We start from the raw sequence: 72,089 nt of genomic DNA, 5'->3' as shown, positions 1-72,089 counted from the left end.
ACCCCATTCAGTCTTGTCTACGGCTCTAAAGCGGTAATTCCAGCTGAAATTGGCCTCCCATCACCGCGCATGCTCGCCTTAGAAAAACAAAACAATGAGCAAGAACGAAGAATGGATTTGGACCTTCTCGAAGAAAGGCGCGAGAATGCCGCCGCCGCAGAAGCAAGGTACAAATCCAAACTCGAAAAACACTACAACGCGCGCGTCCGCGTGTGCACATTTGTTCCTGGTGACTTTGTCTTACGCGACAATGAAGCCTCCAACGCGGAAAAACCAGGCAAATTAGCGCCAAAATGTGTCACGACCCCCGACCCCATCCTGGCCAGAATCGGAAGCCGTGACCAGTCAAGTGGTACCAGTGATTATTTTGAAAAACATTGCAGCGGAAATTTCATCAGGACCGTGAGTTAGGAAAAATATCAGAGTTTAGAAAACACCGGATTTTATTTATTAAATAGATGGGATAAACCCATGTTTTATAATGGTAGCTTTCATAAAGATAAATTTAATTACATAATATTTCTTAATTTGATTTAATTAATAAAATAAGCCACTTCTTGATGCCTTTCAGTGCCGTATCCATCTTTTACTCCAATCTACTGTAATTACCTGAAACGTGTTTTAAAAAGGTTTTGTTAGCGGAAAATACTGAGTGAATCATTCATTTTTACTAAAAACGACACCTTCGTTATAATTTACAGTATTAAGGGTGATTACAATGTTTCTGATATCAACCAACTACCCACAGTATTTGTCACTCGACTACCCATTGGCTATCTCGTTGTCCAAATGGTGTCTGTGACTGTGGTCAGATCACCCCTTGGCTAACTCGTTGTCCAATGGTGACGGGAAATAAGTAATGTATACAAAACCCCACATACCGGCTGTAACTTGGTGATTACATAGACTTAATCCCTGTAATTATAACTTTGAAAATAATTTGGAGTTTTGTAGAACAGTTGATAAAAAGATAATGACTCACATTATAAGCATGCAGTATTGAATTAACAAGCTTCCTGAATCAATTTCTTCTGAGAATTAGCATCTACTTTGATTGTAAGTGTATGGGTAAAGTTTATCCTACTGGTAGGATTGATAACCTAATTTAAGCAGTGATGCACCCGAAACTAGGTAAATAACTTAATACAGCATTTACGATAACTCACGAGATTAAACCCTCACAACGAATGACAAAGTGCGATACTTAAACATCCAGCGGATTCGCAACGAATGACAAAGTATAGCACGAGTTCGGGCGATATTCAAACATCCTGTCGGAATCACGACGAATGACAAAGTATAAACCCAATTTGAGCAGCACTTAAACATTCATTGGATAGTTCCAATCGATCGGACATTAAATCGTAATAGCGATCGAGTTATTACCCTGTATCGTAGTAGCACTTCGAGAATTGTGTGTGTTGTGAAGTATTCGGACTATAACTCGACATATATTTGGAATTTGAGCATCGTTTCAACTCCAGAATTCAAGTCCCAAAGCCTACTATTTATAGCTGGAAAATCGACCCCCTCGCGTGTCGCGACAGGAACATGTGCACCCGTCGCGTGGCGCGACGGGTCTATTTTCTAGCCTAGGGTGGACACGTTTAGGGGTAGCTTGGCTGAGTTGATTGTACGACTAAATTCACATTTTACAGCGAATTATGAAGATAATTATCAGCTAGGGTTTACCCCCATTAGTTTTAGAGGCCCTGATCCTGATTCCAATTGTTATGAAAATTTTTAGGAGTTGTGCAGGATTACTTGGGTGTCTCAACTAGGGTTTCCTATTGAGTAAATAAAATAATAGGTATGACTTTTGATGAGAGTTGTTTACAAAATAGAATAATAAATAATAGTTTTGGGTAAATCACAAAAAGGAAATAAAACGGTAAGTTATGGGTTCCAGATCAATCAAGAAGGGTAGCGGTGATTGGGAGTTACAACACTTAAAACGGGCCAGAGCCTTATTATTATTTAGGTGAAAAATAAAATAAAATGAAAGCTAGAAGATAGCGAGAGAGAGAGAGTTTCTAGCAAAATTTGTAAGCATCACTTCTCAATATATATATAAGGGCGAAAACTTTGCATGGAAGGCGAAGTGAACATAAGGACACGTAGAGGTATATATTGTTAACTTTAGGTGGGACACTAGTGGTGTTATCCATTCATTTTGAATTTGTGGTTAGTTACTATTAGTTTATGATTTTATATTATATTTTGTTTCTTGTCTTGACATGTCTACATATAATTCAAACAGATCTCAATTGTTATCTTTATTTTATTATTTTATTTTAAAATGTAAACGTATATTTATGAAAAATATAAGTTATTAATCATTATTTTATTATATATATATTATAATTAATTTAACTGCTTTACTTATTTGGCGTGTATAACTTCTAAAATATATCGTTCTAGAAAATAATAAATATGTCATTAGAATGAGAATATTTATATCTACATTTTGAACCAAGTTTCATTAAAAACAGAGTAAGTTCAAGTACAATGAATTTTTATAATTTAATTATTATACGGTCACTAGGCTCGTCTAGGTACTTCATATTTCTAACAGTCGACTTACCCGTAATATACCTGTCTAATAATATAACTTTTATATACTTTTATTATTTTTATTAGACAGGTCACTCATACATAGGCCAATTAATTGGTATAATATTTCAACCAACTATATAAAATAGTGTTTAAAGCTATTTGGGTTGAATATTTATATTAAAAATAAACTAGTTACTAGTTACTAGTGGTTAATAAATTTAACCAAACTTATTATTCTTATATAAAAATAGGAATGTTACATCCTCCCCACCTTGTTTTAAATCTCGTCCTCGAGATTTGGGTTACGATATTTCTTTTAGACTTATGTCATATTTTAGTCAATAAAAACAATATTTAAGATAAATGACACAGAATTTAAAGTATCAAAATTTGTGAATACGAGTTATACCATAAGTAGGATTCAATGGTTCAACTGAATTAGTTCAAGAAATCGATGATAAACGAATGAGATGAAATGATATAATTTCCAAAGTGACTAGGTTCAAGCCCAAAAAGATATATGATCAATAGAAAATGAATGTGAAGGATTTTTTTTTTCTAGAATCAATAAAATTCTTTGTCAAATGAAAGCTTACTTTGATTGGCAACTGATGAAGACTTAGAATCAACAGGTTCAAAAATGAAATGAAATAAAAGTATAAAAATGATTTGTCAAATATTGAAGTATGAAAAATCAACGTGCTGAGATAAGTGAATTGCAAAGATACACCAAAAGACAATAGAGTTAGTGTATCATTGTTTAGAGTTTTCAAGTTGTTTTAATTATGAAACAATGTGATAGTATATTATTAGTGACTATATTTTTCATACTATGTCCTAGAGATGGAAATATAAGAACAAGTTGTTTTGGAATGACCAACCATTATATTATATTACTAAAGCAAATGTAATATATATTATTTGTTTCACATTTTTACTATATGTAAATGGTTACCACTTTCAATAAATATTATTTTAGTATTTTTACTATACTATGTAAAATAACTTATACTTACTATGTAATATAGATTACAAAATATCACGGTGAAGTTATTACATTTACAAAATATTTTAGTATTATGATTTTGTAAAAGAACCACTATTATTTATAACGTTAAATGAAAGTTGTAAATAAAGGTGTAAAAATATTTATTGTACAAAAGTATTTGTAAAATATTTTGTAAATATATAATACTTAATGGGTCGATTCTATGTGATTACTTATTTTCATTTTGAAACCATATAACTTTGTGAATGTATTTACAATTGTTGTAAATAAGTGAAAACGGGACTATTCTTTATATATTACAATGTTCTCCTAACCCAACGTAGTTGATAACTACTATATTATTCTTATATGGTTATTTTCTTGCCAGAGTGTTATGGTACATAGTTACTACAAAACATGTGATACACCATTATTTATATAATTTTATTCGTCCTTCTAATTCTGGTACGAAAATATGTCTTTTCTTTAAAGTTTATATATTTACATATAATTAAAATTTACTTAATAAGTATGATGACTTTATTTATATATATTAACTAGTCATTATCATGGGTGGATATTGGTTAGTGTTGCCTTGTTTAAGCATAGGTGGCCAGTCCATGCGTAACTAAGGCTAGGCTATTCAATACATGCCCCTGATAATAACTCTAGTATCTAAAAATAATACTAACACTTCTGCTAATAATAAAATTATTAATAATAGATAACTTAAATATAAACTTAAAGAGTAAATTACAACCGGTGTCCTTTACGTTTACATCAAATTACAACCGGTGTCCTTTAACTAAAGAAATTACAGATTGTGTCCTTTATGTTACCGGTTTTTAACACGTTATGTCCTTTAGACCTAACCTCGTTAAGTTTTTTTAGTTAAGTCTTACTATGTGCCTCTCACATATGGCCTTTTCATCTCAATTTTATATTAAAAAGTCGAAATAAATAAATCTCTTTTATCCCCTTTATTTTTCAGTCGATCGCTCCTTTTTTTTAGTTAATCCAAACAAAAATATAATGCATGGTGTGGAATTTAAATTATAAAATCAAAGTAAAATATTTAAAATTTTCAATTAATCCAAACAAAAATATAATTCATGTTAAATTGAGATGAAAAAACCATGTTGCTCTCATGTGAGAGGCATATGGTAAGACTTAATAAAAAAACTTAACTAGGTTAGTGCTAAAGGACTTAACATGCTAAAAACTGACAACGTAAAGGACAGAGCCTGTAATTTCTTTAGTTAAAGGACATTAATTGTAATTTGATACAAACGTAAAGGACACCGGTTGTAATTTACTCAAACTTAAATAAGAGTATATCTCAATATAATTTTTTATATATATAAAATATAAATTCTTTACTTCAATGGTTTAACAAAATTCATTAACTCGATATCAAAGAGTCACTGTTTTACAATAATGTGATTCATAGTGCAAAAAGCGAAATGATATTTTGAGTTTTGATAAATCGGAATGAAGCCCTCCAGTGGTCTTCATAAAGCAAGCGAATCATATGCGCAACAAACAGAGCATGTGTAACGTGTGGATTTACCAAGAAATGAAATAGATCAATATTCGCTATTATGAAAGAAATCCTCATGATATGATGACTATTAGAGGAAGTAGAAATGCGAAAGTCAATTTATTATATGCAGAAGTCAGAATTTCAACGAAAAGAAATATAAAAACTTTATCTGGAATGTTTATTAAGTGACATTACCAGGAAATGTTGAATAAAATAAAATAGGGAATTGGCAAAGGTATATGACTCCTTTTGTAGTGGTAATAATTATGACTCTGATTATACTATGCACCGATAATTGCGAAATCTTGTTACAACGTACCTTAGCGAGATTTATGTCGGTTGTAGGATCATATGGCAAAGTGCTTTTTTTTATTAGTAGTTTTTCTATTGACGAAATTAGCATTGGTGTCATCGTGCCTAATTTATATTTTTCAAAGGTCTTGACTTGGAAGTCGTATGTGATATACTTTGACCTTTGTGGACGTATAATTTAAGTTTCATGTGTTTTCTTGTGTATTAGCATAACTTTATATGCTTCTTACTTGCGTTAATAGTTTATGGTAACGTATTGGAAATTCTTATACTTTCGATGATATCCCAACTTTAAAGGGTTCTCATTGTACGAGTTACGAGGTAAATGATCAAACAAAATAATGTTTGATATTGGAAAAGAGATTCCTGATAAAGAAATCTAGACACAGATGCTTGTGCTTTATTTCAAATTGTCAATCCTTATGGTTTTTTGGATTTCCTTATAGATATACCTATCTATATAATCACATATTTCACATGCTGAAATAAACATACCATTTATCAGGTCAATGTATTTAACAGATTCATATTTCCAAAAATAAATCAGATATCAAATCATGATATTATTTAGGGAAATCTTGTCACTTGTTTGACATACTATGTACCCCGTCTTATCCGGTTCGCGCCGGAGAGGTAGTCTTAGTATATCCGGACAAGCTGGAGAGTCTGCTACTCTATACCCAGTTTTGCCGGAGAAAATTTTCTATTTCCCATAAATAGTATCTTTTCAAGATTTTAAAAGTGCCTATTTTATTAGGGCTTTTATCCAGAATCAAGGAAATTTGTATTTCCATACATATCTTTATTCTGAACTAAATAATATCAATAAACAAGAATAAATAGCAATTAAGTGTTATTGCCTGCTAATCGTCGTTCTTATGGCATACCAATATTCATTACATTATACTTATATAAGTAATTTTATCTTGAAGCTTATATTAAGGCAAAATTCTTAAGTTCAAGTCTAAATATCATCCTGAGTGCTACCAGATAATATTAAGTTCCTAACTCTCCGTTTAGGTATTATTACAACATCTAATTGTTTAAATAAGTGGCTTAGCTTATACTAAGGCATCTTTTCTTATGTTCAAGTCTAAATGTTATCAGATGTGCTACCAGTTAATAGCAATCTCCTAACTCTTTTATTTAAGCTCAAGTATTATTATCACAACACTTACAGGCTTAAAGCAGTGGCTCTGATACCACCTTTACTGTCACGACCCCCGACCCCATCCTGGCCGGAATCGGAAGCCGTGAGCAGTCAAGTGGTACCAGTGATTATTTTGAAAAACATTGCAGCGGAAATTTCATCAGGACCGTGAGTTAGGAAAAATATCAGAGTTTAGAAAACACCGGATTTTATTTATTAAATAGATGGGATAAACCCATGTTTTATAATGGTAGCTTTAATAAAGATAAATTTGATTACATAATATTTCTTAATTTGATTTAATTAATAAAATAAGCCACTTCTTGATGCCTTTCAGTGCCGTATCCATCTTTTACTCCAATCTACTATAATTACCTGAAACGTGTTTTAAAAAGGTTTTGTCAGCGGAAAATACTGAGTGAATCATTCATTTTTACTAAAAACGACACCTTCGTTATAATTTACAGTATTAAGGGTGATTACAATGTTTCTGATATCAACCAACTACCCACAGTATTTGTCACTCGACTACCCATTGGCTATCTCGTTGTCCAAATGGTGTCTGTGACTGTGGTCAGATCACCCCTTGGCTAACTTGTTGTCCAATGGTGACGGGAAATAAGTAATGTATACAAAACCCCACATACCGGCTGTAACTTGGTGATTACATAGACTTAATCCCTGTAATTATAACTTTGAAAATAATTTGGAGTTTTGTAAAACAGTTGATAAAAAGAGAATGACTCACATTATAAGCATGCAGTATTGAATTAACAAGCTTCCTGAATCAATTTCTTCTGAGAATTAGCATCTACTTTGATTGTAAGTGTATGGGTAAAGTTTATCCTACTGGTAGGATTGATAACCTAATTTAAGCAGTGATGCACCCGAAACTAGGTAAATAACTTAATACAACATTTACGATAACTCACGAGATTAAACCCTCACAACGAATGACAAAGTGCGATACTTAAACATCCAGCGGATTCGCAACGAATGACAAAGTATAGCCCGAGTTCGGGCGATATTCAAACATCCTGTCGGAATCACGACGAATGACAAAGTATAAACCCAATTTGAGCAGCACTTAAACATTCATTGGACAGTTCCAATCGATCGGACATTAAATCGTAATAGCGATCGAGTTATTACCCTGTATCGTAGTAGCACTTCGAGAATTGTGTGTGTTGTGAAGTATTCGGACTATAACTCGGCATATATTTGGAATTTGAGCGTCGTTTCAACTCCAGAATTCAAGTCCCAAAGCCTACTATTTATAGCTGGAAAATCGACCCCCTCGCGTGTCGCGACAGGAACATGTGCACCCGTCGCGTGGCGCGACGGGTCTATTTTCTAGCCTAGGGTGGACACGTTTAGGGGTAGCTTGGCTGAGTTGATTGTACGACTAAATTCACATTTTACAGCGAATTATGAAGATAATTATCAGCTAGGGTTTACCCCCCTGAGTTTTAGGGGCCCTGATCCTGATTCCAATTGTTATGAAAATTTTTAGGAGTTGTGCAGGATTACTTGGGTGTCACAACTAGGGTTTCCTATTGAGTAAATAAAATAATAGGTATGACTTTTGATGAGAGTTGTTTACAAAATAGAATAATAAATAATAGTTTTGGGTAAATCACAAAAAGGAAATAAAACGGTGAGAAAAGAGAATGGACCCACTTTGTAACTTTAGGGTTTTAACTAGAAAATCTCCTGGTATAAATTTTGGGTATAACTTTTGAGATATAGAAAAATATATAATGCACTCGTGGTAAGTATAGTACCCCTAATTCAACCTTGTCGCGAAGTCCCGAGATAGAATCCCAACGAACTTAGTCGGGTAGAGCCCTGGCATGAGTTATGGGTTCCAGATCAATCGAGAAGGGTAGCGGTGATTGGGAGTTACAACACTTAAAACGGGCCAGAGCCTTATTATTATTTAGGTGAAAAATAAAATAAAATGAAAGCCAGAAGATAGCGAGAGAGAGAGAGTTTCTAGCAAAATTTGTAAGCATCACTTCTCAATATATATATAAGGGCCAAAACTTTGCATGGAAGGCAAAGTGAACATAAGAACACGTAGAGGTATATATTGTTAACTTTAGGTGGGACACTAGTGATGTTATCCATTCATTTTGAATTTGTGGTTAGTTACTATTAGTTTATGATTTTATATTATATTGTGTTTCTTGTCTTGACATGTCTACATATAATTCAAACAGATCTCAATTGTTATCTTTATTTTATTGTTTTATTTTAAAATGTAAACTTATATTTATGAAAAATATAAAGTTATTAATTATTATTTTATTATATATATATTATAATTAATTTAACTGCTTTACTTATTTGGCGTGTATAACTTCTAAAATATATCGTTCTAGAAAATAATAAATATGTCATTAGAATGAGAATATTTATATCTACATTTTGAACCAAGTTTCATTAAAAACAGAGTAAGTTCAAGTACAATGAATTTTTATAATTTAATTAGTATACGGTCACTAGGCTCGTCTAGGTACTTCATATTTCTAACAGTCGACTTACCCGTAATATACCTGTCTAATAATATAAGTTTTTATATACTTTTATTATTTTTATTAGACAGGTCACCTATACATAGGCCAATTAATTGGTATAATATTTCAACCAACTATATAAAATAGTGTTTAAAGCTATTTGGGTTGAATATTTATCTATATATAATCTAAAATTTAGTTACATGTTCTGTTTTAAAATCAACATTTATGATGTTTTAAATGCAGTACTTAAAATAATATTGATTAAAATAATCTATAATCTATAATATATTAAAAAGAAGAAGTGATGGATCAAAATGTAATTTTACTATGTGTGCAAATTTAGAAGCATAATAAACAAAGAATACAAGCCATTTTAAAGGAATATATAAAGAAAGTCCACAAAATGTTAAGACACGATAGGGTTAAAATAGGGATTTCATCCACCGAGTTTTGGGAAACCCTGTATTTATGTCGCGGTGTTTCATCTGCATCGGCGTATATCTTCCTCTCAAAACCCTACAACCGCAAAACAAGTGAGAAATCAATCGCCACTCCATTTGATCTAATCCATTTATTGACCGAAGAAAACGGAGAGTGGGGAGCAGACACCAGTTTTGGAGGTCATTCAAATCAATAAGCATAATCTGAACTTGGTCATTTGTTTGGCCGATCATGGAGCTGTGAGGGTTTAATCGGAGCACCAAAGTCCATCGGGTCAAAGGTTTCTACCATGATATGACGAAAGGTCAGTGATGATTTTGTTTGGGGCAATAGCAGTGGTAGGTAGTGGAAAAATCGAAGCCTCAACAGTGGCGGCTTTAGGGTTCCTTCTTGAGTCAGTCGGGGGCGGTTAGGATTCCGGCAGAGGAATCCTCAGATGGTGAAGTTGTGGTTTGGTGGTGACTATGGTGGTGATTACAGGTAGTCACGTATTTTGCTTATATTTGTTGTTATTTGATCTTTACAAGGAACGATGACAAGAAGGACCAACGACAGGGTAAGTTTTACATCTTTTTTATGGAAAAAATTAAAGTTTTCTGAATGATTAAGATTATTGTTATATTGTTTATAATTAAAGGGTCTGGCTACAAAAAATTTTCACTACATAGCCATTAAGATTTTTGTTTAAATTTATTTAGTGTATACTTCATTAAAAGATGATTTTGTTTTTGTCAAAATCAGGTGAACCGAAGCAATCATCAAAGAGTATTGAGATCTTTGAAGATGAGGAGGATGATCAATATGTACCCATGGTATTTCATCTTTCTTTCATGATTTTGTGTCTAATTTATAACTATTTGGCTATTAGTTTGGATTTGATACAAAACCTACCATATAAGATTGAGATGGAAGACTTATTTGAAGAACCGGTTGTTTATATTGACTTTTCTGACACCAAAATCTGCTTGTTGATGTTGATCATGTTGATGATATCTACGCTAATTACCGAAACAGGAGGTAAAATTTCGAATATGTATTTATACGGTATAAATTTAGGGACCTACATTATCTAGGTGAAGTTTTGTTTATTAAATTGCAGGGTTATAGCATGGTTTTACCAAACTATATATTAACACAACAATCTGACACGAGTGAGAAGATGAGAGCCGTGCCTATTGACTAACACATTGAGGTACCTTCAAACTGTTTCTTTTTAATAACTACTAACAAAAGATTTTGAAAATAACCCGGTGCCCAAGCTTTAGTTTTTTTGCTGGCTTGTTTTGTTACAACTAATTTTTGGATTTCTTAATGTCCAATAATCACTTACATGATATTATTCGTGAGTTTTAAAGAGTAATTAGTTTGACTTTTGATCGCAAACATGTTGATATTTATTGTTTTAATTTAATAGGTATTGGTGTTCTTTTGGTCCAGACTCCAGATCATCATAGAAAAGGTGAAATTAGACCAAGCAGGAATACTCTGGTATTATTCATGAGATTTAATTGACAATGATTCGTGTTTTTGTTGGGCATTCAAACAGAATGGCAGTTGCAGCAAATGATTCGATTTGGAACAAATAATCTAAAGGTATGCATGACCCATTTATTTGTCAATGGGTCGATCTGGGTTCTGTTTGATCTCAAACGGGTTAAATCCAAAAATATCAACTAAAAGGGAAACTTGTATAACGGGTCGGGTCAGGCGGGTTTGAATTGCTGGTTAAAAGGAGTTGATTCAATAAAGGGTTATTGGCACCAGTTACAGGCAATCATGCCTCGGTTTACGCATTGTCAATTAAAAGGAGGGAATTTCTGGTCAGAACGGTTAATTTTGAAATTACTGTACAGCTTCTAGGTTCTGACTTTCTGGTTTTTGGCACCAGTTACAGGCAATCATGCCTCGGTTTACGCATGTTTAAAAGCCGGATAAACGTGCAGAGCCGATTACATGTACCAGAGCTGGGAAACGCGCGTCTGGCGACACGTTACTTGGCCCCGGCACGCAGTGAACTAGCCGCTCGACACGTAACTGAGTCTGTCATTCAGGCATAATGCGGCGTCTGTAACGCGTTTTTCTCGAGCACGTGTAACGGAGATAGAAAACGCGTGTTCGATACCATGTAACGGGAGTAAACTGTCACCGGTAAGTGCTTAACGCAGCGCTTGACGCGAAACCGGCTTTGCATGAGTAACCAGCGCCAGTTACGAGCATTCAGGAAGAGTTGTTGGTGGCAGAGAGATAATGGTTCAGTTTGCCAAATACGGGCCAGATGTTGAAAGAATGTGAGTCGAGTATTTGGTAATTTTGCGTCTGAATTAGCATTTTACGCGAATAGGAGCGTTCCCAAACGCTAAATCAGTCGGAACTTTCCCAAAACGTGATTTTATATGATTTGTAACGAATTTAATGAAAATTGCGTACACCCTGTTTTTTCTGGTCCGGATCGCGAACCCGTGTCGCTTGGTTTGATTTTGTACTCCGTTACGGGTGATCTGGTTCGCGATACGGGCGGAGGGGGTCTATGATTCTTGTGATTATGGCTAATATGCATAAATATTAACTCATATGGGACTTGCTGGTAACTGGTCCGTTTAGTGAGGGGAAGGCATCTCGTGTTCTATATAGACATTCCAAGCTTACTACTACATTCAGTAGCCTTTTGGATCCTGATGTTTGTTTTAAGGAGATTTTTTTATCAAACCCTTGAGATTAGGTTTTTTTTAAACCCACCCACTGTGGTGGCTTCTATCTTTTATTCCCAAATGCCATTTTCGTCATTGAGGTTTGGCCTATCTTTTGCGACTTTCGTCCAAGGTTTGTTTTTCTGCATTAGGATCCAAAAGGTTTGAAATCTTGCCATATATCTTAGTTATATACAATTTTTTCCATCATTGATTATCTATCTTTTTGATAAATAATTTTAATCATTAGAAAGCATATATAATTCACTGGGTTAGGCTTGATCAGTATCCATCCACCGAAGAAGCTTACAAAGATGGAGTCAAACGTTTGGAAATATTGGCGTCTAAAGTACGCGATTGTGATCTGTAAGTGACTTATCTTCTCTATAACATTCTGGTTGTTTCGTAATCCTTACTTAGTTCTCAATCATTAGGCCAAAGTTAGCTCCGGACTCTGTTGAGTTAAGCACCCAACAATTCGGAACTCCTTTAACCCAGTCGAGCATGACCAGTGACGAATACAAGTCAGCAGTATTACAAGCGAAAGAACACATTCTTGCAGGTGATATTTTCCAGATTCTTTTAAGTCAGCGTTTTGAACGCCGAACGTTCGCAGATCCTTTCGAGATTTATCGCGCGCTAAGAGCCGTGAATCCAAGTCCATACATGACTTATTTGCAGGTACATTTACATTATTTATAAATTTAAGTTTTCGAGTTTTTTTTTACTTAACTCCTTGTGTCGTTTCATGTTGTCAGGCTCGGGTGTGTATCTTGGTTGGTTCAAGGCCAGAAATTCTGACTCGTGTGAAATCTGTAATAGTGCTCTCTAATTGTTGGTTTTTAAACATGTAACAAGTTTATGTAAACAAAGTGATCTCTAATAGTGCTTACTAATTGTTGGTTTTTAAACATGTAACAAGTTTAGGCCATATGAGTTGATAGCCGTTGCAACATCCAATGGATTATCAATATGGAAAATGGCATCAAACCCTGACCATGATCGAAGTTTTCCAGTTGAGAAAGTTGTCACGTTTCCTTGCCATGACAATGAGGTATATGTCCTCTTAGAAGTTAATGTATAATATTTGTATGAGTTATCCATCTTCAATGCAAAGGGATTTATAATCGAGTGTATGCATGTGAAATATTTAATTATAACAAATGTAATAAGAAAATCTAGAGTGTGAATTTGCAGTATTCTATAGTTACTTGACTCAAATCAAATTGAGTTTTTATGGCAGCAAGCTACCTAACTATTAGCGGTTGATCGGCAACGGTCCCAACTTCAAAAAATAACCGGTGGTGGTTCCACCTTTTCACATATTGTCAACTAATAGACCTTTACCAATAGAACCTTAATTTATTTTTGTCCCCTTATCCTTTTCGGTTTAGTAAAGGTTCATTGGTTTATAATATATGAAAAGGTGGGGCAACCACCGGTTATTTTTTAAGTTGAGACCGTTGTCGGCAAACGACTTCGGAACACCCGCTGCAACGCGCGAGCCTTCCCACTAGTATCTATAATACATTAATATATTATAAACAACATAAATACACTAAAGAAAATAATTGAAACCGTTGTTCATAAATTGGAATGATTAAGCATAAATTGGATTAAATGATTATTTAATAAACTATAAAACATTAAAGAAAATAATACGAACAGTTGAGCATAAATTGGATCACATGATTAACATTCTAAAACTGATATAGTCCTTTCTTGGATTGTAATTGGAATCGTTGAGCATTAATTGGTTTAGACCATTAACATTCTTAAACCGATGAACATTTGTTGCTCGGATACTATTTAACCGTTCAAGACAGTATTGCAAGTTTCACATGTACAACACTTATATACGATCCTAAAGCAATCCCACCGCGTTACACCTTCGCCGTTGTCACCAACCAACTAACGCTATGAACCAGAACAGCCACCGCCGTGAATCACCATTTGACGCAACTTGGTTAGTAACCACTTACCACCACTGTTCCGCCACGAAACCAGGTAACTATTACAACCTTCATTATGAGCCTCTTAAATATATTTGTGTCTTTCAAGTTGTAATTGCCTATTAACAAGGGACCAGAAATAAACAAAATTTGACCCGTTTCTAATTCCCCCTTTCCTGTTTCTCACACCCTAAAATGTTCTTCCCTTTCGTCTGTGAAATTGAACAGGCCCTCCATGGAAGCACGAATCGGTCTTCTTTCTTCTCTATTATGGCAATCGATGGGGCAACAAATCCTTACCAAGATAAGTTTTGCAATCTTCAATACAGGTTATTGATGTCCAATGTTCTCAATCGACCTTCAATCTTCAATACAGGTTATCGATCTCTCTCTATATAATAAAGAATTTTACTTTTGAATGTTAAATGTTTAATCTGCAAATTCTCAATTGAAGCAAAGCTAGGGCATGAAACGAAACAATTAATCAATGCGATGTTAAATTAAAACCGCATTTCACATAACTGGATACGAAACTACTTCATCAACAACCAAAATCGAAAATACGAACAACTTTTTACACCTTAAATGAGTGTTCGTGTATGAATCCCTAGCAAAACAACTACCAGGAGAGATTAATTGCACAGTACATTCACTATGTTCTTCGGAACCTGAATTTAACTACGATTTCTATCGCGATTAAGAAACTCGGAACGAAACCAATAGGTTGTTTTCATTTGCACAAATCTAACCTAAAAACCATTAATCTTTATGCCTATGTTACAGAACACGTTTATGCTTTGTTTTTAGCTTCTTTACACGTATCTGTAGTTTTGTTCTCTACCTTATGCAAAACTAAATAAGTTGCAATGTATTAGGATTGGTTTAAGCTATGTATCTTTTCTAAAACCAGGTGCTCGAGTCATGTACCAGATGCAGTTGGACAAAATCCTGCTCACTTTGACATATCATCAGCAAGGCGCCAGCGAGCCAATGCGCTGATATCTGGTGACTGGTTAATCCTCCAGGTTCAAGAGCTCATATCTCTTGCTTATCACAACTATAACTTCCAACCAAATTACATGTGACATCCTAACACTTCTAAAATTCCTTTCTATTAAGTCCCTTGATTTTAGATATATTGTTGTTGATCATACGTATGATGCGGTGGTGGTTGGGGCAGGATGTGCTGGACTTAGAGCTGCTATAGGCTATCTGAGCCTGGATTCAATACTGCTTGCATCAGCAACCTCTTTCTAACTCGGTCACATACTATTGCTGCTCAGGTTTGTTGGTTATTAGATGTTCATCCTAGGGCTTTTGAGTATTATTATTTTAATATTGCTGAAGAAAGGCTTAATGATATAGTTGGAAGTACATATTATGTCGCACCAGAAGTTCTGCTTAGAGCATACAGTTTGGAAGCAGATATATGGAGTATTGGTGTTATTTCATATACAGTCTGCATAGATCATACAGTTTGGAAGCACGTATATGCGTTAGTTCTTCACTCTTCATAGATTTTAATATTTTTTAATATTTTATAATTACAATTATATTTTTTCAACAGGTTTCAAGTGAAAAATAAGCAATTTTTCCGCAATTTTACGACCATTACTTCATTTGGAGTTGTTGGTACTCTGATTTTATTTGTCAGCATATCGTTCGGTATGTTAAATGCGTACAATTAAACATCTCGGTGGTCTTATATTTTTTAGGATGTGTTGATTTTATTTATGTTTATTAGACTTTAACTTGATTATTATTATTTTTATTTCAGGGGCAACGCGTCTGTTTCCTTTATTGGATATTGGTTACCTTGAGCTCAAGGACTATCTCGGTATTTATTCTTTTTCCTCATTTTTCAAAAATTTTGATGAATTTTTTATTTTATGACTTGAATGTGATATATACTCAGTATAAACTTAAAATATCATATATACCCCTTTTAAATGAACTTTTAGTTTATGACGGTTTTACCCTTTTCAAACAAATTAACTTTTTTAACCTTAATTTAATTTTTGCGGATATATTTGTTGCTTCGATCATAGCTTAGTCTGAGAAGTTTTCTTAATTAAAAAGAAAATTTCAATCACACTATAACATGCAAATTTGATTAATTTGTTCTTTTTTAAATTGTTAGTTACGAGGAAAAATAGGTAAAGGTTTTTTAAAGTTCATTAATGATACTATATTTAGGTTAGCCACACAACTCTAAAATATGTTTTTAAATCAAATTAAAAGAATTAAACTTTTTATAAATCATGTGATGTCCAAAGCCATATAAATGAACCATCACATTCATAATTAATAGTGTACAAGTGATAGGTATTTCTTAATAAATTGTTCTCTTTTATAAAGTCTAACATTATATAAAAACCAATTCAAGAAACTCTAACTACAACCTAGGATACCAAAAGTCGCTTTAAAACTAATTAAATTGCATTGTTTTATTGTGCCTCTTTGAATATCCCTGTCATTTAATATCATTCATTAGTATATGATTAGTTTGTTGACAGTTGAACGGTCTTTGGTTATGCTATAAGATTGTCGGTTTTGTTATGTTTGTAGGTTCATAGTTCCCTTTCCTCCTCTATTGCCATGACCAGCCCCCTTAGTTTGCAAACGTCCGACGGTAGTACAAGCAGTCATATGTTCCTTAGTGAACTCCGTGAAGGGAGCACCGGACCTGTCATGATAATGGTTTGTAGCAAATGGGACGTGACAAGTGTTAACGACAGGTACATGAGCAGCAACTATTTTGTCACTGAGATAAAGGTAGTTTTTTACAACTTTTCGATGCATATATACGTAAACATAGTATACCATTTTTAATAGTTTTATTTTCGTTATTTCACTGCAGTCAGTTGGTTGGTGATGGGATTGGGGATGACGGTGCCATGCGTTAGCAAAAGTTTGGTCTATGTGTTATCCAATAAGATAGGAAGGCGTGCGAGAGTTTATGCGTTTTTCCTTTTTCTGTTTCATTTTTGTTTCTTGGAAGACCAACGTTTTTAAAACCGGACCAGACCGGCTGGTCGGACCGGTCTGGCCGGGATCCGGAAACACTACCGGGCCAGTTCAGCCCTTTAACCCGTTTCTGCACTGAGCCGAAGGTCGGGCCGGGAGCCGGGCGTTCGGGCCGGCGGGTCGTCAAGTAAGGGTCGGGCCGGTTATCAGCGGCGGAGTTCCATCAGATCACAAGCCAACAAATGGATCTCAATCGCAGGTGGTTCTAGCCGGAAACCAAGACATTAACGTCGTATGTTTTGGTCCCAATCGCTTGGTGAAGAAGGTGAAAATGTGGTACCAAATCGTTTGGTGAAGAAGGTGAAAATTGTTTCGACTGGTTAATGACTGAAGAAATTCAAATAAAATATGTGGAAGAGATTTGCTTCCATTAGCTATTACCAACTTACCATCATTTTCTTTCTCGGGAAACAAAGATTTAACAGCTGGCACAAAGTCTTTATGTGCATCTTTTCTAGAATATGTTATAAAACTTTTATGTTTCCAACACCCATTAATTTTTTTTTTTTTTACTTTGAGTTTATCTGTTTTTACTTTTTTTCATATTTAATTTTCTATTTCCTTAATCAAGTTTTCTTTTCTTATTACGTAACTATTATACTATTTTTAGTTTCAAAATATTCGTAGATTCGGACTACCCACAATGTACAATGGTTATAGAGTTATTTCAAAACATTAATCTTTTCTTATTATACGTTGGTTATAGTGTTTATTTCAAAACTTTTTTTTATATTCTATATATATTTTTATATAATTTATGACGTAATCCGGGTTTTAAATCCGGTCGAACCGGTCGGACCGGTAGGCGACCGGGTCAACCTCCGGTCCGGTTCTGAAAACATTGTGGAAGACATCTTTTTTCACTTCTTTTTAGCCGGCAAGTTTTGCCAAGGAAACAACTTATGGTCCATGGTTTAATAAAGTTTAAGCACGCCCCTTTGTAGGCGTATTGTCTTACATGTTATGCACCGGCCGTGTCAGACGTCTTACCACGAACAAACAATAGCTATTATGCATGCCGTGCATCGCACGGGGCTTTCTCCCTAGTATTAAAAATAAACTAGTTACTAGTGGTTAATAAATTTAACCAAACTTATTATTGTTATATAAAAATAGGAATGTTACAAAATGGGATGGACCATACATCATCAATGAGGTCTTAGACAAGGGGGCGTACACCCTAAAGAGACTTGATGGGACGCTAGTTCCCCGCACCTGGAACGCGCAGCGGTTGCGCAGGTGTTACATATAAGTCAAACCTTCCCACAAAAATCTAAGTACACAGGCAATGTATCTCTTTATTATCCTTTGTATTATCGGCCTTGCGCCCAATTAATACAAGCATCATCTTTACTCATTTTACTATTTGTTACAAATTGCATATAATTCTTTTGGTATACACGAAAACAATATGGTAAACATTGTACACCTCATGAACAGTCTAAAAAGGGCACAACCTCCCGCGTTTTTAGACAAACGTTCACACATGAGCACAATACCATCCTCATTCGCTCTACCTATTCAAAGCAATTAAGCATATGCAACATATTGTAATCCAAACCCCAACTGAAAGCAACCAAAGCTTACATGCACAAAAGTGCATCAAAAATTTACATTATCAAGTGCAACAGAAAGCACTTTAAGCAAATATTTACAAAGAACACAGCAAGTGTTTCTCCAAAATAAAAGTAGTACCGGTTACAACATAAACAACCTAGGAGAGCTGATCCAACACTTCATACATAGTATAAAGAACCTCACCATACTCAGACAAGGGACGAGGATCTACAATCAAAGGATTGACGTCCTCTTCATCATCTTCAACAGCAGCCAGAACAGCAATATGGCGACGGCGTTGGTAAACAATCGATGAACTTCCCCTCCAACCAACCGGAAAATGTTGAGTCACGAGATGTGCCGATAACCGGGTAACTCCACCATTATTGTCGTCTTCAAGGCGAAGACGGAGCCAGTCTTCAGAAGCTTCTCGATGATTTGCATTCTCAACCTTTTCATCTCCAACAGCAGGATTAGTCACCGATTTCGACAGTAATATCAAACCTTCAGCAGCATCAAGCACTTTCAGGACGTTAGAAAGTCTCATCCATCGGATTTTTCCTTTGTTCTCCATTTTCCCAAAATTAGGAGAAGAGTATTATACCCAAAATAAATATATAGACCAAAGCAGCAATACCGAGACAAGAAGTGTGATGATTGAGTGTCAGATCAAAGGCCGTCTTAACGGCGCTGCCACTGCAACTATCACGTCTCATTTAAAACCCCCTGACAGGGTCCACTCAAATTCCCAGGAACCACTGTTAAATCAGAAGACGAAGAGTCAACAGAGCTTAAAGAAAATGACGTCAGCTATCGTAAGCTCATAATTACAAACTCTTTTTCCAAGATAGTAATAGTTCAAGTACAAATATAAATATCTTTTCCAAACAGTTCGTCCATCCAAAAATCGAAAGATGTTCAAAGAGCAAAAGAGAAATCTTCTCATAGAAGATTCCCAACTTTCGCGCCCAAAAGTGTTTCCCTCTCATAAGTCCAGTGCTCCACTTACTTGCATAAGAGCAACACTAGACTGGGGGGACTTAAAGGAGTAAGGTCCTAAAAACTTTGTAACAAGTACCTAGGACCATACCACAACCTTGTCTCTCAACCCTTTTTGACCTTGCGCGACCGCACACTGGTCCTACAAAGAAGGCTTAAGAAGACAGATAGCAGACAACACTCGCGCGCCAAAAGGAAATCATAAATCCTTGCGCTCTCTTCCATAAACAAAGGATGAAATTCCTGAGATAAACATCTCCCGCTGGATAATACCCAGACTTGGGATTTATTCATTCAGCTGACTCCACACAATAAGGAGTCACACCAGATTACAACAGTAATCTTCTAGGAAGACCCAATCGTGCACCACTAGACGGTTACAACCGTCTGGACACGTGTCGGCACCTTAGGCGTCTCTAAAAATCACGACGATAGCATGTAATTAGAGAGAAACCTCCACTGGATCACTTTCCACGTGGCAAATCCCTAGCCATAGATCTAAACCACGATCCGTGTGCACTCACGTCGGATCAAGAAACTTAACGGAGGAAAATGTAACCGCTTACGGGGTTAGCATCTTCCGTCAACATTTCACCAAACGGGTTTTCTCGCCCAAAACTCTCGGCTATAAATAAGAGGACAATTCAGGTATGAAATTCAAGTTACACACACTTCTTCAATACTTCTTCTTCTTCATAAACACATACTTATTCTCACGCCGGAGTTGGGTCAAGGAGAGAACCCCCTTCTCCCCTTGACGAGGCTAACGGTGCTTTGTTTTGCAGAGTTTATCGGAGAAGAAGATCAGTAACCCCGAATCGAGCGAGAGAGAACAAACCCCTTTATGCAGATCCAAACCCCCTAGATATTTCGATCCCGGTCGTTTATCTAGTGTTTCTTCAACCACCCACCACCGACGCCATCGCCGCCACCCGCCACCACCTCACCCCGACGGCCACCGCCGCCGCCGCCACTCACTCGCCACCATTATCACCCACACCTGCGACCAACCGCCAACGCTACCCGGGTCGCCACCCACCCCCATTGTCGACGCTACCACCACCACCACCACCACCGCCACCACCAACCGCCGCCGCCGCCACCAACCACCACCTTTGCTGCCACCGACCACCAACGACCACCTTGTCGCCACCACCACTCGTCGTCATCGCCGAACCGCCACTCACCGCCACCACCACCACCCATCGCCGCCGCCGATACCCACCACCGCCACCTATAACCACCCACAATCACTACCATCGACCACCACCACCACTCACCGCTAATTTTAGTACTCCGTTTTTCTTGCCTACCGAACAATACACAATGATAATTCATTCCATTCATATGGTAACCAAACAAGATATGGAATGGTAATGATCCATTGCATTCCCTCATCCATTCCATTACCTCGTCCATTCCATTCCTTCGTCAATTCCATTAACCCATACCAAACATACCCTAATTGTTTAGACCTATCATTGTATACATGTCATCAAAACTAATTACAACAATGGAAAACTTGTGGAGTTGGATGGATAGTTATAATATGTTACATTAACTATACACACGTACACGCGCATCTAAACTAATTACAACAATGTATATGACCTAAAAGAGACCATATACTTCCTCGTGACATGCAATCTCCCTCGCTAAAGTCTAGACGGCTAGCAAGATCTATGCAAGGGACTTTTACCCTACTTTTGGCTAGGACACATTGTTGTAAATGGTTTGACACATCATTGTAATACATTAAACGAACCTTATATACATGCCCGTCAGAAACTAATTACAACAATGAATCAAACCAATGAAAATGGAAGCCTTGTTAAAATGCATTAGATGCCCGTGTATCGAAAATCAATTACATCAATGAATAAAACCTAAAAAAGTCTAAGATTCACGAGAGCAATGCTTTGCTCATCACACCCACTAAAGTGCAAGGTCCTTGACCCCTACTTTCTGTTAAGATGCACCGTTGTAAATTGGTTGACGCTCATGCATTCAAAAGTATAGACCGTTAAAAATAGCAAACAGAGTTACCTGACATTTATGAAAATCATAGCGTATAAAATTTCAAACTAAAATAAACCGTTAAAAATGACAAATGAGGAAAAGTAGAAGTACCTGAAGTAAAAAAAAAAGAACCTAAACTCATTGCGGCCAGACAGGCAGCAGGGATAAGGAGGCGACCTAGCAGTAACCTACCACAAATCGCCGCCGGTCGCCGCCGTAGACGACGGCAAGAAGCCGTTCCGCCGTATATCACCTCACCAATTCATCAGGTAACCAGTAACCTATTGGTTTCTTTCAATCAATTCCTTTTGTATCATCTGTTTTTTCCTCATATTCATTACGTTTAATTTTGTGAAACTGATACCTTAAAATCATAAAACATGTTTCGAAATCATTCAACTGTTCGTTAATTGATTAGCGGAAACAGCAGTTTGTACTTGAAGTAGGCCATTGATTTGATGTTCTATCTAGGTTTTATCGATGTGAATCGTGTTTTGAAAACCTAAATTCGCGATTCGAAGTTTGAACTGGTGTGATAAGTTTTAGGTTTTTGGTTTATTTTATCGATTTTGTATGATGGAGGTTGAATCATGTTATCTGGTAAGTCATAGTATATGTATTGAAAGCGTTCAACAACTCGTTTGTTGATTACCGGAAACAGCAGTTTGTTCTTGAAGTAGGTCATTGATTGCTGATCTACCTAGGTTTTATCGATGTGAACGGTTTTCTAAAACCTAAAATCATGATTCGAAGTTCGAACTGGTGTATTAAGTTTTAGGTTTTCGGTTTAACTTATCGATTGTGTACGATGGAGGTTGAGTTATACTAGAGTATTTGGTATCTGTTCTGATCATCAAATTCACATGAATTGCAGGGCTAGGGTTTTTTGAAGGTTGAGAACTATTGACTATTTAACGGTAAGCATCCTTTGGGTTTAATTTATCTATAATGTACGTTGGAGGTTGGTTTATTAGAGTATCTGGTATCTGTTCTGATCATCACACTCGCATGTGTAATGTGTTGCAGGGCAAGGGTTTTTTGAAGGTTAAGAAGTATCTAATATTTAACGGTAAGCATTCTGGATTAACAGGGGGTTCGTTTCTAGCATGATGAGAAAGCCTACTGGGCACAAGGAGAGGTACTCGATTAAATCTGAGATCTCAAGGGTTGACTCGAACGATGGCACTGCTGCTCGAACTAGACCTTTTAGTTTCGATGAGATAATGTCTAGAAGGAAAAACAAAAAGCAATATGAAAGTGTTGAAGATCGAGGAGTTGTTTCCGAGACGGTGTATGGTCGTGTAGAGTCTGATAGACACAGACGTAGGGACGTTGTTGATGGCGGTGAACAACATGCTTCCAAGGAGCATTCAAAGGTAGTTTCGCGAACAAAAGAGAAAATAGTGGAAAGTGAATACAGAGAAAGTTATAGTAATCATAGAAGATCAAAGGTTGATGATGATAGTGCCAAGGATAGTAGAAAAGAAAGAGGTGTACACGAGAAGAGAAAGAATCACGATCGGTCAACCGATGACTTTGACCATGAACACGGAAAGAGGCATGGTAAGGATTATGCGGTTAAAGACAGGGACAGGGACAGAGGCAAATCCGAACATGTCAGTAAGAGGACTCCAAATGTATACGAAGATGTTGTGAAAAAACATGAATCTAGAAAGTGGCATGATTCCACTACTTCAGAGAAGAAGCAAAAAAAGTCAACATCTGAATCTCGCCATGAAGACTTAAAGTCAAGAAGCAAACGGTCTAGGAGTAGAGAGCATGAGAGAGACAAAAGTAAACGGTCTAAATCGCCTTCACCAAGGGGACAAAAGCAAAGGTATTATGATGCACGAGAACATGACGAGCTACCTTCACATTCTGCAAAAGATGGGAAGAAGGTATCAAATAATGGTTCGGATACCAAGATTAAAAGACATGACACATCTGCAAGTGGGCTTGGTGGTTATTCACCGAGAAAAAGAAGAAGCGAGGCCGCTGTTAAAACTCCTGCTCTAAATAGTCGTTCTCCAGAGAAAAAGAATGCTGGATGGGATCCGCCACCTGTCAATATGGAAAGCAGTTTGCTTTCATTAAACAAAACCGAACTGTCTAATAGACATGAGGTGTCTAGTGTGGGTCATTTCGTCACTCCAAGCATCATCCCGAAGCCAACGTTTGGTGTTATTTCCAGCATTACTTCAACAATGAATGTCTCTGTTGACTCGGTCCAGTTAACTCAAGCAACACGGCCCAAAAGGAGGATTTATGTAGAAAATTTACCGTCGTCAGCCTCTGAGGCTGCAGTAATGCAATGGCTTACCAGTTATCTTCGACCGTTTGGTCTTACTCATGTTCAGAACACGAGTCCTTGTATTAGCTGTATTGTAAGTATATATTTGTTTCGTGTTTGCGCCTATGAAAAATGATGGTTCTGAAATAATTGGTTATGACCGGTTTCACTGCAGGTGAACAAGGAAAAGTGTCAGGCTCTTGTGGAGTTTCTCACACCTGAAGATGCTTCTAACGCCCTCAATCTTGATGGGAAGTCTTTCTCTGGCAACATTGTTAAAATCAGACGCCCTAAAGACTACGTTGAGGCAAAAGCAAGTGTAAGACTGATAACCATGTTTACTTATGATTTACGCATGTGTACTTGTTGCTTATCTTACTTATTAGTAATTTAGTATGTATAGTTAACAACAGTAGATTTTTAAATCAATGAATTTAGGATATGCTTAGTTTTTAGGAATATGTCAGAAAACTCATTTGACTTTTTCTGAATTCGTATATAAGACCCTGAACTTTATTTTTTGTATAATAACTTAATTCTTTAACTTATAATGCTGAATGAGAAGTCGAGAAGGTCTTTTTTTATAAAACTTAGGGATGTAATTATGCCAAAAAGACCTTTTTGTTAGATTTTAAAAGGGATTTAGTCATACAATGGAAGTACTTTTGATTGGAATGATTTTTTTTGTCAAGATTTATAGGTTAAAGAATCATTTCAATAATAGATACAGTCTGGGGGCTTGCATGTGAAGTCAGTGAAGTCCATTTGGGTTTTCTGCATATGCTCTAGTTTGTTGACTTTGTTTAACTAAAGTTTTTATACTCGTACAATATACTTATTACGAAACAAATATTGACTAGTTAGCAGGGTTAGATAATTTATTTGCAAGACCATTTATGTCAGTGTACCTAGAACATGTCAGTATGTAGCCAGTTCTGTTGTCTATAGCCCTGTAGCAACAGTCGAAGGACAGCATTAATTTTTGTATTAGATGCATGCAATACCCGATGGCCTACAATAGCTAAATGCTGATTCAAGATCATAGACATAAAGAAATGTATAATTATATATAGGGGTTGGTTAACGTACAATTTGTGTTAACGTACGCTGCGTACGAGATTGAGTTACAACATGCAACTTTTTGCTCAAAACATGCGGGTTTTTTATAACATGCGATTTTTTACACAACATGCGATTTTTTTTCATTTTCAACATGCGGGTTTTTACACTTTACAACATGCGGGATTTTTTTTTGGATTTTATAACGTGCGGACTTCAAATCTTGTACGATAAGGCATACTATAGTCTATATATATATATATATATATATATAGGGAGAGGATCATGAGAAAACTCTCAAACGATTGAGATATTTGTGTTGAATTTTTTCTGGGGTTTAGTTTTTAGGGTTTAAGGTTTAGGGTTTAATTTTTAGAGGATATGATTTAGCTTTTAGGGTTTATCCTTAGCATTGAGTTTTTAGGGTTTAGCTTTTAGGGTTTAGTTTTTTGAGGTTTAGGGTTTATTTCTTAGGGATTAAGGTTTAGAGTTTAGGGTTTAGTAATGGTCAGATAGAGTTTTCTCATGATCCCTCCCCTATATATATATATAATGGCAACCGATATGTCATTTTGGTTTGTTATTTTCTACTTTCATAAAGGGATATCTTAGTTTTAAGCATAAAATCTTATGAATATCTTATTTTAAGTACCTGCAAGGCTGCAATCATGTAAATCAGCACATGTTGGTTAAGGGTTTACAAGATAGTAATATGGTGACATAAATATCAGCACATGTATGCAAGTATTCTCTTAAAATGCTCGGTTAAAGTACCCGAAACAATAATGAGGTATGTCACACTAGAATTGCTGTAAAGGCCTACACCCTTTTTGTAAAGAGCTTTTGTTGCTTAATGTATCTTATAGTTCCGATTTTGTTTGTTCTTTTTTAAGAAGAAAAAGGTAATCAAATCTATTACAAACACAACAATAGCATCTATGTGAATGTTTTCTTCTTTTAATATTACTTGACATTTATATCTATGGATTGCTTCAGCTATATGAGATCATGATGAGGAAACGTATGGGTTATATGTGAGCTTTTATCAATGATGGTTTCAATGTATATATTTCATATTAGGAATGTCTAGGTGAAAGTTTCTTAAGTACGGTGATACAGACACTAGTATTTTTTTTGATGAAATAAAATAGAAGGTTATTTCATTTGGATATTTTTGTTGTCCTAGAGTTGCTGTCCTCTTTTTTTTCGTTTATGGAATGTGGACAATAAGCTCTTAAAGAATCTACTTTGTAACTAGTGAATACAAGCTATTGTTGATATTAGCTTAAATTAAATTTATCTTGAGTACCGTCTTCATATTTGCCATTTTATAATAATATTCTTTTGATCATCTTTTCTTTAGAAGATAATCTTTCTGACAATCATGTTGGATTCTTAAATAGGCTGTTTATGTTGGGTATATCATAATTCACGTTGATGGTGATGAAGCTGACTCCTAACATAAGAAGATTTTTCAGGTGTAGTGTAATATATTTTTGCAGAGTACAAAAAACTTTCACTGTAATGGCAATATTTATTTCTTGCGATTGCAGGTGCCTCTTTTTTAAAAGAATCTGGTCCCATAGTAGTTAGAGTCGCAAGACCCAAATGACTCTCTTGTAGGCATGGAAAAAGCGCACTTTGAGATTAAAAAAAAACGCAATAATTAGAAAAATAAAAATAAAAAATATAGGCATATCAAATTACCGTTTTACAAATACAATAAAAAGAAACTTAATCTAATTAGCAGTTAAGTTCCTCATGTTGGTACAAAAAGTTCAAAAGTGATACAAATTCACACAAACATTCATTGATCTTCATCACTAAAACTATCTAAGCTTTCACTCTCATGGTAACCTACACACACATCAACTTTCTACCCCATGTGACACGATGTATTATTAACATCCCATTACTTCATGAGCCATTTTACACATAACAGAAAAACTTACCGTTCTCCCTTTTCCATCCCCCTCTTCTTCTCCACTGTCGGTTGATGTTAAAGTAAATGAAGGTCTAATGCTTGAAATGAAAAGAAGTCCTCGAGAAGAGGCGCACACCTCGTACGCTTTTGACTACAAAGCTCCTACCCTTCATTGTCATCAGAAGATGATGCAGTTGTTTCTTTTGCTATGATAATAGCTTCATTTATAAAACATCAAAATTACATTACTACCAACTTGAATTTTCATAGAACATGATTCTCTAAACACATACTGGATAACAGAACTAGAGACTCATTGTTAACTAAAAGCACATACATAGACATGCTATTCAAACCACTGAAATACAGGTTATCTACCTACTGTATAACATCAATTTAAGATTACCGTCTATGCAGTTAATAGCGGCTATATAGCGGTGCTATAGCGGTTAGCGGAGGTCTGGGCTTGTAGCGGTCCAAATAGCGGTTGCTCATAGCGGTTCCGCTATTAGCGGCGCTATAGCCCGCTATTTGGCCGCTATTTGGAAACCTGTATAGCGGTCGTATAGCGGTCGAAGTCAAATTAGGTCAAAGTTTAAAAAAATCGGTCAAAAGTTGCCTATAATCGGACCAAATCGGTCAAAACTGGATCAGATATTAGTAAAAAATTGACCAAATCGGTTAAGTGAAACGAATTGTTACCTTAATTTGAACAAAAATCAGTTGTTGCTCCATGATTTTGAACCATTGTAGAGATAACTGATGGAGAAGAGAAGGGGAGCGGGAAAGAAAACGGCGTATGATGAAAGTGGGGATAATTAGGGTTATTTAAGTTTGGGTATTTTAACATATAACCCCCCTCCATCTTCATTAGTTTATATTTAGTCCTCATACTTGTGAATTTATATATAAACAATATAAAATTAATGGTATATGTATATAATAATATAAAAATACATAAATTATGCATGGTATAAAAATTACCGCTATATCACCGCTATAACCTATATATCGTATAGCGGACCTTGCCGCTATCCGCTATTTTACCGCTTTAACTGCTTAGATTACCGTCTCCTATGTTGAAATTTCAACGTTTAGTTCCTAATTCAGATACATACTCCAAACAAGAAAAAGTCTAACCCTTTGAACGAGCAGTGGTAACTGTTGGCAGTAGAAGATAACTGCTGTGCAGGAGTCGACTGTCAAGAATTAAAAAGAATAAAAGATCAAAATCTTAGTTTTAAAGAACTATTTAAATGACCAACAGTCAGAATTTGGATTTTGGAAACATAAAAAACTCTCTGAATTCCAAAGCGGGCACTTGATTTCGACTGTGTGTAGCGTTGTTTATTTTTCTACAAATTTTAGTCCTAAATGTTTTCTGCCATGTAATGGGTCTGGCAGTTTGGTATTAAGTTGTACGCACATACTTAGATTTGTAAATTTTCCAGTAAATATATCTTTTTCTTATTGTTGGCCTTGTGGTACATTGCTTATTTTTCTACAAGTTTTGTCCCAGATTATATTTTTGCTTGTAATGGAACTGGCAGATTAACATTATAGTTGTAAATCAGTAAATCTTCCAGTAAAAAGTATTCTTTCCTTATAGGATATTGGTATGAATAGTTATTTATTTATGTTGTCTTGCCATGTGATAGCATATTGTAGTTAATATTCGAATGTAGAGTAGTTGTTGGTAAATTAAGTTGTGGTTGCTGAGGTTACTACTGATGTAGCAGGTTTTCAGACAGTTGCTATTTTCATGCAGACTGGTGTATCGGAGAAACCTGTGGCTGCAGCTGTTTCAGTTAAAAACGTTGTTGAAGACTCGCCCAACAAGGTTTGCTTGTGAAGCTATCAAACTCTCTCATTTATACACACACACATAGCATGTTTTAGTAATTATATCTTTGACAACTGATATTTTTTGATATTTTTATTTTTGGTTTTGTTGAATTATTTATTTGTATATTAGGTTGCTCAGGCTCATTGCATTGCAATTTACATTTTCCAAACTTTTTTTTTTCTGTTTGCAAACAGATCATATGATTGAAATAAAAAAGTTTTCAAGTAAAATAAGGACTCACATGGGTTAAATAGGTTGAGAATTATCCGAAGTGTGTTTTTAATGTATACAACTTCCTAACATTGTATTATTCATGAATTTAAATTGTTTTATCATTGAATTATTAATCATATCTAATTCATTATTATGTATAAACTATTAATTAGACATACATGCGCGCCTTGCGGCGCGGGTACATTGCAAACATCGAATGGATTAGTCCAAGCGTTATGTAATGCATTAACCATATGAAATTCTCAAAGTTGAGGTTTAAAAATGGAGTAATAGTACAAGTGTACAAGGAGTAAAAACGTAAAGTTTAAAATTTGATGGGGTGGTGGCGGTAATGAAGTAATAGTGCAAGGAGTGAAAACGCAAAGTTTAAAACTTGAGGGGTTGGTGGTGTTAAAAATTGAGTAATAGTTCAAGGGGGTAAAAACGCAAAGTTTAAAACTTGAGGGTGTAATAGTGCAAGGAGTAAAAAACGCAAAGTTTAAAACTTGAGGGGTGGTGGTATTAAAAATAGTGTAATAGTGCAAGGGGATAAAAACGCAAAGTTTAAAACTTGAGGGGGTAATAGTGCAAGGAGTAAAAACACAAAGTTTAAAAGTTGAGGGGGTGGTGGTGTTAAGCTTGGTTAAAAAAAGCGCGCCTGAGGCGCGAGGCACAAACTTCAGCGCCTTATGTAGCCTGAGGCGTAGGTTGTACAGTAACTGCAGCTGAGGCGCGCTTTTTTGCTGAAAAATCTACTCTGAGGTGTGCGCCTCATGTACATGTCCTGTTTTTGTGCAGCAGATTGTTGTACATCATGCTTTTCAGGCTGTACATGTATGTAATTTCAATATTAAAACATATATACAGCTTATCTGTGTCTAAATATCAGGTAAATGATACTAGAAACCTATATAATGTATAAAAAAATTATATAATCGCCTAGCGCTTTGCGTACGAAAAGCCCACCGCTTTTGCGCTCTGCGCTTTGTGCCTCGGTTTTAGACCTCGTCGCTTTTGTGCGCTTCTGCGCTTTTCAAAACCAAGGTGTTAAAAATGGAGTAAGAGTGCAAGGAGTAAAAAACTAAAAACGCAAAGTTTAAAAGTTGGGGGGGGGGTGTTAAAAATGGAGTAAGAGTGCAAGGAGTAAAACTGCAAAGTTTAAAAGTTGAGGGGGTGGTGGCGGAATTCAAACTTGAGGGTTAAAAAAGAAAACTTCAAAGGTTGAGCGGTGTAAAATGAAGTAATCGTGCATGGGTTAAAAATGCAAATTTTTAAAGTTGTTATAAAAATTGTAAAATAGAGTAATAGTCTAGGGGTTAAAGTTGTAATTTTCAAAAATTTAAGGGTGTAAAAAAGTAACAGTACATGGGTTAAAATTGAAAGTTTTTAAAATGGAGGGTGTTGGTGGTAAATACCATCAACTTGATGTTCTAAGATATATAAGAATGTCTTATAGAATGGACAAAAAGGTGTTTTGGGATTCATCTTGTCACCTCTAGTATTATTCTTGCTTGTGATAAACTACTACGGTTTTGTATCGCAGATGTTTATAGGCGGGATTTCAAAGGTTATTACACCTGAAATGGTAAGCATCATACCTTCATTTTACGCTATTCGTTCTCACTTTCTTTATAAGCATCTAATTATCTACTAATTATGCTTCATAGCTCATGGAGATAGCTAGCGCGTTTGGACCTCTTAAGGCATACCATTTTGAGGGTAATGCACATCTTCATAGTCCATGTGCTTTTGTTGAGGTATAAAATCAATATTAAATTTTTGTTCATGGATAGCTTGGATTGCATCACTGTTGGTATATAGTATATACAGTCCTTATTTGTATATCTGTTCCTGTAATTTATTTTTAATATTTTAAATTACATCCGCTATTTTGCAGTATGCTGATCAATCAGTGACTGTTAAAGCGTGTGTTGGTCTTAATGGTATGAAACTGGGCGGACAAGTCCTGACTGTAACTCAAGCAACTCCTGATGCTTCATTAGTGGTACACCATCACTTTTTTTTCCTTGATAAATGAAATAGGGTTATGTTTGTTTTTAGTAGGTTAAATGGGATGAATAAAATATGACTAGAAAAAGGAAGCAAGGTTAAATGGGTAAAAAATCCTTAAAGCATATATATTTAGATTAGTTGATAAAATATTGTGATATTATAGTTTTTGTAACTTGTAAGAGATTATTTGTACAACCCTTCTGCAGTATGCAGTTTATAATTAGGGGTGAGCAGAAAACCGAAAAAACCGATTTAATTGAACAGAAAAAACCAAACCGAAATTTACGGTGAAATTTACGGTTCGGTTACGGTTTTGCATTTTATGAAAACCGAACCGAATAACCTAAAAATCAAAATAATTTTTTTAATGTTTGTTATATATTGATTTAAGAAAATTAATTTAATTCTTAAATGTTGAGTATTTATAATAAGAACATTAACATGTTTATTTATCTTTGAAAGTATTTATTCATTGCCTACAAGAATAACAAACTTTAGCATAAAAATTAAATGATTTTCAAAGTATTATAAAAGAAAATGTCTTAATAAAAACTTTGAAGAAAAGAAACATAAAAATAGATTAGAGGGTTAGGTTTATGTGAACAATATTAATTAAAAAGGATTATTATGTTTACTTAAATGTAAACTTCTAATAAAGATTTATAAAAATAGATTAGAGGGTTAGGTTTATGTGAACAATATTAATTAAAAAGGATTATCATGTTTACTTAAATGTAAACTTCTAATAAAGATTCTTAAATCTTGGATTATACTTTTTATTTTTGAATCTAACGTATTTTGTATAAAAGCTGGAAAAACCGAACCATCGCTAAAATCGAAACCGGATGGTTTTTAAAAACCGAACATTTCGGTTTCGGTTTTACCCTATAACCGAACCGTGCACACCCCTGGTTTATATTGCAAATTGTGATGCACATGTTAATGTTGATGTACAAATCATTTTCTAGTTTGTAATCATATCTAACACACTACTGAATATATATGTAAAAAAACAAAAAAATGGACAAGGAACCCTGCTCGTACCAAGAAATACCGATTTGACTTTTTACCCACCGGGTTTGACTCACCTGTTTTGCCACCTGTATATTCTATGCTCTTGAATTTGAGATCTTTAGTGACCATAAACATCTTTAGGGAAATCATGGTGACCTACCATTCTATGGAACTCCGGTGAATGCACGACCACTTCTTGAGAAACCTACACAAGTCCTAAAACTCAATAATGTGGTATGTTTTCCCAAGTTTGATGTTGAATATGTTATTTTAAACACTTATTTTTCTGATTTGCTTGTTCTCTTTATGTGGCATAGCTGGACCCACACAGTCTACCATCACTTTCTGAGTCGGAATTGGAAGAAACACTCGAGGATATACGACTAGAGTGTGCCAGGTCTAGCACAAGCACCCTCTATTTTTTAAAGTTTTTAAATGCATACGAATTTGGGTTGAAGCTAGTTATTCTCTAGTTCGCGTCAAAACGGGTCGGGTCGGGTTGGGTTGATCAGCTAAAACTTTTATGTTTATTTTTAGAAACTATATTAAATAATAAATGGATCATTATTTTGATTATAAACCAATATCATTAGAATAATAATCGAAATTTTAAGACTAAATTAATTTAGGAGGTTGTATGTGCATTAAAAGTTGATGAGTAAAATGCCATTTTCGTCCAACATGAGGTTTGGCCAGTTTTGTGACTTTTGTTCAAAGGTTTGTTTCTCCGCATCTGGATCCAAAAGGTTTAAAATCTTGTCATTTTCATCCAGCTCGTTAACTCCATCCATTTTCTCCGATAAGTCAGGGGTATTTTCGTCTTTTTTGTTAACTTAAAGGGCAATTCTGTCTTTTTCAAGGGCAATTCTGTCTTTACGTAAAGTGAAAAAGATCGAATTGCCCTTTAAGTTAACAAAAAAGCCGGAAATACCCCTGACGTAACGAAGAAAAATGGATGGAGTTAACGAGTTAGATGAAAATGGCAGGATTTCAAACCTTTTGGATCCAGATGCGGAAAAACAAACCTTTGGACGAAAGTCTCAAAACTGGCCAAACCTTAGGGACGAAAATGGCATTTTAATCAAAGTCAACTTTGTGCAACTTTCAACCCAATTGACATATTCATCTTTTAGCTTATTATTTTTTATTTAGCCGATTTTAACATGTTTGAGACAAAACACAACCCTCATCGACCCATTTTTAAGCATATTTGTGAAAATTGCCACCTTTAGAGTTGTATGATTTTAACATAAACTTGAAGGGGAAAAATAGATAGACGGGTTAGGTTCAAGTTTAGTATGATACATCTATCTTAATGTAATATTCTTTAAAATAATTTATAGGTTTGGTGTGGTCAAATCAATCAATATCGTCAAGCAAGCTGAGATGCCCACAAACTTACAAACAATCGAAGTAACTAAAGAAGCTAAACCCGTAGCGGATGAAGCAACTATAGAAGCTAATCTCATGGCGGAAGAAGTAACCGAGCGTTCATGCAGTGATAAACTGCAGCAGCACGAAGAACCTGCAGACGAAAACAACTCTCATACCGAACCAGAAAAAATAAACGGGGATGGTGACATCGTTAGTAATAAACATGAAAACAAGACGGGAAATGATGAAACATGTGATGATATTGAGACGGAAAACAGATCGTTAAAAGTAGAATCACATGATACCATGAAAAACATATCTGATCTTATCAACGCTTTTGAGGTGGGATGTGTATTGGTGGAGTACAAAAGAACAGAAGCTTCTTCCACGGCTGCACATTGTTTACATGGCCGGGTTTTCGATGGAAGAAGTGTGAGTGTAGAGTATGTTGCGTATGATGTTTATCGCACCAGGTTTCGGAAATGAGTTTTTCTATAGCATCTTCTAGCGTATTGTTTTTGCCTAACGCGTTTGATCTTCATTGGCAAGTAGTCTTGAGATGGAAACAAAGGATGTATTGTATTGTTTCATTGGATCTTGTCAATCTTACATATCTGTGTAACCTTTGCTTTAGTAGCCAGGAGTATGTTATTTATTTGTGGTCTATGGTTTGTGTGACAGTTTTTTAATTAAACAGTTTAATTAAAAGTTGAATCAAAATATTAAATCTATGAAATATTATTCAGATGTGAGGTCAAAGTGATAATGGTGAATAGTTGAGGAATGCATTAGAGGAAGTCCAAGGTAAATAAAGATAACCACTGAAATTTTAGCATGTGCATTAATAAATTTGCAACAAAACTACAAGTGTACATGGTTTAAAAATTATATCACTCGCAGAATGACTATACAAGAATATGAATATGTGGATATAGTGATATACAAGACAATTGGTCCATACACACAAGATCTTATAATGAAACTAAATATCATGAAAAAAGACTTTGTTTTGCTTTTAACATCCAAAAAGGTTGAACCGCCCTTGGTTATATTATGTAAGTAATAGACTTTTCTAAACTCAGCTAGATTCGAATTTTTGGCTAGCCGGTCTGAATTATTAGATGAACAAGTTGACTTATTTACAACTCTGTTTTCAGTTAATATAAACATTTATAATGGGCAAGAAAAATGTGTATATTAGTTTGATATTCATATCTTTCAGTTAATTTACATAAATATTGATAATTATTCTGATCTTATAATTATCCTTACAATCATGTTTGATATATATAAATATATTTTTGATAATTATTCTGATCGTATAATTATCCTTACAATCATGTTTGATATATATAAATATATTTTTATTTAATTTTATAAATTTGACAAAAAATTATAATTGGTCGACTTAGTTTATTTATCCGAGATCAACTGATTTAGGAGGAGGCATCCAAGGAACTTCCAATGTTGAGGTCAGGGGTTCGATTCTCAATTGGTGCAATTTGCTCCAGGTGGACCAGGGGTTTTACAACAGTGGATCTTAGGGTAGTGGGTTTCCCATGGAATGATGGGCGGGCCAGGTCATCAGCATTGTCTATGTTGGTAGGGCATAGGTGGCATTTCGTCAATGAGTTTACCCGAGTGACTGTACTTGTATAGTATTCGTTGACTGTTAAAAAATACGATACTTAACCTAGTCGTATTGTCTATAATATATCCGTCCAAAATTAATATTTGTTCCTATTGCCATCTTTGGGATATTTTTGGTGTAGCTTTGAAGCGTCGCTTGGCAAAATAGAGTAGTTGATAGAAATAGAAAACGTTGAGATGATGTGACACTGTTGGGTCTTTTCAACTAGTTTTATTTATTTCGGTAACTCAATGAGTCCACCACTAACTGATTCATGCTTTATATAAGAGGTGAATCATGTGTATGGTACACGGATAGAAAAAGATATAAAGTTAATATTTAATATCTAAATTGGCTGACGCAATACTTTTAATAAATTCTAGTGAGGAAACAATACATGTTAGGTTTATTACTTGTTATTATTAATATTAATTTAAGCTATAAGTATTTATATAAATCACACAAAACAACACATAATGCATCCAATTTTCCGGTGTTTGATACCATAAAAAGGATTGGATCTTGATATCATCCACAATCTTGTCAATTGGCATCCTGGCTCGCGAGAAGGCCCACTCGTTTCTTGCCCTCTAAAGAACCCAAGCTAAGACCATGGGGTATGGTGGGGCTTGGGTTGGGGCTTGAGTTGACACAATGACACGTGGAAATTCAAAACTCAAGTCTTCAACCCACTTTGAAGGGGGTATGGTGGGGCTTGGGTTGGGGCTTGGGTTCAGTATTTTTTTTTTAATATATTTTTTTTAATATATATATATATATATATAGGGGAAGAATAAATCGAAAACCCACTTGAGTTGAGAAAACTCAGAAAACCTTTGTAAAAAACCCATGTAAACTCAAGAAACATTTTTTAAAAAAACAGGAAATGTAATATACATATATTTGAACATTTTTAAAAAAGAAACACAAGAAAACACCGAATAGTTTTTTTTAAAAAAATGTTACAAATTTCAGGTTACATAATATCTATGCCCAAAAAAAATGTAACATACAAATTTTCAACATTTTTTAAAAAAAAAACTAGTAAGCGTTTTTTACATTTTTTTTCATAAACAGGTCCGTGTACATTTATATTACATTCCCTATTTTTTTAGAAAAAAATAAAAATGTTACATAGGGTTTATTTGGGTTTTCTCAACTCACATGGGTTTTCGATTTATCTTTCCCCTATATATATATATATATATATATATATATAGAGTGGGGATCCTACGGAAAGTGTGTTTTTCCTAAAAAGTGTAAAAAGTCATAAAACACAATAATTTCAGGCATAAAACACACCTAAAACTCACAAATAATAAACGAATATTACTAAAACACCATATTCAAACTCTAATAGTCCATAAAACTTCAAACACAGCATCGTAGAACTATGAATATAAAACACACAATGCTAAACAACATAAAACACAATAATTTTTGTCATTCCACAATCAGAGCCTTAACATCTAAAACACAACACAAAACCCACATATATGATGTTTTAGTAATCTTCATCATATTATTTGTGGGTTTTTGGTGTGTTTTATGGTTGACATTATGGTGTTTTATGACTTTTTACACTTTTTAGGAAATTTGGACTTTCTGGCCAACTCCTATCCTATATATATATATATATACATATATATATATATATATTTATAACCATTCACAGCCCGCCATGTTAGTTGCTCCCCCGCCCCCCGCCCGGCTTAAAAGCCAAGCCCCAAGGGGCCACGCCCCAACCCAAGCCCACCCGGGATGGTGCCTTTGGCGTTTTCCCCCAACCCACGCCCAAACTCCCGCCCCATACCCCATGGCCTAATGTGTACGTGATAAGTGTTTTCACTTTCATTATGACGCTCAACCCCTAGACAGTTGAGAAAGTGATGAGCAAAAGATGTGTGTGTATTAATTTTGGTTAATTTTCACAGAACTATACCATTTTAGTTAGAGTAAATTACAAGTTTTGTCCTTTATGTTTATATCAAATTGCAGGCGCTGTCCTTTTGGTCAAAAGTTTACAGGCGGCGTCCTTAACCTTTCAAAATATTGCACGTTTTGTCCTTTAGGCCAAACCTGGTTAGAAATCTCAGTTAAAAACTTTCATGTGCAATGCTGTAACATCCTAAAAATTCGACAAATAAATATTTAGACTAAACGACAACCCAGATTTTATCGAAAGATTCGTTAACGGGTTTTAAATATCTTTGGGCCTATATCTTGGTTTAAATTTGTTAAGGGACCCAAGTGTCATAATTGAAAGATGATTTTAATTATTTTAGAGAAAAGATATCAACATGTGAGTGTTTAGGGACCCAAGCGTAATTGTGGGTTTTGATATCAATTAAAAAGAACCCATAGGGCATGTATAGCCCTAACTGTGCGACGGCCACGAGGAGCAAACGAGAAGACGCAACTTGGCGGTTTACGACGGTTCGCTGTGTATCCGATCTTTTGACTCGCGACTTAGGTAATCTCTTGATCCATCCTTACATGTTACTATGTTTTGATTTATATGAGGCTATTTCGGTTTGTCTATGGTATAACGGGGAGTGTGTGACGCGATGTCGGTGTCATGTTGGTGAACGGTGACGATGTGTTGACGGATGTTGACGAGTGGAGTATACGGTGGCGATGGTGATCGGCTGTGGTTGTGTTGTTCGGGGACGGGGAGCGGTGCACGGTGGCAGATGTGGTCGAATGTGGTTATGACGGTGTAAAGGGTTCGGATTCGGGCGAGTGAAGGTGGAGGTTGCGAGGGTGAGCATTGGTGGAAGTTCAAGTGACGGCTAAGGAGGTGGTCGGTTAGGGTTGTGTGAGGAGATTAGGCCATTCGATGACAATGAGGCGTGTGGTGAATGGCGTTTGGTTGCAGGTAGCGATGGTGTGTAGAAGATTGGGTGTTCAGAGACATGCGAAGTCGCATGGTGGGTTATGATGATGCCGCATGGTGGCGGCGATGGAGTCGGACGGTTGCTGTTAAAGATACATGGTGATGATGAAGGTGGTGTGCTCGGCCGATGATGGGAATGACGATGGTGGCCGTGATGATCACGGTGGTGTTGTGGGTGTGTGAATATCATATGGTGATGTGGGTTTTATATGCATGGTTTTAGACATGGGAGCTTGTAAGTGGAGGCATGGAGCGTATGGTTTGGGTTGGATGAGATTCATGGCTTCTAATGAGGAAGCATTAATAAGCTTTGCATGGAATGTATGTATGTGTGCATGAAACTCCATAATTAACAAAGGAGTATTGGTGGTTATTCATACGTGACATGAATGGCAGATTGCCTAGAGCTTTGGGGTTTTCATGGTAGGCTAAATAAAATAATGCATGTACTGTTAAAGGGGTACGTATGCGTGGGGTATGATGAAGGTGATGAGTAATGTGGTTCATGTTATGACATGCATTTTTTTTATGAAATATAATCTCAAGTTAATATTAAAATGATGAGGATGATGTAATTGTATGACTACTGGGTTTCGTGAGAGTTTGTGGGGTGGTGGCACGCCTGGGACCGCGGTGCGAGTCGCGGGTTCAAACAGGTCGGGAGCGATCCGGTGCATGTTGTAAATGAGACTGGAGTTTGCGAGTAGCTAGGCACGGGTGTTCGGGAATTTTATGTGTTTTATATTGTTTATAAACTATAAATTTAGATAGTAACTTAGAGTTATCCGGTTACAGGATATGCGTGGCAGTGCGTAGTTTGAGGCAGTTTGACATGTGGATTTAGACGCTTCGCAACCTGTGAGTTCTAATCCCCTTTTTCTTAAATATTTTCGGGGCTAGCATACATGTTTTTCATACGTGGTTACGAGTTTTATATATTAACGAGTTTTGCGATTAAAATGTTTTATAAATGTTTTCCCACGAATAATGTTTTATACGACGTGGTGATTAATCGGGATTTATTAGTCCTGCATGGGCGAATGACATTTTATTTAGTGATGTCGAGGTCGTATAGGGATGGGGTGTGGTAGGTGTCGGTATTAAAAGCACGATTTGTGTCGTGATAAATTTTATTTGATAATTCTACCATAGTTTTCGAACCTTAGTGGTAGCGAGATGGTGAAGGTAGTAGTTGTCAAGTAGTTAACGTGCTTTTAACATTATGTGTGTATTTTTATGCCTTATGTGAATTAGCATCCTTGAGGTGCTTGATGTTGGTTGCTCGTGATGGCGGCGTTACCTTCGGGGTGGCGTCAGGTCACGAGATGTGGATTACTAGTGATGGCGGCGTTACCTTCGGGGTGGCGTCAGGTCACGAGATGCGGGTAATTTGTGATGGCGGCATCACCTTCGGGGTGGCGTCAGGTCACAAGAAACATCACTGAGATGTTTAGATGATTAGCCCTAGTGGCAACGATGAACCCTTCGGGGTATTATGCGGGTGACGGACTCTTCGGGGTCAAATTGGAGGAGACGAAACCCTGACGAGGGTGCCCTGACGAGGGTAAATGATGATAGCCTACGGGCAACAACTGATGTGTTAGGTTCCCACCTTATGTGCTTATGTGTTTCACGTTAGAAAAATGGTGGGTAAATGATGACTATTTGTGTAGTTGACGAATGATGTTAAATGATATGGGTGACGAATGTTTTTTTTTTTTTTGGCCATTAATTGTTATGTCCTAGATACGAGTCGGTTTGGTTAATGGTCTTATGAATTAAGATCCATTGCGGGTTGTCCTTTGGTGTTTAAGTAAGCTGATCCATATCGGAAAGGATTACTTGTAGGATGGTTAGACTGAGGATATGGGTGGAGTTTTGGGTTACGGGTTCGAGTCATTAAACTTTAAAATGATGTTAATATTTTTTTTTATAAACATTGGTGAGTTTACAACGATGGTGTTTTGGTTTTCAAACAAAGTGTTTGTGATGTGTTTTAAATACTTCAACTTAAACTATTAGAACTCATTCAGCGTAGCTGACTTTTGCATGTATGTTAGATTGTTTTGCAGGTGTGTGATTCGAGTCGGTGTTGCTCTTGGCTAGCAGATAGGATTACTCGTTTATTTGGTGGAATGCATTCGACTTGTTAGAAATTAAATAACATTTTGACTTTTTATTTAATCAAGTACTGTTTTAATTAAAATTTCCGCTGCGCATTTTTGAGAAAAGACTTATTTTCAAACAGTGCACTGTGATGTGACCCGACTGTAGGGTGCCAGGTTTGGGGCCTTTCAAGTTGGTATCAGAGCAGTAGTTTAAGAGAAATAGGCATTCTTTGATGCTTAAACTTAAACTGTAATGGGACCAAAGTAACGAATGCGTCCACGAGTATCCGCAAGCCAAGAGGTGTTTGTTACGTGTTGTGCTTAGTAATTGAAATTTCTTTGTATTGTGTGTTTTATTGCGTGAAAGGTAAAGCACTAGTATGACCGTGACAGGAAATGCTTAGAATGTCTGCAGTAACACGGACAACCGATAGCACTTGATCAACGCTATTGGCTGTCTATTGTTACTTCCCATGTTCTAAATAATGACCTGGAATGAATCATGCGAATGTTCTGCCTTGGGTTGGTGGCTAACCACGGGTTGATGATGGCATTTTGCCTTTAGATGAGATTGCATTGTTTTATCGTCTGTTAATTAAGGATGGAGTCATTTATGAGTCTTGCTATGTGCATTCTGTGATTTAGACGTCAGTATGTATATATGTTGTTGATGTTGGATTATCTGTAGTTAAGCGTGCCCATGTGGCACTGCTTGAATAGCTTGATTTTATACCGACATAATCTTTGACGTGCTATAACGGTCATTCTCGACCAATTTATGTGAATATACCAGTGTAGACATGGTTTGTGAATTTTGTGTACTTACGATCTTGGTTGCGCGTTGCGTATGTATTTGTTTATAGGGATGTTATGTGAATGGTTACTTTAACGCAACCTATAGAGATTGTGTAGACGTTTCTAGCCTAGGTATGGTGTTTAGCATGATCATTGGTACAACCCATGAAGGGTACAACCATGTGAATTTTATACGATTATGTGGTTGACTAGTGGCTGTAGCCACAAACCGAGATAAGTGTATTTACCCAGGTCTAGAAATTGAGTATATGACATAAGAGGAGGGTAGTTGAGGTACTATAAAGCGAGCATATTATGCTTTGTTGTTTTGAATGTTGTGATGGTATTTTCTAGGACGATTAGTCTTGTGTAGGACGTGTCATTTTGTGCGTGATAGAATACCCTTATCTTATTTGATGTTTCTCGTGACGAACGACGTGGTGGTAAAACGCTAGGTGTTCTGACGCCTTTCTAGGTGTGTGACAGTTACGTGCACCATATAAGCTGCAAAATACGAAGTCGATGGACGAGGTCATAGGATACGACGCGAGAAGCATTTTTTTTTTCTTGCATGCGTGGTCCGTTAGGCGACTATGGCGAAATGAAAACGATGTTGAAAGATTTAGCATTGAGTAACGATGTGGGGTGGCAACTTCCGGGAAGAGACTTCCGTGGAAGATTTGATTGACACGCCTTCTCAAGACTTATAAACTCAATAATTCTAGTGTTGGGATGAGATGACAGACGAATGTAATAGACGATGGAAGTTGTGCTTTAGTAGGAAAGGAGGGCAATCGATGGACTTTATAGCCGGACGCGACGATGACGATGTTATTGGTACTAACGGTGTTTATGGAGATAGGCAAAGGAGAGGTGATGCACCATATCTCCTGAAGATAATGGACCATTTGAACTAGTGACTGATTGTAACAAAATTAGATGTACGATGTGTTGACACTCGAATATGTTCTTGGCGGCGTGCATATATGTGATGTTATTGAGCGTCACGTTAGCATTAGGATGTGTGGTCCTAACTCAAGTTACAAATGTTGGTGTGGAGTGTATCTTTTCCTTACACAGGCGGTTAGCAATGCAACCATGTTGGATCTGTGACAGTGCTAAGGGACTTAACGCTAAGTGACAATGTAATATTTCGACTTGAGATGAAACGACTGATGGTTATTAATGCATGATTTTGAGATAATCATCGGGCTTCGATGATTCTAAGGCCAATTGCGGGCACGGTATGCCCTATTTCTGGATACGATGGACTGTGTCGAAACGTCAGGAGGTGCTCAGATTCCCAAGTTCGGAGACAACATTGGCGTGACTATTGGAATTACCGATGGAACATGGTAGGTGTGTCGACGAGCAAGCGATAGTTACGAAACTTGACGGTACTAATGATGCTATCATGACAGGGTAAGCGATGTTGAAATGACTATATAGGTTACAGATCGGGCGATTGGTTTCTGCCAATGAAACCTTCATGCGAAGGTCAACGCATAGGGGATTATGAAGGTTGCCTATAGCGACCGACATATAGAGACTCAAATCACAAGACAGGGGTGTCTAACAGGTGGGGTTTAACGAAACATCGTACGATGAGTGCACAAGCGAATAAGATGAGCTGGGAGGTTGGAAGAAGTCATCTGGAAATGTTTTTTTTGGCTATTGTTTTTATCGAAACGATTAAAGATAAATGTGATGATCATAATGCTTTATAGTGAAAGGGTGTCAAACTGAAATATGCACGTACAGATATGAGGTGGTGAATACGAATGGTCTTAGTCGAGCAGGATTCGAGGACGAATCCTCTTTTAAGGGGGATAGACTTGTAACATCCTAAAAATTCGACAAATAAATATTTAGACTAAACGACAACCCAGATTTTATCGAAAGATTCGTTAACGGGTTTTAAATATCTTTGGGCCTATATCTTGGTTTAAATTTGTTAAGGGACCCAAGTGTCATAATTGAAAGATGATTTTAATTATTTTAGAGAAAAGATATCAACATGTGAGTGTTTAGGGACCCAAGCGTAATTGTGGGTTTTGATATCAATTAAAAAGAACCCATAGGGCATGTATAGCCCTAACTGTGCGACGGCCACGAGGAGCAAACGAGAAGACGCAACTTGGCGGTTTACGACGGTTCGCTGTGTATCCGATCTTTTGACTCGCGACTTAGGTAATCTCTTGATCCATCCTTACATGTTACTATGTTTTGATTTATATGAGGCTATTTCGGTTTGTCTATGGTATAACGGGGAGTGTGTGACGCGATGTCGGTGTCATGTTGGTGAACGGTGACGATGTGTTGACGGATGTTGACGAGTGGAGTATACGGTGGCGATGGTGATCGGCTGTGGTTGTGTTGTTCGGGGACGGGGAGCGGTGCACGGTGGCAGATGTGGTCGAATGTGGTTATGACGGTGTAAAGGGTTCGGATTCGGGCGAGTGAAGGTGGAGGTTGCGAGGGTGAGCATTGGTGGAAGTTCAAGTGACGGCTAAGGAGGTGGTCGGTTAGGGTTGTGTGAGGAGATTAGGCCATTCGATGACAATGAGGCGTGTGGTGAATGGCGTTTGGTTGCAGGTAGCGATGGTGTGTAGAAGATTGGGTGTTCAGAGACATGCGAAGTCGCATGGTGGGTTATGATGATGCCGCATGGTGGCGGCGATGGAGTCGGACGGTTGCTGTTAAAGATACATGGTGATGATGAAGGTGGTGTGCTCGGCCGATGATGGGAATGACGATGGTGGCCGTGATGATCACGGTGGTGTTGTGGGTGTGTGAATATCATATGGTGATGTGGGTTTTATATGCATGGTTTTAGACATGGGAGCTTGTAAGTGGAGGCATGGAGCGTATGGTTTGGGTTGGATGAGATTCATGGCTTCTAATGAGGAAGCATTAATAAGCTTTGCATGGAATGTATGTATGTGTGCATGAAACTCCATAATTAACAAAGGAGTATTGGTGGTTATTCATACGTGACATGAATGGCAGATTGCCTAGAGCTTTGGGGTTTTCATGGTAGGCTAAATAAAATAATGCATGTACTGTTAAAGGGGTACGTATGCGTGGGGTATGATGAAGGTGATGAGTAATGTGGTTCATGTTATGACATGCATTTTTTTTATGAAATATAATCTCAAGTTAATATTAAAATGATGAGGATGATGTAATTGTATGACTACTGGGTTTCGTGAGAGTTTGTGGGGTGGTGGCACGCCTGGGACCGCGGTGCGAGTCGCGGGTTCAAACAGGTCGGGAGCGATCCGGTGCATGTTGTAAATGAGACTGGAGTTTGCGAGTAGCTAGGCACGGGTGTTCGGGAATTTTATGTGTTTTATATTGTTTATAAACTATAAATTTAGATAGTAACTTAGAGTTATCCGGTTACAGGATATGCGTGGCAGTGCGTAGTTTGAGGCAGTTTGACATGTGGATTTAGACGCTTCGCAACCTGTGAGTTCTAATCCCCTTTTTCTTAAATATTTTCGGGGCTAGCATACATGTTTTTCATACGTGGTTACGAGTTTTATATATTAACGAGTTTTGCGATTAAAATGTTTTATAAATGTTTTCCCACGAATAATGTTTTATACGACGTGGTGATTAATCGGGATTTATTAGTCCTGCATGGGCGAATCACATTTTATTTAGTGATGTCGAGGTCGTATAGGGATGGGGTGTGGTAGGTGTCGGTATTAAAAGCACGATTTGTGTCGTGATAAATTTTATTTGATAATTCTACCATAGTTTTCGAACCTTAGTGGTAGCGAGATGGTGAAGGTAGTAGTTGTCAAGTAGTTAACGTGCTTTTAACATTATGTGTGTATTTTTATGCCTTATGTGAATTAGCATCCTTGAGGTGCTTGATGTTGGTTGCTCGTGATGGCGGCGTTACCTTCGGGGTGGCGTCAGGTCACGAGATGTGGATTACTAGTGATGGCGGCGTTACCTTCGGGGTGGCGTCAGGTCACGAGATGCGGGTAATTTGTGATGGCGGCATCACCTTCGGGGTGGCGTCAGGTCACAAGAAACATCACTGAGATGTTTAGATGATTAGCCCTAGTGGCAACGATGAACCCTTCGGGGTATTATGCGGGTGACGGACTCTTCGGGGTCAAATTGGAGGAGACGAAACCCTGACGAGGGTGCCCTGACGAGGGTAAATGATGATAGCCTACGGGCAACAACTGATGTGTTAGGTTCCCACCTTATGTGCTTATGTGTTTCACGTTAGAAAAATGGTGGGTAAATGATGACTATTTGTGTAGTTGACGAATGATGTTAAATGATATGGGTGACGAATGTTTTTTTTTTTTTTGGCCATTAATTGTTATGTCCTAGATACGAGTCGGTTTGGTTAATGGTCTTATGAATTAAGATCCATTGCGGGTTGTCCTTTGGTGTTTAAGTAAGCTGATCCATATCGGAAAGGATTACTTGTAGGATGGTTAGACTGAGGATATGGGTGGAGTTTTGGGTTACGGGTTCGAGTCATTAAACTTTAAAATGATGTTAATATTTTTTTTTATAAACATTGGTGAGTTTACAACGATGGTGTTTTGGTTTTCAAACAAAGTGTTTGTGATGTGTTTTAAATACTTCAACTTAAACTATTAGAACTCATTCAGCGTAGCTGACTTTTGCATGTATGTTAGATTGTTTTGCAGGTGTGTGATTCGAGTCGGTGTTGCTCTTGGCTAGCAGATAGGATTACTCGTTTATTTGGTGGAATGCATTCGACTTGTTAGAAATTAAATAACATTTTGACTTTTTATTTAATCAAGTACTGTTTTAATTAAAATTTCCGCTGCGCATTTTTGAGAAAAGACTTATTTTCAAACAGTGCACTGTGATGTGACCCGACTGTAGGGTGCCAGGTTTGGGGCCTTTCAAATGCACATGAGGGTAAAATGGTAATTTCCCTCTCAACCCTGACACTTACACTTTCCCATTCTTCTTCAATGTTTAAACCTGCAACAAAATCAAAATCCCATTACATGGATTTCATAACATCACACAATTTCAACGATGAAAGCAAAACAGCTGCATAATTTCAATCTACCACAGGTCTGAAGTGGGGGAGACAGAAGTTCTTGAGGTGCATCAACTTTGATCCATTATCAATAATTCAACATATAAAGCACAATCAACATAGGTCAAATCCCTAATCAAAAGCAGCTTAACAAAATCAACCAAAAAAAAAAAAAAAATTAAGAACCAAATCTATCATTCAATATTATCAATTACAATAATTAAAAAGAAAAAACTGATGAATTGGAGGGTACATTGAGTTAGTACAAACAGGGCATTCAAGAAGCTCATGAACACTGGTTGTGGGATTAATAGTTGAAGGAACAACATTAACATTATGATTTTTCGGATGCGGATTTTGGGGAGTGTTTGGGTAATTATGATTGTGATGGTTAATATTATGATGGTGATATGGGATTTCATCATCCAATCCATTCGATGTTATCAATATCCATGTTGAAATGAGAAAAAGAACAAGACCCACAAAGCAAATTGATTAGATCTTGATAAAGAACATGTGGGTTTTGCTTATTTTGTTGGAAAAATGGAAACTTTACCCTCCCCACTTAGGTTAAAGACGATGAAATCAATAACCAGGGGGGAAGAGAATGAAGAGGAAGAACAGGAGGTGCTTTGCTTTTCTTGATTTCATTTTGGTTTTGTTGCAGGTTTAAACATGAGTAAATTACAAGTTTTGTCCTTTATGTTTACATCAAATTGCAGGCGTTGTCCTTTGGCCAAAAGTTTACAGGCGGTGTCCTTAATCTTTCAAAATCACGCACGTTTTGTCCTTTAAGCCAAACCTGGTTAGAAATCTCAGTTAAAAACTATCATGTGCAATGCACATGAGCGTAAAATGGTAATTTTCCTTTCAACCCTTTCAAACTCAACACTCACTCTTCATCTTCCCCAAATTTCTAGGGTTCAACCGTCCACATCAATCCTCTGTATAATCAATTCTAGGGTTTAGTTGATTGAGGAATTTGCACTTTTCCTTCGTTTGTATAATCAATTCTTTTACTCCCATGTCTTCCTGGACGAGAGCTTCATGCTATCGATCGGATATGTTATGCCGTCGGATATTTTATCGGTTTGCAGCGTGAGGATTAGCCAACCAAAGAAAAAATATCACGAAAGGTAATCAACACCTATTTAAATCAGCTGACCCACACCCCAAGGAAGCTGCTATTCTATGATGTTAGTTCGGGTCTGTAATTCTGAAAAAAAAATTGCAGGATATTGCGATGATGGAGGAAGAACTGAGGACAAAGACTGATCTTATAAAGAAACAAGAAAGACTGATTCAGGGATGGAGAGAAGAGTTTAAAGACGAATTAGAGAAACATAATGCAGAGTTGGAGAGGGTTTAAATGTATGATCACAATACAATCTATTGATTAATTCACATAAAGAGCTTCTAAATGTTTGGTAGCATTTCTTGAAATTTCTTATTGATGTTAATATTGTTTATTTAATTGCTGACTGCACCCTTTTAAATTGACTCGTGTAACATCCTCAAAGAATTGATTATACAAACGAAGGAAAAGTGCAAATTCCTCAATCAGCTAAACCCTAGAATTGATTATACAGAGGATTGATGTGGACGATTAAACCCTAGAAATTTGGGGAAGATGATGAGAGAGTGTTGAGTTTGAAAGGGTTGAGGGGAAATTACCATTTTACCCTCATGTGCATTGCGCATGACAGTTTTTAACTGATATTTCTAACCAGGTTTGGCATAAAGGACAAAACGTGCAAGATTTTGAAAGGTTAAGGACACCGCCTGTAAACTTTTGGCCAAAAGGACAGCGCCTGCAATTTGATGTAAACATAAAGGACAAAACTTGTAATTTACTCTCTAAACATTGAAGAAGAAAGGGAAAGTGTAAAGGTTGAGAGGGAAATTAGCATTTTACCCTCATGTGCATTGCATATGAAAGTTTTTAACTGAGATTTCTAACCAGGTTTGGCCTAAAGGACAAAACGTGCAAGATTTTGAAAGGTTAAGGACACCGCCTGTAAACTTTTGGCCAAAATGACAGCGCCTGCAATTTGATATAAACATAAAGGACAAAACTGGTAATTTACTCTTTTAGTTAAGTAGTTATAAATTATTTTTTAAAACTTTACTTTTATGATAAATAGTTTTTTTTTTTCTATTATTACGCATTTTGATTGTGTAATTGTGTTATGGTGAGTAAAGTGATCAGGTCTATGGATTATAATACCTTGAACCATACAATACAAATTATTATCAATCATATTATTTATCATTTCTGTACAACGAGTCGCTTTCCGAAAATGGGGATTGAAAAAATTAGAGTAAAATGGTTTTGTAAAAAAACACCTATAGTCTTCAACTTTTGAAAATTACATCGGTGCTCCCTGTGGTTTGACAGTTTGTTACTCGGATAGTCCCTGAAGTAGGTGTCTGTTAATTTTCTCTGTTAAATCTATGTAAAATGAGATGATTACCCCTTCTAATGAGATTTTGTGTTGGACCAAAGGAAGTTTTGTTCCCCCTAATAATCTTCTAACAACACCTTATCCAAAAATCAATTTAATCTCTTCATTTTCTCCCACTCATCATCTTCTTCCCCAAACGAACAAACAAACAAGTTGCAGGTATTCTTCCTCCTTCCTTTCATGGCGAACACAATTTCAATCACAATCACACAACAATAATGCCTGTAACTTTTCATCAATTCAATGACGCTCGCATCTGTCTCACACGACAACGCCTTCTCCTTTTCATCCTCCTCAATTTTCACTTCCAATTTTTGTCATTCACTAAACCCTAACTTCACCAAAAACCTTCAATCATCACGAGAATGCGTCAACAACAGCAGATCTATCTTCCGATGCGGAAACAAGCACCGGTTCCTTCAATCTGACGGTAATCACGTTGTACGAGATCGGAAAACCCTAACGGTTACGCCAGCTTCGTTAGGAGGTTTACTCGGTGGAATCTTCAAAGGCGGTGCTGATACCGATGAGTCCACTAGGCAGCAGTGACAGGAGGCCGTTAGGAGTCACCGGTGGCTTCAAAGAGAGAGAGAGAGAGTGGTCGGAAGAGAGAAAGAGAGAGGAGAGACCGAGTGGGTAACGGAGACGGTGACGTGGTGGTTCTGGTTGGAGGCAGTGGTGGTTGCAGTTGCTGTTAGAGACAGTGGAGGTTTTGTGGTGGTTGTGGTAAAAAGTGATTTTGATCTAGATTTACTTTATCACATAAAGAGTAGTTTTGGTATATTTCATTATTTAATAAGAGAAAGGGGAAATTTTGTCATTTTACATAGATTTAACGGAGAAAACTAACGGACATCTACTTCAGGGACTATCCAAGTAATAAACTGTCAAACCACATGGAACACCGGTGTAATTTTCAAAAGTTGAGGACTATAGGTGTTATTTTACATTACCACATAAACTATTCGGGCATTTTACTCAAAAAAAAATTATTAACTCCAATTTAGTTAAATTACATTACAATAACCTTTAATGACCAAACAAAAACACTAGTATCTTTCTCTTTTTATTTCAATCTTTCTCTTTTGATTTGGTTGAGAAAATTCATATCTTTTCCGTCATTCTTCCCTATAATTACACTAAAAAATAATATACTTTTTCTTTTTTTTAATTTAAATAATATTTTTATACCTTATCATTACTTGTTCTATTTTCTCCACTCACAACCACTTTTTATAATATAAAAAACACTCTTACATAAATTGGTAGAAGCCAAAGATCTCTATATCAAGTGGTGGAAAGCTTGCATTTCTCTTGAGAGATGCAAGTTAACTCCCACTTGGTGCAGAGTGAGACATTGATGGACAATGATAAGAGACCCAGTGAAACCTGAGTTCGATCCTTGAGCCAAACGGGTTTTACCGGTAATTTCACCGTCGTGTCTACGGGCAGGTGGGTTACCAGGTTTTCCCCGGAATTGGTGGTGGACTCAGGTTACTGGAGTATTCCGTTTGATCCAATAAGTGTCATGAGAGTGCTCGTGATTAATTCTGTTGGTTGTTAAAAAAACATAAATTGATAAAAGGGATGCGAATTCTCTAATATGACCTTATCCGAATAATACCCCTCCATCGCACCCACTTTTGAACTCATTCAAATATATCACATCAGATTTTCATTTATCATTTAGAAAGCTTATGTTATGTTACGTCTCCTTTCAATAATATTTTTATTTAATTTGTTTTTTTATTTTTACTTTTCTATTTACAGTGACAGATTCAGTATCTTTTGTCAACGGGTGCCAAACATGAGCGGATCAACATGAAAAAAATTATTATCTCGTAATAAAAAGAAGAAGAAACGAACATCAATCTAGTCACTGACTTTTTAACTTAAAGTCTAATGTTTTTAAAACTAGACCGATGATCTAATCGACAACCAGTGAACAAGTCGGTTTGTAAAAAACAGGTTACTTTGTAACCAATTAATAATCTGTGGAAGATTCGAAAATATGTTAAAATGTATAGTATACGATTAATGTTAATAGCAATTTAGGATAAAATGAAACTAGGATATTTGGATAAGACGTCAGAATTCAATTGGATTGTCATTTGTCATAGCTTGCTTGAATAAAATTTGACTAAATATTTTAATATAATATCTTTTTAAGTTCTATCCACGATGCTCCTTAATTCCTTAGAGCATTCACATCCAATCCATCAAATTATACATACATTTCACTAAAAAAACAACTCCTATATCAATATATTTCCACTAAAAACAAATAACTTTCTCTCTCCTTTTCAATTAAATAATATTATCATTATATTTTTCTCTCTCCTTCACTCACAATCACTTTCAATATATATTAAAAAAAATTATAGTGGATGAACAGTGTCCTCTCAAATATACAGATGAACAGTAACATTTTTTCTCTCCTCCACTCACAACCACTTTTTATAGCCTTTATAATATAAAAACTCCCCTTCACATATTTTGATGGATAGAATGTGAATGCTCTTATTCTTCACACCTGTTGCTCCCGGTCGCCTTTAACTCTTCCGCCCCTGTATGTTTATCACTAAACCATTTTTTGAAATTCGTATTACTTAAACAAAAACTAGTATTAAGTAGCCCCGCGTTGTGGGGGGGGGGGGGGGGGCGAGCACTAATGCTACACTATTGCCAGCGACCACCGACACTGATGTTGCGGCGTGTTAATGCGAAGAAATTAAACCGAAACGTAAAACATAGAATAAAATAACTAAGTTGATCTAGAACTCGCGTCTATTTTTTCCCGTTTGACAGGTTCATCGTAATCTATATATAATATATATCATTACCATTATACAAACCATAATCCATACATTACAACAACCATTGTATCAATATGTTGCAAATTATATTTATACAAGATTTTGGCTAAATTAATTAGATTATTATAAATAATAATAATTTACAAATAAAACAACACAACTTTGAATGGATCAAACTGATTGAATATGGTAAGATAATAAAACCATTATTTGATTAGGATACAACCGCTTAAGCACAATTTACAACCATACATGTATACAAAACATATTGAATTTGGTAAGGTAATGAAATCATTATTTGATTAAGGTACAGCCACTTAAGCACAATTTACAACCAAACATACATACAAATGTTCTAAATTAATAGTATATAAATTTATAAATAATGTACAAATAACCAAATAAATGGTACAACTAAAAATAGCATAAACCACCAAATTAATAGTATATAAATTTATAAATAATGTACAAATAACCAAAAACATGGTACAACTAAAAATAGCATAAACCACAATTAAAGCCCCACTTACAACACCACATTGCACTAACATGTTGCAAAATAATAGTATATAAATAATATATTTAAATTTATATTCCAAATTAAAATAAAAAATGATATATTGCATAAAAGTTTTAGTTACTACATAACACAAAAATTAAAACTACAAAACATAATAATAACAACTTAGCTCGTAGATAACATATATGTTTTACTAAATCTGCTCGAAGCATATGATGAGCTTCATTATTATGTAAATTTTGAAACCTAGCCAAGTAAATTTTCAAAATATGCTATCCGTCTATGTTCAAATTTTGTTGTCGGTAAATATTTATCATCTTTAGATGTGAAATGTCTTTCGTCATCTATAATCCTCATCATATTGCTTATTGCTTTCATGCTCCACATTCTTGGTGGACCTCGTAAAATTTCCCAACTAGCTTGGAGAACCCCAAATCGATATCAACTCTAAAACAAAGCAGCACAGGCTCAACGTTTATTGAGGCCTAAAGTAAACTCAAAAAATAAGGCTTTTTAAAAAATAATTGTCCTCAACACTACAAATTTTTGCTCGTTTTATCTACTAGCGTAAAAAACATAAAAGTGTTCAAAAACGATTAAGCATGGCTTTCATATAATTAAATACAACTTGATTATATATAGGTATCACAATATACCTTATGTAATTTGATAATATCTTCTCTAACTTATTCCATCTATGGATCAAGCTTGTTATCCAAAGTCTAAGATGTGGATTACAACAAGAACATAAAAAGAAATATAGGGTTCAAAATCAAACCTTCTTTCTACCAAATTAAGAGTAAGTTAAGTATCAAAGGTAGGTCTAAAAATCAGCAAACTCATATCAAATCAGCAACACAACTTCAAAAGAATTATATAACATCAAAAAACTCATAAATCTAAATAGACCATATATATATATATATATATATATATATATATATATATATATATATATATATATATATATATATATATATATATATAAAACATTCTTAGGCATGCCAGGGATTCGAATAATGACTTAGTCTGAATTCAAAACCTTTCCGTGGTCCACTTTGGAAGACCAACTTTTGATTTTGATTACATAGTGGACAAGAATGGCCACAATTCTTTTCTAGCGGCCATATAGTTTTTTCTGCCCTAGTTAAACTTTTTATTCCACAACCCGTTCTGCCCTAGTTAAACTTTTTTAATCCACATGCCTAAAATTAACCTAGTAAAAAAAATTAAAAAAATAAGGCCCTTTAGGATTTGTGGCCCAAAGCAGCAGCTTTACTTGACTTAGGCTAGAGCCGGCACTGAAACAAAGTAGTCGTTCCAAATAGGGGTGTTTTTCGGGGTTTTTAATCGGGTTTCGGGTTTTTCGGGTTCTCAAAGCTAAATATTTAACCCGATAAACGAAACCATTCTAGGTTCGGGTTCTTCGGTGTTCGGGTTAAATGGTTCGGGTTTAGAACGGGTCGGGTTAGATCAGGTTTCGGGTTAGAAAATGAACTAGTTTAACAGAAAATGAATTAGTTATTAGCGAACACTATAAAAATGATTTTGTATAACAACTCTTGTATGTCGCTAAGAATGGAGGATATTGAAGACATGGAATGTATTATGTGTTGTAAATCAAAGTATCAACGGATAGGATTTTCGAAGTTTCAAACGAAATGAATGACAACGGCTGATCAAGATATAGAAACACCACTTGATCAATTCCGTCGGGCGAACCTAAATGAAGTTTCGGATACAGAAACACCACCGAGACTCACGATCAGGGTCCAAAGAACACCACCCAAGTGGCCAAACTTGAGCTAGCAATGGAAAATAACAAACTGCTAACTCAAAATGAGAAAACACAGTCGAAAATTTTAAAAATAAAAATCACCTCCATTGACATTCAAAAGTTGCTTACATATAGAATGGAACCCACTAACTCACGTCCTAAATTAAGGGAAAACAAACAAACTAAAGTACTACTTTTGAAGCAAGAAAAACAACTAGATAAAGCTTAGAAAATAACTGCAGAAACATGGAAAAAGAAGTGGGAATAACCCACTCATGGTGGTGACGTGGGTAAATGCCTTGCATTGTTTTTTAACCTCCATCATGGGGCTCCATATGACCGCATATTGACCCGTTTGTAGCATCCGACCCATTTGTAACCCTATCATCCTCTCCTTCTTGCGAAAAGTTTGACCTCAAACTTGAATGATCAGCCTCCAACTCAGGATCATATCTACAATAAAAGTTGACGTGAAAAGCTGCATCGGGAACTTTAGCTTTGACTGCAAACATGCTGTGGTTGTTGCTACTTTGTTCGTCCCACTCCAACTCGTGATTAGTATCGGGACCGATTGCTTTTTGTCCTTCGAATAACGCTTCTTCCAGTCGAAACGGATCATGTGATAACAACGATAAAAATTGATCAGCAACTAAGGTTCGGTTGTTAAATGCAATTGTGGGGGCCAATGGGAGCAATGTTATTTTTTGTTCATCTTTGACAAAGGAGTACGTATTCTTGTATCCGTCATGAATAACTCTTCTGTCGAACAACCAAGGGCGGCACAACAACATGTGGCATGCATTGGAATAATAGATTTCATCCTTGTATTCATGTCCAATAGTGAATGAGAGTAAAACACGATTCAATACACGAATACCTTTTCCGTTATCAAGCCAGTGTATGTTATAAGGTGAAGGATGAGACTCTATAGGTAGGTTTAACTTTGTGACCATGGTTTGTGAAGCTACATTAGTGCAGCTTCCACTGTCTACGACCAGTGAACATACTTTATTCCGTATAGTGCAGCGGGTAAGAAACAACGATTCTCGTTGCATGTTGTCACCTTTAATTACGGACCCAGTTAGCGCCCGCTGAATCATTAAACAGTCTCCTTCATCTGGGCCTATTACCACCTCCTCTTCAGCTTGCTGTGGACCTATTTCTTCATCATACTTTGGTTTGGTCAAAGCTTCAAACTCGGTTAAAGTGATGATTCTTTTGTTGGGACACTCAGATGCAATGTGTCCCAATCCTTGACAATGGAAACATCGCCTTGTATTCTTCGAGGTTGTTCCCGAACTCTCAGGTATCTCAATGGGTTTGGAAGGTGTTGGAACCGACAACGGTAGTGAAGAAGAAGTTGGTGCAGTGTAGGGCGGCTTACCGGTTAGTTTTGTCGATTCCATCTTGGTTTGATTCTTCTGTCGGGCTTCAACTTTGTGTGCAAGAAGGGTAAGCTTAGCCAACGTGGAATAGGGCTGTAACTCCACTATAGTGGCGAACTTTGATTCTAAGCCTCCGAGATATCGCACCAATGTTTGAGGATCATCTTCATTTAACCCGCATTTCATGATAAGGAATTCGAATTCTTGAGAACACTCTTCAACGGACCGTGTACCCTGCTTAATAAAATGAAGTTTGGAAAAGTTTTCTTGGAGATAATACGTAGGCATGTATTTTTGTTTAAGCAGTTTCTTCATCTTCGATCAACTCCTCACCTTATCCTTCCCATTTTGTTCTCTTTTCCAACATACATTGGCCCACCAGGTAGAAGCATATTTTCGTAATTTTAAGGCGACAATTTTGACCTTCTTTTCCTCTGGAGTCTGCTTATAATCAAATACTCGCTCAACGGTTCGGAGCCATTCTACAAAGTCGTCCGGGTCAAGCTTCCCATCGTACTCGGGGATGTCAACTTTGATGTCGGTATGGCTTCGGTTGTTAGGAGATCGACGACCATAAGGGTTATAGTCACCGGTATTGAAGAACTCATCGGTATCATATTCATCATCAGGTCTGTACCGAGGAGGGGTTCGGTCGTTGTCTCTTCGTCTTTGTATGGCAAAAGTTAACTCCCGCACTTGATCTTGTAGGTCTTTTATTTGTTGTTCCATGGCTATAAAATGAAGGCTGATATAAATGGTGATAAATTGTTAGTTACGGAATGGATTGGAGACGAAACGAAGGGTGTTTCGGCTCTAATACCAGATGTTGTAAATCAAAGTATCAACGGATAGGATTTTTGAAGTTTCAAACGAAATGAATGACAACGGCTGATCAAGATACAGAAACACCACTTGATCAATTCCGTCGGGCGAACCTAAACAAAGTTTTGGATACAGAAACACCACCGAGACTCACGATCAGGGTCCAAAGAACACCACACAAGTGGCCAAACTTGAGCTAGCAATGGAAAATAACAAACTGGTAACTCAAAATGAGAAAACACAGTCGAAAATTTTAAAAATAAAAATCACCTCCATTGACATTCAAAAGTTGCTTACATATAGAATGGAACCCACTAACTCACGTCCTAAATTCAGGGAAAACAAACAAACTAAAGTACTACTTTTGAAGCAAGAAAAACAACTAGGTAAAGCTTAGAAAATAACTGCAGAAACATTGAAATAAAAGAAGTGGGAATAACCCACTCATGGTGGTGACGTGGGTAAATGCCTTGCATTGTTTTTTAACCTCCATCATGGGGCTCCATATGACCGCATATTGACCCATTTGTAGCATCCGACCCATTTGTAACCCTATCATCCTCTCCTTCTTGCGAAAAGTTTGACCTCAAACTTGAATGATCAGCCTCCAACTCAGGATCATATCTACAATAAAAGTTGACGTGAAAAGCTGCATCGGGAACTTTAGCTTTGACTGCAAACATGCTGTGGTTGGTTTCATCATGGAACAGAAAGGATTATTAAGTCCTTTTATAGAAAATATGCTAATTGTTTTAAAGCTATTTCGGGTTTTTTTGGTTAAACCAATTACCCATTATTCAACCCGTTAACCAATCCATAGAACTATATTTGGGTTCGGGTTTACAGTTAGTAGGTTATGGGTTCTTCGGGTTTCATCTATTTCGGGTTCGATTGACTTTAGTTTCAGGTTGGGTTTCGGGTTTCGATTAAAAAAGACAGCCCTAGTTCCAAGGACGGACGACCCCTTCATGGTCTTCTTTCTATATATTTGTGTTACCTCTTTGATCATCTAAAACTTGAATCCTCTCTGGTATGGTGCTCTCTACATATACATATTGTCAAACTCATCACACATAAGTTCTTTTGCACGGCTTAATGGCTAATTGCATTAATATCATATTAGCATTAAGAAATAAAGGGTTGATTTGAACTAATGTTTGTATGAGAATTGATAATGAAATTTGGAAAGTGTTGAGGGTATGAGGAAAAATAAAATAAAGGGTTGTATATATAGGGTTCAAAATTTTATTTTAATTTAATAATTTTTTTAAGTAGCCCTTGAATTTTATTTTTAATTGAAGAAAGTTTTTTTAAATGTAGTTGTTGAATTCTTTTCAAAATTAACTGAGCTAATTTATTTATTTTATGTTCCATTACCCCCCCCCCCACAACACACACCCACACACATAATCTATACTACTTTATTAAGCAAACTGGGTTTTCTACCCTTATGGTAATTTTACATTGTGTACACATTTTGAAGCAACATGTACAAGAGAGCCAAGCTATTTTAGAGGGGGTAAACTTGCTCATTGTCCAAAAATTTAAGATACTTTAGGGGAATTATAGGGATTTCGGCATCAATAATGTCACACCCCAACCGATGGTGGAATCATCGGGGCATGGCACTGAGCGAAACAGATTGTCCAGAAGTTTCCATAACATTTATCATTACTATTCAATTTAGATAATACGTCCCATACCGTATCTCAAACAGTAAAATAAATTATTACAAACAAAAATCCAGGCAAATATTCTGTTCCGACAACTCAGATTTAAATAAACAACAATTGTTTATCTGCTTCTAGAGACCCTTAATTTGACCACTACAGACAACTATTTGTTGGGCTCTAGAGCTTTATTCTAGCCTTGCTTTCCTAGCAGAAAAACACCTTAAACACCTGTCACATACGTTAAAATAAAGTCAATACATAAAATGTAAAGGTGAGCATACAAGTTTGATAATAGCATAATAGAGTTCGAAATAGTTTACGCATAACCAGCACGTACACAGAGGAAAACGAAGCATGTTAATTATCGACATGGATCTATCGATACCAATGACTGCGGGTTGACTGCCCGAGGCAGTTCGCAATACATGATTACCACCGTAATCCATGCAAGTAATTGTCCTTAACAACCCCCGTGTGAACGGGTGCTGAGTCCAAACTATAGTACTATCGTCGTTAAGGCAGGTAGACAACATTCCACGTGTAAACATAACAACAAGCATTCATTTAGTCACGTAATACATGCGGTAATGATTAGCGTTTGAAATGTTGCGTAGTGTGTTCGATGTGATTTCGTATAAGTAACGTATGTAACACCCAAAAGTGCTGAAAGCAAAAAGGGATCGAGTATACTCACATCGGTTGATGGATTGAAGGGAGCGCTTGAGAGTAGGGTTAGCCTGAATAGTTCGATAGCATAAGATAAGAAACACGTAAAACGGAAAACAAGTGTTGGAGAGTCGGACAGCTGGTCGATCGGACGGTAGTCCAATCGGACGGCTGACCGTTCGGTTGACAGTCAGTTCCGACAGCTGTCCAGTCGGTCGATAGGCCGATCGGATGGCTGTTCGAGTGGATTGTTTCTTCCTTAGAGTGAGATGTGTTTGACCTTTGAAGTTTTCGTTGTAGCATTTGAAAACATTGAAGCGTCCTTACCTTTCAGGTCGGTCGTTCGGACGGTCGTTCGATCGGCCGGCAACCCGATCGGTTAGGTACTTTTAGCAAGATAAGTTCTCAGCAGGGTGTCACCTGATCGGACGGCTGTTCGATCGGGTGACACTCGTAGTGCATTGAACATGTTGAAAATCGACTAAGTGTTGAAGTATAGTATCTCATGACCGATCGAACAGCAGTTCGTTCAATACTAGTCCTCAAAATAATTTGATTAAGTGTGGGACCATGTGCTAGCCGATCGGCTGGCCAGTCGATCGGCTGACTGTCCGATCGGCTGGCTGTCCTTTCGGACAGCAGTCCTATCGGTCAGCACCCTGACCTGGTCGGCCTGTTCATCTAACACTTGGTTGTTCTGATTGTTTGTCGTTTTGTGGAGGTATTTTGACAACGAGTCGAACCATAGATCCCTCGTCCTTACTTGGTTCCCTTGATCGGACAGGAATCACCCAAATCCGGCCGGTGAACTGTTTGAAACGGAGTTTAATGTTTAACCTGAAGTCGGTTAACCTCGTGGATAGAATCCGGATCTTGAGCCATGCAACCACCAGAATGATTGGTAAGTCGGCACATGCTTCGTTTTCCATCAGTTTGAAGGCATTGAGTGTAAAAGAGTTGAAAGAAAGTTGGAAAATCCATCTTTCAATCCTTTTCACCGTGTATATGTTTAGATCTACGAAAGATCTTTGTTTGTTTATGGGGAAATCGGTTAGATCCAAGTAATTCTTGGTGGATTGAGGCCAAAACATAAAGTTCTTCAAGAACCCATGATGACATCATCCTAGAACACTTGAATCTTGATGATTTCACGGTTAAAAGTTAAGATTTGAAATGTAGAAAGGTGTAGGAGTGTGTGTAGATCAAGAAAAGTACAAGATTTAGGACGAAATCTTACCGGAATCGAGAGAAATATGAGAAAAAGAGGGGAACACGAGCTGGTCGGACAGAGGTTTCCAAAAGTAGAAAGTTTGAGAGTGACAAGGGGTATTTATAGGATGCCAAATGAGGAAAGTGCTGGCCGATCGGCCAGGCAGCTCGATTGGACAGCATGTCCATCGGACAGCAGTCCGATCGGCTGGCTGTTCGATTGGCTGGTAGCCTGATCGATCAGCTGCACGATTCGAGTGTTCGGTGCAATGATTTTCGATATTTCGATTTCGATTGAGGACGATGCGGGTACGATGGAGTTTCCTATTCAAATTACTTTTAATCCCAACCACTATATCTAACATACAAGCATCTATATCTCGCACTATCTCTTCTCCACCAGTTATCATGATTCGATTTCGATTGAGTTCGATTGAGTTTCGATTGCGTTTCGATTGATCACCACATATAACATAAATAAACATGCACAAGTAACACATAAGGCACACACACACGTATAATAACAACCAAAATTCGCGTAATTCGAGTCTCGAGTTCGATGATTGATTAGATTAGTTCGATTACTGATTAATTGACTTTATCGCATTGTTACTTCCTATTATTCACAGTCGTAAAGTGGTTCGCATCGATAAATAAACTTCGATTACTTCGATTGTAATTGATTACTCCACATAATACAACTAACGTAAACATAAAATAGACTAACTACCGTCAAAGAAGTCAAACAGGGATTGAGCAACGAGGGACAGATCGCAATTAGCGATCTTTTCTTCCTTTGACTTCAATCTTGACTTTGAATTTGACTTTTGGAAACATGGGGTGTTACAGCCTCCCCTTGTTTAGGGAATTTCGTCCCGAAATTAAGCCGAAGCCGTATCAGACAACACCGTGAATCACTTTTGAGAACTTTCTCTCTCTAGACTTTCACTTAAACAGCTGCGGGTACTTTGCCTTGATGTCGCTTTCGAGTTCCCAAGTGAGCTCTGCGCCTCTTTTGCCTTCCCATCGGACTTTCACACTAGGAATGCGCGAGCATCTGAGCTGCTTGGTTTGGCGATCCATGATTTCAACAGGCTTTTCCACGAAGTGCAGCGTTTCGTTCATTTGGAGGTCATCGAGAGGTACAATTAAATCATGCTCAGCCAGGCACTTTCGGAGGTTTGACACATGGAAAGTCGGGTGGACGTCACTAAGTTCCTCCGATAGTTCGAGTCTGTAGGCGACTTTTCCGATCCTTTCCAGAATCTTAAAAGGTCCAACATATCGAGGCGCTAGTTTCCCTTTCTTGCCGAACCTGACCACACCCTTCCAAGGTGATACCTTTAGGAGTACGTAGTCGCCAACGTCAAATTCAAGGGGCTTGCATCGTCTATCGGCATAACTTTTCTGTCTACTTCGAGCTTTCAACAAGTTGTCTCGGATCTGGAGGACTTTGTCAGTCGTTTCTTGTAGTAGTTCAGGACCGATTAATTGCGAGTGACCGATCTCGTGCCACACAATAGGCGATCGACATCTTCTTCCATATAAGGCCTCGAATGGTGCCATTTGGATGCTGGTATGATAACTGTTGTTATACGAGAATTCGACTAACAGCAGATATTTGTTCCAATTACCACCGAAATCTATGACACACGAACGTAGCATGTCTTCAAGAGTACGGATCGTTCATTCAGTCTGTCCGTCGGTTTGGGGATGGAATGCGGTACTTAAGTTAAGCGTCGTACCGAGAGCTGCTTGAATCGTTTCCCATAATCTCGAAGTAAACCGAGCGTCACGGTCAGAGATGATGTCACGAGGCGTACGATGATTACAAATGATCTCGTCGGTGTAGATTCGGGCTAATCGTTCTACCTTGTAGTCTTCTCGTATTGGCAGAAAGTGGGCTGATTTGGTCAAACGATCAACTACAACCCAAATGCTGTCGTGACCTGATGACGTGGATGGAAGCTTTGTTATGAAATCCAAAGCTATACTCTCCCACTTCCATATAGGGATTGGCGGTTGTTCGAGTAAGCCAGAAGGTCTTTGATGTTCAGCCTTGAGTTTTGCACAAGTCAGGCATCTTCTGACATAGAGAGCGATATCCCTTTTCATGCCCGGCCACCAGTACTTGTAACGAAGATCCTGGTACATTTTATCGGCACCAGGATAAATAGAATATCGGGATTTGTGGGCTTCGTCCATTAAAATCTTTCGCAATTCGGTCCGCTTAGAGATCCAAATTCGGTCCAGAAAATAGAAGATCCCATTCGATTTGCTGACAAGCTGAGCTCCATCGTGATAGATTCTCTCCTTCTTCAAGGTGCGTTCATTAAAGCAGGCATGTTGGGCTTTGCGGGATGAGGGCTTCAAGATCGTGTTGGGCTTGGGTATTACGAATGCAGAGCAAATAACTCCGTCTGCTGAGTGCGTCGGCAACAACATTAGCTTTGCCTGGGTGATAATGAATCTCACAGTCGTAATCGTTGAGAAGTTCTACCCATCGGCGTTGACGCATATTGAGTTCTTTCTGATCAAAGATATTTTGCAGACTCCTATGATCGGTGAAGATCGTACACTTGGTACCATACAGGTAGTGTCGCCAAATCTTAAACGCAAAAACAACTGCGCCTAGCTCGAGATCATGGGTTGTATAGTTCTTCTCGTGGATTTTGAGCTGTCGAGAAGCGTAAGCTATAACCTTGTCTCGTTGCATGAGAACACAATCGAGACCGAGGTTGGAAGCATCACAGTAGACAATGAAGTCGTTGTTTCCGTCGGGCAATGTGAGAACAGGAGCATTGCAAAGCTTATGCTTGAGGGAACTCTCGAACCAACTCCAGGAATTACTCGAAAAAGGCTTTATTCGCCCAAGCACCTCTCCTTGGGGCGCGCAAGTCCTTTTCGTTAAAAAGAAAGACGGGTCGTTCCGGATGTGCATCGATTATAGGGAATTGAATAAGCTAACCATTAAGAACCGATACCCTTTGCCTCGAATCGACGACTTATTTGATCAGCTACAAGGTGGCAAGTGTTTCTCGAAGATCGATCTACGTTCAGGCTACCATCAATTACGGATTCAAGAGGAAGACATCCCCAAAACCGCTTTTCGAACCCGTTATGGCCACTATGAATTCGTTGTTATGCCTTTTGGTTTAACTAACGCACCCGCGGTCTTTATGGATCTGATGAATTGCGTGTGTAAGCCCTTCTTAGGCTGTTTCGTCATCGTGTTCATTGACGATGTCTTGATCTATTCCAAATCGGAAGCCGAACACGTGCAACATCTACGTTTGGTTATCGAGTTACTTCAGGGGAACCAACTCTACGCCAAGTTCTCCAAGTGTGAATTCTGGTTAGAGGAAGTTCAGTTTCTGGGTCACATCGTGAATAGTCAAGGGATACACGTCGATCCCGCGAAGATAGAAGCCGTCAAAAGTTGGATTACGCCTAAGAACCCGTCTGAAGTTCGTTCTTTTCTCGGACTAGCGGGCTATTATCGACGATTTATTGAAGGATTCTCCAAAATCGCTGTGCCGCTTACCGCTCTTACTCATAAAGACAAGCCTTTTGTGTGGGGAACCGCACAAGAATCTGCTTTTCAAACCCTCAAGCACATGCTGTGCAACGCTCCGATTCTTACGCTGCCCGACGGAAGCAACGATTTCATTGTCTACTGTGATGCTTCCACCCTTAATCTTGGTTGTGTCCTCATGCAGCGAGACAAGGTTATAGCTTACGCATCTCGACAGCTCAAGATCCACGAGAAGAACTATACAACCCATGACCTCGAGCTAGGCGCGGTTGTCTTCGCATTAAAGATTTGGCGACACTACCTGTATGGCACTAAGTGTACAATCTACACTGATCACAGGAGTTTACAACATATCTTCAATCAAAGGGAACTTAATATGCGTCAACGCCGATGGGTAGAACTCCTCAACGATTACGACTGTGAGATTCGTTATCACCCAGGCAAGGCAAATGTTGTTGCCGACGCGCTCAGCAGAAAAAGTTACGTGCTCAGTATCCGAAACGTTCAAGCGCAGCATAACCTCGAAGCCCTTATTCGCGAAGCTCAACATGCTTGCTTTAACGAGCGTACATTGAAGAGAGAAAGGATCTACCACGATGGAGCTCAGCTTGTAAGCAAATCAGATGGGATTCTCTACTATCTGGACCGAATTTGGATCCCTAAACGGACCGATTTGCGAAAGATTATCATGAATGAAGCCCACAAATCCCGATACTCCATTCATCCTGGCGCTGACAAGATGTACCAGGACCTGCGTTATAAGTACTGGTGGCCGGGTATGAAATGTGATATCGCTCTTTACGTTGGAAGTTGCTTAACTTGCGCAAGAGTCAAGGCTGAACATCAAAGACCTTCTGGCTTACTCGAACAACCGCCGATACCTATATGGAAGTGGGAGAGTATAGCTATGGATTTCATAATGAAACTCCCGCCCACGCCATCAGGTCACGACAGTATTTGGGTTATAGTTGATCGTCTAACAAAATCAGCCCACTTTTTGCCAATACGAGAAGACTACAAGGTGGAACGACTAGCCCAAATCTACACCGACGAGATCATTTGTAATCATGGTACGCCTCGCGACATCATCTCTGACCGTGATGGTCGGTTTACTTCTCGATTGTGGGAAACTTTTCAAGCGGCTCTTGGTACGTCGCTTAATCTGAGTACTGCATTCCATCCACAAACCGACGGATAGACTGAAAGAACGATCCGTACTCTTGAAGACATGCTCCGAGCGTGTGTCATAGATTTTGGTGGTAGTTGGAACAAACACCTGCCACTAGTCGAATTCTCGTACAATAACAGCTATCATGCCAGCATTCAAATGGCACCCTTCGAAGCCTTATATGGTAGGAGATGTCGATCGCCTATTGTGTGGCACGAGATCGGTCATTCGCAACTAACCGGTCCCGAGATTCTACAAGAAACGACTGACAAAATCCACCAGATTCGAGACAACTTGGTAAAAGCTCGAAGTAGACAGAAAAGTTACGCCGATAGAAGACGCAAGCCCCTTGAATTTGACGTTGGCGACCACGTACTCCTAAAGGTATCCCCTTGGAAGGGTGTAGTCAGATTCGGCAAGAAAGGGAAACTAGCGCCTCGATATGTTGGACCTTTTAAGATTCTGGAAAGGATCGGAAAAGTCGCCTATAGACTCGAACTACCGGAGGAACTCAGTAACGTCCACCCGACATTCCATGTGTCTAACCTTCGAAAATGCCTTGCTGATCATGATCTAATCGTACCACTCGACGATCTTCAGGTCAACGAAACCTTACATTTCGTGGAAAAGCCTGTCGAAATCATGGATCGCCAAACCAAGCAACTCAGGCGCTCACGCATCCCTATCGTGAAAGTCCGATGGGAAGGCAAGCGAGGCGCGGAGTTCACTTGGGAACTCGAAAGCAACATGAAGGCCAAGTACCTGCAGCTGTTTAAATAGATCTGAAGCATCAAATTGGTAAAATGACTCACGGTGATGTGCAGCTTCGAGCCTAATTTCGGGACGAAATTCCCTAAACAAGGGGAGGCTGTAACACCCCGTTTTTCGAATGTCAAAGTCAAAGTCTAAGTCAACTTTGACTTCTTTGACTGTTAACGTTCTTTTTGCTTTTTGTATTATGTGGAGTAAGTGTTGTCTAAATAAAATGATCGAATGTTTAATCAATGCGACCGATTTACGACTGTGAATAATAGGAAGTAACAATGCGATAAAGTTAATCAATCAATAATCAAGTTAATCAAATCAACCAATCGAACTCGAGACTCGAACTATGCGAAACTGGTGTGGTAATACTTACGTGTGTGTGTGTGCCTTATGTGTTACTTGTGCATTTTGTGTGGTATTCAATCGAATCAATCGAAACTCGAAAAGTGTCACGGCCCCCGACCCGGTTTGACCCGTTTCAGGAGCCGCGGGACAGAAATCCCGTGATATTTATTTATGTGATTTTAGCAGCGGAACTTTTTTCCATCAGGATCGTTTTAAAGCTAAAAACTTTTCCCGATTATTTTATTTCACAATTCGGGATAAAACCCTGATAATTTACAATAATAAGGTTTTACTGAGAAATCTTTATTTTTACAAAACATATTTCTTTATTTTATAATGAGCCACTACTTTAAGCCTGCACTGCTTCCCAGCACTTTTCCTAAATTACAATAGATCACCTGAAACATGTTTGAAAAAGGTTTTGTCAGCGGGAAATACTGAGTGAATCATTCAGTTTACTAAAATGACTCGTTTGTTATAATTTACAGTATTAAGAGAGATTACAATGTTTCTGATATCAAACCAACTACCCACAGTATTTGTCACTCGACCGGATCTGTGACTGTGGTCATATCACCATTGGCTGCCCCAATGAATGACGAATATCACTTAATTTTAGGTTCGCCCACCTAAAGTGATAACAACAGTAGTAATGTGCACAATACCCCACATACCGGCTGTAATTTGGTGATTACATAAACTTAATCACTGTAATTATAATTCTGAAAATAATTTGGAGTATTGTAAAACATTTAATAGAAAGAGAATGACTCACATTGCAGATTTAACACGGGCGGAATATGATTTAGCCTTGTTAACCTAATTTAATAATAATGCACACAAAACCGGGTTAGTGATCAATACAGCAGTTACGATAACTCACGAGATCAAATTCTCACAACGAACGACAAAGTGCAATACTTAAACATCCATCGATTTAACGACGAACGACAAAGTATAACCCTATGTGGGCGGCACTTAAACATCCATTGGATATATTGATCAGTCGGAAAATGAATCATAATAGCGATCGAGTGATTACCCTGTTTTGCGGCAGCACTTCGTGATCAGTGTGTGTTTAATTGTAATAATACTATGATATCTCGACGTCCACAGAGAGTTTATGCGTCGTTTTAACTTCAGAAAGCTACTGCCAAGGTCTGCTATTTATAGTGATTTTTGAGACATGCTTACGGACCGTATGGCATTTACCCTTACGGTCCGTAAGGGTGCAGTCTAATTACATAGCTAGCTGGGTTCGGGACTAGCTTGCATGACTCAACTCTTTTCTTAATTTCAATTGTGACAACGTATTAAATAGATAAATATCAACTAGGGTTTATTCCCCCCTGAGTTTTAGGGGCCCTGATCCTAATTCCGATTGTTCTGGAAATTTTAGGGTTAGTGCAGAATTACTTGGGTGTCTCAATTAGGGTTTTCTTATTGACTAATTATCATCCAAAGTATGGATTTTAATAAGAGTTATTACATCCTCCCCACCTTAAGAAAATCTCATCCTCGAGATTCATTGAAATAGATGAGGGTATTTCCGCTTCATTTCTGACTCCAGTTCCCAAGTATATTCTGGTCCCCTCTTTGAATTCCATTTGACTTTTACCAGTACTAGTCGCTTGTGTTTAAGAAACTTGACCTTCCGGTCTTCTATTTGTAAAGGTTTCTCTATGAATTTCAGCTTTTCATTTACCTCCACATCTTGAAGTGGTACTACCAGGGATTCATCTGATAGACATTTCTTGAGATTGGATACATGAAATACATCAGGTACTCCAGCTAGTTCTTCTGGTAGTTGTAAGCGATAGGCTACTGGTCCTATTCGTTGGATTACTGGGAATGGTCCAACATATCTTGGACTCAGTTTTCCTTTCTTACCGAATCGTACTACTCCTTTCCAAGGAGATACTTTCAAAAGTACTTTATCTCCTATCTGGAATTCTAGTGGCTTGCGGCGATTGTCTGCATAGCTTTTCTGACGATCTCTAGCTGTTTTCAATCTTTCCTTGATTTGAGTTTTCTTGTCAGTGGTTTCTTGTACGATCTCTGGACCTGATAATTGACTTTCTCCTATTTCTGCCCAACATACGGGAGTTCTGCACTTGCGTCCATACAGTGCTTCGAATGGAGCGGCTTCGATGCTTGAGTGATAACTATTATTATAGGAGAATTCGATTAATGGTAAATGGTTATCCCAGTTACCACCAAAGTCAATTACACATGCTCGGAGCATGTCTTCTAGAGTTTGAATCGTCCTTTCACTTTGTCCGTCCGTTTGTGGATGATATGCAGTACTTAGATTGAGTCGGGTTCCCATTGCTTCTTGGAAGCTTGTCCAGAAACGGGAAGTGAAACGACTATCTCTATCCGATACAATGGAGAGTGGGACTCCATGTAAGGATACTACTTCATCCACATACAACTTGGCTAACCTTTCCATGCTAAAGGTTTCTTTCATAGGTAGAAAATGAGCAGATTTGGTTAATCGATCCACAATTACCCAAATCGCATCGTTACCTTTTCTGGTTTTGGGTAACTTAGTAACAAAGTCCATTGTTATGAGTTCCCATTTCCATACAGGCATTTCTAACTGTTGTAGTAGTCCTAAAGGTTTCTGGTGTTTGGCTTTAACTTGTGAACAAGTTAGACACTTAGATACGTATTCGGCTATATCCTTTTTCATTCTTATCCACCAGAAATGCTTTCTTAAATCTTGGTACATCTTATTGTTTCTTGGATGTACAGTATACCTAGATTTATGAGCTTCCTCTAAAATCTTTGATCTTAAATTTCCCTGTTCGGTACCCAAATTCTGCTTTTGTGGAATTTCCAAATTCCATCATTTCCTTGTTCCAATTCTTTTAGGTAACCTTTCATTCCTTCGGCATCGTCCTTGATTGCCGTTTCCTGAATTTCCTTTAATTGTTCCATTAAATCTACTTGTAGATTTATTCTAAGAGCACGGACTCGACTTTGCTTCTCATGATCCTTACGACTTAAGGCATCTGCGACTACGTTTGCCTTTCCTTCGTGATATTGAATATCACAGTCGTAATCACTTAAGATTTCCATCCATCTTCTTTGCCTCATATTTAACTCTTTTTGCCCAAATATATACTTTAAACTTTTATGATCTGTATAAACAATAAACTTACTTCCATACAGATAATGCCTCCATATCTTAAGGGCAAAAACTATAGCTCCTAATTCTAAATCATGAGTCGTATAGTTTTCCTCGTGCTTCTTCAATTGTCTGGAAGCATACGCAATTACCTTCTTGCGTTGCATTAACACACATCCAAATCCTAATTTTGAAGCATCACAATATACTTCAAAATCTTCTGTTCCTTCTGGTAAGGCTAAGATTGGAGCATTGCTTAATTTCTGCTTCAAGATTCTAAAGGCTTCTTCTTGTTTAGGTCCCCATTCAAATTTAATGGCTTTACAGGTTAGCTTAGTTAATGGTACAGCTATCTTGGAAAAATCCTTAATAAACCGTCTATAATATCCGGCTAAACCTATAAAACTTCTAATTTCAATTGCGGTTTGTGGAACCTTCCAATTGGTAATTGCTTCTATCTTAGCAGGATCTACGTGAATACCTTCATGATTCACCATGTGTCCTAAGAATTGCACTTCTTGTAGCCAAAATTCACACTTCGAAAATTTGGCATACAATTTTTCTTTTCTTAACAAAGTTAAGAGTGCATGCAAGTGCTGACAATGTTCGTCCTGACTTTTTGAATAAATAAGTATATCGTCTATGAAAACAATTACAAATTTATCCAAATATGGTTTACAGATTATGTTCATCATGTCCATGAATGCTGCAGGTGCATTAGTTAACCCAAAGGGCATGACTGTAAACTCATAGTGTCCATACCTAGTTCTAAAAGCAGTTTTAGGTATGTCTTCTTCTTGAACCTTTAATTGATGATATCCGGAGCGCAAGTCTATCTTAGAAAAGTACCTAGCGCCTTGTAATTGATCAAAAAGATCATCAATCCTAGGTAATGGGTATCGATTCTTAATTGTAACCTTATTTAGCTCTCTATAATCGATACACATTCTCATTGATCCATCTTTCTTTTTCACAAACAACACTGGTGCACCCCAAGGGGATGAACTAGGTTGTATAAATCCTTTGCTTAGTAATTCATCTAATTGCTTCTTCAATTCTAGCATTTCAGTAGGAGCTAATCGATAGGGTTCCTTGGCTATCGGTGTAGTTCCTGGAATTAGATGAATCCTAAATTCTACCTCCCTATCTGGTGGTAACCCAGGTAAATCTTCCGGAAATATATCTGGGTATTCTGAGACTACAGGAATTTCCTTAAGTTCCTTTCCTTTAGTACTAATGATTACTGAAATTATATATACTATTCCTTGTTTTCGTTCATAATTAGGAACTTTCATTACTGATATGAACTTTAGTGGCTTTCGAGGTTTATCTCCTGTAATCATGATTACTTCTCCAGTAGGTGATTGAATTTCTATAGAGTTTTTATCACAAATGATTTGAGCATGGTTGGCTATTAACCAATCCATTCCTAACACAACATCAAATTCAGCTAATTTCATAGGTAATAGGTTTGCAACAAATTTATGACCTGCAAGTTCTATTCCTACTTTTTGCAAAACCTGATTGATTTTTACTGAATTCCCATCTGCGGTTTCGACTGTAAAAATCTGCCTAATGGTAGTTAAGGGTAACTTAAGAGCTTGGCAGAATGAAGTATTTATAAAACTTTGGTTTGCACCAGAGTCAAATAATACTTTTGCATAAACGTCGTGAACTAAAAACGTACCGGCTATCACATCCGGGATGAGCTCTGCTTCTTGAGTGGTTAGCTGGAATGCTCTGGCATTCTTCTTAGTAGCTCCTTCGGTCGCCTTGGTTTTGTTGTCCACTGGTTTGACTAACTTAGGACATTCTGTTTTGAAATGTCCGGCTTCTCCACAATTGTAACAAATTATGGATTTCTTTCTGCAGTTCTCTTCACGATGTCCTATCGTTTTGCAAAAATTGCAAAGTTTGTTACATTTTCCAAAATGTTTCTTTTTGCAAATTTTGCAGAATGGCAAATTTGAAGATTGCCCTGCACCTCTTTTCTTGAAACTACTATTACCCACCCTATATCCTTGGGTAATTTTCTGAGCTAGTTCCTTCTTTCTGTCTTTGTCTCTTGTGCGTATCAATTCATCAGTCAGAGTGTTAGCTAGTTCTACAACATCGTCATGAGTGCGAGGTCTCGCAGCCTTAACGATATTGCGAATTTCGCTAATTAATCCCCAAATATAGCGAGAAATGAGTACAGGTTCCGGCGAAGCCAGTGTTGGTACCACTCTAGCATATTCAAAGAATGTCGAAGTATAACCACGACAATCTACACCTATCATCCGATGAGTTAGGAACTTATTTGCCATTTGTTCCTTTTCATACTCAGGACAGTATTTTCTTTCTAAAAGACTCTTAAATTCTTCCCAAGTCATAGCATAAGCCCTATTTCTTCCTTTAGCTTGTAACACAGTGTTCCACCATTCCAGTGCTCCTTCTTTAAACAGATTTGATGCGTACATGACTTGATCATCTTTGGCACACTTACTTATTGCAATTACTGCTTCGGTTTTCTCTAACCAACGCAGTGATGCAGTTGCCCCTTCATTGCCTGCAAATTCAGTGGGTTTACAAGCAAGGAATTCTTTGAAAGTGCAACCAGGTGTTGCAGCTTCCAGTTTCTTAGGGAGCGGCGTGTGCTGGGATTCATTGTTATGATTATTGCCCCCATTTATACTGTTACTGAAGTTATCTTCAGAAGTACGTTTACTAGGAACGATATGTTGCGGTTCGATTGGACTTTTTACAGCAGCAACGAATGCTGGAATAGCATTGGCTATCCCTTGAGCAACAATATTTTCAATATCTTGTCTAGTCATATATTGATCCCCTGGATGTTGCTCTGATTGATTAACCTCATTTACCGGTTCATTACCAATATTTGCCATCTGATAATATATATAATTTTTATTAGTATTTGATAAATAGCAATTATACATAAACAATCAGACAATTTACAATACACGTATAGTCAAAACTATCGATTTCTCGATTTCATTTTATATCGGTTATAGTATGCATCACTACACACAAATATTTTACAGGGTTTTATTCGTAGTTATGTTACAGACTGATTTCACTATTTACTTTTTACTATTACACAACTATAGTTTTACCACATTCCTATCTCTCGCCACTTGTCGTTCTAAAAACGCATTTCCCTTTCATCATATTTCCAGGCAATTTGTCCCCCTATCTCCCTGATTCTATTTCCTGCATCCATCAATTCTTCACCATAATGACGAAGTTCCGCCATATTTTCGTTACTCATTGGTGGATTAGGTAGGGGTTCTGGATCGAATTGTGGAAAAAAAGAATAAGGGTCGTTGACAATATTTTGAAATTGCCAATCATTTGTCCACCATTCGTCCATTTCTACAGGTTGGGAGTGGACTATTGGTTCTGGGATTGCTGGTTCAAAGTTCATAGGGAGTGGATTTTCACTAGGATAGGTAAAAACATTCGTATTGACAGGCTGAATAGTTTCACAGCTTGCCAATAGAAAATCTATTTCATCCTGAAAAGTTATTCCCTGGTTTTGGTTTTGGTTGGAGCTTTCTCCAATTTCTATCTGAATTGGTCTAGAACCTTGTCCTACTTCCATTTCTATATCTTTAGAATATTCCTCAAACTGTTTTTCCATTTGCCTAGAATATTTCTTGACTTCAGGTTCCATCTCTTGCTGTTTAGAACTCTCCTTGATTACAATTTCTTTTCCTTTTCCTAAAGGGTTGTTTATTTTAGGAAGTTTCGGGGCTGGCTTTTTCCTACGGATACGACTACCCCATACATAATTCTTTCTTTTCTTTCGTTTTGGCTTTGTCAAAGGTGGAGCATTGAATTCTACA

General features: G+C 37.2%; 2 protein-coding genes and 2 long non-coding RNA genes across 8 annotated transcripts; all 4 read left to right on the top strand.

The window, feature by feature from the left end:
• The first annotated feature begins 9,396 nt into the window (after nt 1–9,396).
• Nucleotides 9,397–13,325, top strand: LOC110937129 (anthranilate synthase alpha subunit 2, chloroplastic-like). Of its 4 annotated transcripts, XR_004871058.1 has the most exons (11): nt 9,397–10,068; nt 10,254–10,324; nt 10,412–10,529; nt 10,612–10,704; nt 10,927–10,971; nt 11,059–11,105; nt 11,401–11,800; nt 12,450–12,548; nt 12,634–12,880; nt 12,958–13,014; nt 13,127–13,276. XR_004871058.1 is itself a non-coding variant. In XM_035979180.1 (4 exons), the coding sequence occupies exons 2-4, from the start codon at nt 12,514–12,516 to the stop codon at nt 13,051–13,053; spliced, it is 378 nt and encodes a 125-aa protein (XP_035835073.1). In that variant the 5' UTR covers nt 11,392–11,800; nt 12,450–12,513; the 3' UTR covers nt 13,054–13,325. The 4 variants fall into 4 exon arrangements, 1 of the variants encoding a protein (XP_035835073.1); XR_004871057.1 differs by having other exon boundaries at nt 12,958–13,268; XR_004871059.1 differs by lacking the exons at nt 11,401–11,800; nt 12,450–12,548; nt 12,634–12,880; nt 12,958–13,014; nt 13,127–13,276 and adding an exon at nt 11,277–11,306.
• An 8,540-nt stretch (nt 13,326–21,865) lies between these two features.
• LOC110937130 (splicing factor U2af large subunit B) lies at nt 21,866–34,152 on the top strand. 2 transcript variants are annotated; one of them, XM_022179541.2, is made up of 11 exons: nt 21,866–22,022; nt 22,628–22,670; nt 22,780–24,137; nt 24,219–24,362; nt 28,795–28,866; nt 30,629–30,670; nt 30,753–30,842; nt 30,983–31,090; nt 32,254–32,346; nt 32,430–32,509; nt 33,456–34,152. In XM_022179541.2, the coding sequence occupies exons 3-11, from the start codon at nt 22,860–22,862 to the stop codon at nt 33,970–33,972; spliced, it is 2,424 nt and encodes an 807-aa protein (XP_022035233.1). In that variant the 5' UTR covers nt 21,866–22,022; nt 22,628–22,670; nt 22,780–22,859; the 3' UTR covers nt 33,973–34,152. The 2 variants fall into 2 exon arrangements, with proteins under 2 accessions (XP_022035233.1, XP_035835072.1); XM_035979179.1 differs by having other exon boundaries at nt 21,885–22,022; nt 22,844–24,137; nt 33,456–34,150.
• A 3,328-nt stretch (nt 34,153–37,480) lies between these two features.
• Nucleotides 37,481–40,195, top strand: LOC110934987. The gene is made up of 3 exons (XR_002588776.2): nt 37,481–37,589; nt 38,808–38,870; nt 40,073–40,195. It is a non-coding gene; the product is annotated as an uncharacterized LOC110934987 (long non-coding RNA).
• Nucleotides 40,196–42,996: 2,801 nt separating this feature from the next.
• LOC110934988 lies at nt 42,997–45,812 on the top strand. Its single transcript, XR_002588777.2, has 3 exons — nt 42,997–43,105; nt 44,324–44,386; nt 45,589–45,812. It is a non-coding gene; the product is annotated as an uncharacterized LOC110934988 (long non-coding RNA).
• The last annotated feature ends 26,277 nt before the right edge of the window (nt 45,813–72,089 follow it).

Source organism: Helianthus annuus, chromosome 11 (genome assembly GCF_002127325.2).
Source record: "Helianthus annuus cultivar XRQ/B chromosome 11, HanXRQr2.0-SUNRISE, whole genome shotgun sequence".
NCBI classification, from domain to species: Eukaryota; Viridiplantae; Streptophyta; class Magnoliopsida; order Asterales; family Asteraceae; genus Helianthus; species Helianthus annuus.
The sequence above is the reverse complement of the archived record's forward strand: the minus strand, read 5'-3'. Positions and strand labels throughout refer to the sequence as shown.

Excerpts from the sequence above, each read along its gene's own strand:
- LOC110937129 (XM_035979180.1), top strand. The coding sequence starts at position 12,514 with ATGGAGTCAAACGTTTGGAAATATTGGCGTCTAAA. Across the intron at positions 12,549-12,633 it reads TGGAAATATTGGCGTCTAAA|GCCAAAGTTAGCTCCGGACT; the intron begins GTACGCGATTGT and ends CTCAATCATTAG. Across the intron at positions 12,881-12,957 it reads CATACATGACTTATTTGCAG|GCTCGGGTGTGTATCTTGGT; the intron begins GTACATTTACAT and ends TCATGTTGTCAG.
- LOC110937130 (XM_022179541.2), top strand. The coding sequence starts at position 22,860 with ATGATGAGAAAGCCTACTGGGCACAAGGAGAGGTACTCGATTAAATCT. Across the intron at positions 31,091-32,253 it reads CTCCTGATGCTTCATTAGTG|GGAAATCATGGTGACCTACC; the intron begins GTACACCATCAC and ends AAACATCTTTAG. Across the intron at positions 32,510-33,455 it reads ATACGACTAGAGTGTGCCAG|GTTTGGTGTGGTCAAATCAA; the intron begins GTCTAGCACAAG and ends AATAATTTATAG.